This window comes from Lupinus angustifolius, chromosome LG06 (assembly GCF_001865875.1).
Source record: "Lupinus angustifolius cultivar Tanjil chromosome LG06, LupAngTanjil_v1.0, whole genome shotgun sequence".
Lineage (NCBI taxonomy): Eukaryota > Viridiplantae > Streptophyta > Magnoliopsida > Fabales > Fabaceae > Lupinus > Lupinus angustifolius.
In genome coordinates this window covers 12265904-12328013 of record NC_032014.1, presented here as the reverse complement: position 1 = coordinate 12328013, position 62110 = coordinate 12265904, and the positions used below count along the sequence as shown (strand labels likewise).

General features: G+C 35.4%; 6 protein-coding genes across 8 annotated transcripts; 3 read left to right on the top strand and 3 right to left on the bottom strand.

Moving 5' to 3' along the window:
* On the bottom strand, positions 1754–3842 carry LOC109350469. Its single transcript, XM_019591703.1, has 3 exons — positions 3662–3842; positions 2675–3541; positions 1754–2598 (listed from the first exon to the last, which is right to left on the bottom strand). The coding sequence occupies exons 1-3, from the start codon at positions 3840–3842 to the stop codon at positions 1754–1756; spliced, it is 1893 nt and encodes a 630-aa protein (XP_019447248.1).
* LOC109350468 lies at positions 24238–25260 on the bottom strand. Its single transcript, XM_019591702.1, has 2 exons — positions 24834–25260; positions 24238–24653 (listed from the first exon to the last, which is right to left on the bottom strand). The coding sequence occupies exons 1-2, from the start codon at positions 25258–25260 to the stop codon at positions 24238–24240; spliced, it is 843 nt and encodes a 280-aa protein (XP_019447247.1).
* Positions 31772–36407, top strand: LOC109349909 (UDP-glucose 4-epimerase GEPI48-like). The gene is made up of 9 exons (XM_019590965.1): positions 31772–32109; positions 33345–33394; positions 33549–33684; positions 34078–34179; positions 34392–34619; positions 34730–34808; positions 34974–35056; positions 35581–35672; positions 36057–36407. Exons 1-9 carry the CDS (start codon positions 31924–31926, stop codon positions 36157–36159), a joined length of 1059 nt encoding a protein of 352 aa, XP_019446510.1. The 5' UTR covers positions 31772–31923; the 3' UTR covers positions 36160–36407.
* LOC109349905 (dynamin-related protein 5A-like) lies at positions 44895–51536 on the top strand. Its single transcript, XM_019590960.1, has 16 exons — positions 44895–45218; positions 45304–45367; positions 45488–45595; positions 46060–46161; positions 46311–46361; positions 46475–46536; positions 46836–46926; positions 47134–47198; positions 47911–48105; positions 48202–48321; positions 48602–48672; positions 48797–49022; positions 49440–49490; positions 50562–50790; positions 50926–51065; positions 51217–51536. Exons 1-16 carry the CDS (start codon positions 45090–45092, stop codon positions 51343–51345), a joined length of 1833 nt encoding a protein of 610 aa, XP_019446505.1. The 5' UTR covers positions 44895–45089; the 3' UTR covers positions 51346–51536.
* LOC109349906 (GDSL esterase/lipase At4g10955) lies at positions 53101–55245 on the top strand. 3 transcript variants are annotated; one of them, XM_019590961.1, is made up of 3 exons: positions 53101–53282; positions 53587–53691; positions 54222–55245. In XM_019590961.1, exons 2-3 carry the CDS (start codon positions 53630–53632, stop codon positions 55189–55191), a joined length of 1032 nt encoding a protein of 343 aa, XP_019446506.1. In that variant the 5' UTR covers positions 53101–53282; positions 53587–53629; the 3' UTR covers positions 55192–55245. The 3 variants fall into 3 exon arrangements, with proteins under 3 accessions (XP_019446506.1, XP_019446507.1, XP_019446508.1); XM_019590962.1 differs by having other exon boundaries at positions 53101–53288; XM_019590963.1 differs by lacking the exon at positions 53101–53282 and adding an exon at positions 53291–53332.
* On the bottom strand, positions 56735–57663 carry LOC109349908. Its single transcript, XM_019590964.1, has one exon. It carries the CDS (start codon positions 57642–57644, stop codon positions 56952–56954), a length of 693 nt encoding a protein of 230 aa, XP_019446509.1. The 5' UTR covers positions 57645–57663; the 3' UTR covers positions 56735–56951.

Below are 62110 nucleotides of genomic sequence, written 5' to 3'. Positions count from 1 at the left end.
TAGCCAAGTGAGTTTAACCCTCTGCCCCATTAATTCGTTTCCAGCTGGAACAGCACCCAACAACTGCATGCAAATGTCTTCCCAATCCATACTTGTCACTCCGGTAATAACTTCTCCTTCTATCGGAATGCCAAGTTGGTAAGCCACATCTTCAAGAGTGATGGTGGCCTCTCCACATGTAAAGTGGAAAGTATGTGTTTCCGGCCTCCATCTCTCGATCAATGCTAGTAGTAAATGGTTGTTGATTTCTGCTGGTCCAAGTGTCAACAAGTTACCAAAAGCAGTGGTGCGAATAACTTGTAACACCGGCTCGGAAGGTAGTGATTGCCAAAAACAATATCTTGGCCGAAAACTACATTCAATGCCATTCCATACATCATTTGATATATGTTCATTTTGCATTGTAAGTAGTGATGTGTCAATTGGCCCAGGGTTAAGATACTCCATTTGTGAAGAAAATATGAGAAGAAAATAGAAGAATTTGTGAATAAGTGATTGAAGTGAAAGAAGGTAATGTAAGGAAGTGAGGAGGTATAAGGAGATATTTATAGGAGAAAATTATTTGGGTGAGTGTATTACTTCGGTAGAAAAATTTAATTGAGGGTAGTTGGCAATAGAGTCTGGTGGGGAATTAATTTGCCCTAATTAATTTCCCAGGCCTAAATCGTCAATGGCAGTGACGATTTCAACATTTCTCTGTAGAACTCGGCATCATGGTTGCCGAGTTTCGTTGGTAAATTTTCAACTACCAACTTAAATTACATACTCCACTTGAATTCTGATACACTTTGGTCAAATATTACTGAATACATTTAATGCAATAAATGAATTCTGATACACTTTGGTCAAATATTGCTGAATTCGAATTAAATGCAATAAATTGTCCAACTAATTATCAACTACCAAATTAAAATAAATTCTGCCAATTCAGTAAAAATATCTTACACTTCATATTCAATAATTAATTTAGCCTAAATCGGCAGTGTCAATGCCGATTTGCATTTAATTACTTTTGACCTAGCCTAAATCGGCAGTGCCAATGTCGATTTCCATTCAATTTTTTTTTGCCCTAGCCTAAATCGGCAGTGCCAATGCCGATTTCCATAAAAATTATTCATGAACTCGGCACCCTGGATGCCGAGTTTGGTCAATATATATACGTAATTAAATTAAATTCTCCAACTCAGCTACCGGATTAAATTAAATTTAATGGCATTAATATTTGTAACCAATTTTATTTTTACAAACAATCATTCAACTCTCCAAAGAATCAACTCTGCAAAGATTTATAGTACATTCAATAAACGAATCTCTGCAACAAGCAAAGAACCTCTGCAAAGATGTGTAGTAGATTCAAGAAAAGAATCTCTGCAATGATGTGCACTAGATGTAAACCAACAACAAAAGAATCTCTGCAAAGATGTGTAGTCATTCAACTCCTACACACTAAAATCTTCTACACACTCCCACATTTATTTTAAAGTCCCTTGCACATTGGACAGTGACGTTATAGTTTCTAGTTATATTTGTATCATATAATTATATTTGTAGCATATAATTATATTTATAGTTATAGTATATAGTTATATTTATAATATATAGTTATAGTATTTTTATAGTATACAGTTATAATATATTTATTTAGTATATTTATAGTATAAATTTAAAGTATATTCACTGCACATATTTCATAAAAGAATTTTATATCAATGTAAATACATTACAAAGGTATTGAGTAACAATTAAACTAGTCTTACGAATGTTGCCTAGAACTCTCCCCTAATTCTCTAGATCGCAATGGACATGTCTTCCTGTTATGACCTACTGTTCTACACCATCCACATTTTTTAAGTTGTTCACTTTCAACCTCATCCATCTCATTGTGAATGCGTGAAGTCTTTGGTCTTCCACTTCTTTTCCTACGCATAACAGGATTGGGAATGAATGTCGGACCTGAATAAGGAGGCCAATATTCTTCATTACCAAGTGGTTGAAACTCATATCCATAAACCTTCTGAAGATTATCGAGGCGGTAAATTGTTGAGATAAATTGGCTGCAATCTAAATTCAAAGAAGCGCACGTTGCGATAGCATGAGAGCATGGCAATCGTAATGATTGAAATTCTCCACAGTCACACCAATTCTCAGCAAGTTTTACTGTATACAGCCTCACTTGCCGACCAGCAGACCTAGATACAACTTCAACTTCAGAGACTCCAGTCTCTCGTGAAAAATTACGAACTAGTTGACATGTAGATTTACGTTGATTTTCTTTGATAACCTTTGTCAATTCTTCGCAATATACATGTCCTGCCATAACCATGTTAGAGGCTTCATTTCGATGTTCATTGAACCATTCGTTAAGCCTATAATATGTTGCTCTAACAAGTGCAGTGATAGGAAGAGCTCTTGATCCTTTCAAAACACCGTTAATGCATTCAGCAAGATTGGTAGTCATGTGGCCATATCGTCTCCCTCCATCATATGCCTGACTCCATTTCTCTTTTGGAATCTGGTCCAACCATGCAGCAGCCCTTGAATTTTTTTGACGCAACGAATTCAACATTCGCTCGAACCGTGGTCGCATCAACTCATAACCTAGTAAATAAATACAAACATATTAATATCCATAATATAACAATATTAATAAAATAAAAATATAAATAGGACATACCCATTTCTACAACTTTGTCTTTTAGATCAGAATCACGGAATTCCTTATTGAAATTACTAGCTACATGACGAATACAATAAACTGATTGTGCACTAGACCATCCTGTCAACTCACTTCGCAATGCAGCTAATAAACCTGTCCCCCTATCTGATATGATACACAGGTTTTCTTGTGGGGTAACATAGGTCTTCAGATTGAAAAAAAACCATTCCCAAGCTTCTTTTGTCTCTCCTTCGACAATGGCAAATGCAACTGGAAATACACGTCTATTTCCATCTTGTGAACTTGCTATTAGCAATGTTCCAGTATATTTCCCAGTCAAAAATGTACCATCCACTTGTAGGATTGGTTTACAATAACCAAACCCTTCAATACATGGTTTGAAAGCCCAAAATATTCTATCGAGAATGATTCGACTTGGATCTTCCATGCCATCTACAACTTCGTGATGTGCTTGATATTTTACAATTGTGTCCGGACAAAAATATTGTAGAGCATTCATCCAACGTGGTAACTCATTATAAGATCCTTCCCAATCACCATAAATTTTGGCCATTGCCATTTGTTTTGCAGTCCACGCCTTTCTATACGTGACTGTATAACCAAAACGACTAACCACCCATTTCACTAGTGCCTTAACTGGTATACTCGGATCTGCAGATACCAAATTAACAATAAGGTCTGCAATGAATGACGAATTTAATTTACTATGATCTTGAGAAACTACCATAGACACACAACTATGTGTTCCACTAATTTTTCTAATCTCCCAATAATCGCGTTTAACGTTATAACAAGCGCGAATTCGCCACTCACATCCTGCACCAAAATGTTTACATTTGGCAACGTATCTGTCCGGTCTCGACTCTACAACAATATAATCAAATGAATTTTTTATATGAAATTCTCTAATTGCATTTATTGTGGCTTCTTTAGATTCAAATTGCAAGCCGATAAACAAATCATTATCAACAACATTCGTTAAACCGGTTACGTGCCCAATATCACGACCAGCTTGAGAATTTGTGTTCAAGAAAAATGGTGACGGAGTAGTATATGTAATACTACGAGATGAACTACTACCAAACTGAACCTCTTCCTCATCACTACATATTTCAATCTCCTCTTCATCACTAAAGTCGCTAACAATATCTCTCACAATAGCCATCTACAATAAAAAATTAAAAACATTAAAACATATAAACTTATAGAAATGAAATAAAATGGAGCAACTAAATAATATACTAACCTCTACAATAAAAGCTTACTGGAAGAAAGTGATTAACAAGCTCCTCTATTTCACAGAATTGAAAGAATGAAGAGAAATTGTTGTGAAGGTGTAATTTACATAGCACTAGTTGGTAAATTTATAGACTTTCAAAAACTCCTTCCTGATTGCCGATTTAGGTGAGGATGGGTAAAAAAAAAATTACATGTAAAACTCCCCCCCATTGCCGATTTAGGGGGGAGAAATAAAAAAAAAAATTAAATTTGTAAAACTCCCCCCCCCCATTGCCGAGTTAGGGGGGTTAAATTTAAAAAAAAAAAATATAGGTAAAACTCTCCCCCCATTGCCGATTTAGGGGGGAGAAATTAAAAAAAAAATATAATTTGTAAAACTCCCCCCATTGCCGAGTTAGGGGGGTTAATTTTAAAAAAAATATATATATAGGTAAAACTCCCCCCCCCCATTGCCGATTTAGGGGGGAGTCGAATAAAAAAAATTAATTTATTTGAAATCGGCAACAGGGTTGCCGATTTAGGTGAAAACTACACCATCTTCGTAATATTTTCAAAAGGTGCACCAAGACCGTAATTTTTCGGTCAAAGTGCACCAACTGAGTAAATTTCCCGACTGACTAACGTGTGTCATGTTTTTGAAAGTTAGGAATCAAAATGATAATTTATATTTATTAGGAACAACAACATAAGTACAAAATGTGTGTTTACTCTATTTAAAATTAAGTAAAAAATACACTAAATGTCTAAATTAATAAGCAAAACGTAAGAACGACCAATGCAAAATGTAAATATTAGGTTATATAGTTAAATTATTTTGTAGGGCATAAAGCATAACGATCCCACACTTACACACATCAATCATTCATCTGCATCGCATTATCAAGGAATGTAATGATACATGATAAGCCAAAAATGAGAGCATTTCGGAGAGTTTCCCCACGTGCTCCGAGGAGAGTTTTCCCGATAGACCCTAGGCCTCACGCCAACCAAATTTACCCAGTTATTGCTCAGCCATTGTCACGCCCTAGTAGTTCTCACGTCCATAAGTCTCACAGTGTTCCTCCTCTAAGAGGCTCTATCGGTTCCTCTAGGGGGGTCCTATTGTAGTTCCAAATGATGCGTGTTGTCGTCGTGATCCTGAGAGAGGTCGAATTCTAGGTAATCATTAGAGTGATAATGGAGAATTCAGTTCGTTTTACGTTACTAACTTCCTAGACGACTTTGGCACCAAGGACCTGTGGAGATTTTTTTTCAGAAATGGGGGAGAGTTAGGGATGTTTATATAGAGGTAAAGAGGAATTGGTTTCTTTAGAGGGTTGCTTTTCTCAGGTTTGATAAATTTAAAGTTGAAAGGAAGCTTGCTCAGGAGTTGGATAATTTGTGGATTGGAAATTTGAAAATATTTGCCAATATCCCGAGATTCAAGAGGAATCCCGGCCGTTTCGTTAGTGGTAATGACCTTCAACCCAGTATCAGAGTGGGTTAAACTATGTGTCGTAGAGACAATAGAAGCTATGTGGAAGCAGTTAGGGGCACTGAACAAGTGGGTTCTAAAGAAGTGATTCCTTGTGGTTCTATGTTGTTGTCGGAGGAAGTGATGAGTCTGCAGTTTTCTGTTGCTAAAGAGGACTTGGAGTGGTCGCTTAAGTGCTTGGTTGGGAGAACTGTGGATTCAGTGTCCCCAAGTTTGGTGCCTGAATTGCTGAAGGTGGAAGGAATCCTTACTATTTCAGCCCATCTTCTAGGGGGAGACCTGGTCCTTCTTTCTCCTATTGACGGTGAGAACGTCCAAGAGGTTCTGAAGGACTCGAAGGACTAGTTATCCTCCCTATTCTTATTCGTCTCTTCTTGGAGTGTTGATACTCTAGTGGAGTATAGGGATGTATGGAGTCAGTGTTTCAGAATTCTGGTTCATGCGTGGTTGTGGGATTCTTTGAGTTAATTGCAAAGGAGTTTGGCTCCTTAATTTCAGTGGACGAAGCTTCAAGTCAGAAGGTGAGCTTCAAATTCTGCAGACTCCAGGTTAGAACTCCAGTGGAAAACAAAATTGAGAAATCGGTTGTAGTATGTATTAATGGCAAGGAGTCCGATATTATTGTGTGGGAGGAAACATGAGGAGTTTAGCCCTTCCGAGGAGACCAGGTGGACAATAGTTCTCATTCCTTTGCGTTAGATTCTTTCGACTCGGAGGATGAAGGGTGCTAAGAGAAATCCTCGGCTTGGATATCTGACACGGCGAAGATTGGTGACCATCATCTAGTATGTGAAGAAGATGGTAGGGATGTCATGGAGGAGAGAGGTGCAGTTTGTGGAGTTAATGCTTAACCCTTCCTAATGCTTATTTTTTTTTGAACCCGGTTGCTAAATGAGTTATTGAAATCAGTGGAGACCAGGAAGGGAGTGAAGGATTTGCGGCATACCTTAATCCAATCATTGGGAAGAACTTAATTCTCTCTCGGGTAAATGGTGAGAAGGATGTGCTTTTTGAAAATGAATTTATTGGCATTAATAGTGATGTGGAGGCCCCCGTTTTTAAAACCCGCGACATTCATAAAGTGGTCCCCCTGGCCCCACAAATGTTTGACTCAATTATAAAGTTGACTCTCACTGAGGGTATTTTCGGAATCGCTGGACGAATCTCTTCTCTAGGAAACGTTTGTTTTGGGAGGAAGCTAAGATTTATAGGTTGTGTCATTTGGAGGAGATGTGGTGTGTGGTGGGGGATTTCAATGCAGTTCTGCATCAGGATGAAAGAAAGGGCTCTGGTTCTCTTGTTGTTAGTAGTGACTGTGTGGAGTTCTCTTAGTTCGTTGACGATATGGATCTATTCGATCTTCCTCTTGGTGGTTCGAAATTCACTTGGTTTTTGTCTAATGGCTCAGCGATGAGTAGGCTTGATAGGTTCCTTGTCAATGATAGTTGCCTCAACAGTTGGGATAGACTTGTCCAATTATGTCTGAATAGGACTTTCTTTGATCACTATCCTATTATGCTAAAAAATGATGTTCCTGATTGGGGTCCTTCTCCATTCAGAAGTAATAATTGCTGATTTTCATATACTCGATTTGGTAAGTTTGTTGAAGTCGAATGGAATAAATTGGAGGTTCATGGTAGGGGTTCTTTTGTTCTCAAAGAAAAATTGAAATGTCTTAAGAGATCGCTGAAGATTTGGAACAACGATAACTTTGGATTACTGGATAGGCAAGTTGTTGAGAAAGCAACCTTTAATAACTCTATTGACGAAAAAAAGTGTGATGTTCGTTTATCTGATGTAGGTATATCAGCTAGGAGATCTCCTACTGTTGATCTTTGACGCCTTTCAAGCAAAAAAGACAACCTTCTCCTTCAGAAATCCAGACAGAGGTGGCTTCGTGAGGGTGACTCTAATTCTAAATTCTAACATGCTTCTATCAATAGAAGGAGAAGATCCAATGAGGTTCTTGGTTTGTTAATTGATGGGGAATGGTTTGAGGATCTGTTAGGGTTAAAGATCATATCTGCTCGTTTTTTCTTGAGTGTTTTGCTGAGCATAATTGGAATATGCTTTCTCTTGTTGGGATTGAATTCAAGTGCATCTCTGAAGCGGATAACAGCTTTTTTACTGCTCGTTTTGAGGAAGCTGAGATTAAATAAGTTGTATGGAGTTGTGATGGTAATAAAAGTCCTGGGTCGAATGGGTATAATTTCAATTTTATTAAAAAGTATTGGGATTGTGTTAAATCTGATGTTGTGCCTATGATGGATGACTTCTTTTGCTCTGGTAACCTTGCGAAAGGCTGCAAAGCTTCCTTTATTTTTCCTGATTCCGAAGTCAAGTAGCCCGCAAGGTTTTGGTGATTATAGATCTATATCCCTTGTTGGTTGTATCCATAAGATTATTTCCAAACTTCTGGTTGGGCGTCTTAAAAAGGTTCTGCATTTGGTCACCTCGGAATGCCAAACTGCCTTTCTCAAAGGAAAATACATCATGGATGGGGTTGTCATTGTTAATGAGATCATCGATTAGGCTAAAAAGAACAATGTTGATTGTTTTATTTTTAAGGTGGACTTTGAAAAAGCTTATGACTCAGTTAATTGGAGCTCCCTCCTCTATATGTTGGAAAGATTAGGTTTTTGCTTCAAATGGAGAAATTGGATTAAGAGTTGCCTGTAGTCAAACTCTGTATCTATCTTGGTTAATGGGAGTCCAACCATGGAGTTTAATGTGGCCCGAGGTCTGAGGCAAGGTGATCCGGTCGCTCCTTTTGTTTTCCTTATTGTTGCTGAGGGCCTGGCTGGAATTATGAGATCGACAATGTCGAAGAGAATCTTCAAAGGCTATGTGGTCGGTAGAGATGAGGTAAGTATTTCTCATCTACAATATTTTGATGATACCATTTTGATGGGGGAGAACTCTGTTGATAATGTTGTGGTTCTTAAGAGCATTCTGAATTGTTATGAGTTGGCTTCTGGGTTGAGAATTAACTACCAGAAGAGTAGTTTTATTGGCATTAAGTCCAGTCCTGGGTTTGTTCAGTTGGCAGTGGATAAGTTGTTATGTAAGGTTGGCTCTATTCCTTTCAAGTTCTTAGGAATCCTTGTTAGTGCTAATCCTAGAAAAATTTCTACTTGGGCTCCAGTTATTGACTCGTTTAAAAAGAAGCTCTCTCTCTAGCAACAAAAGTTTCTTTCTTTCGTTGGTCGTGTAACTCTCATCAAGTCGGTTCTCTCTTCCTTAACTATTTATTTCTTCCCCTTCTACAAAGCTTTTGTGTCTATTATCTATAAGCTTGATAAAATCCAGAGAAAGTTTCTTTGGGGTAGGGGTGAGGTCAGTAAAGGGGTTCATTGGGTGTGTTGGAAAATGGTTTGTAGGTCGAAAGAGGGAGGAGGTCTTGGGATTAAAAACTTGTGTTTGTTTAACCTAGCCTTATTAGGTAAGTGGAGGTGGAGACTTCTCCTTGAGAGTGATTCTCTTTGGGTGAAAGTTTTGAGGTCTAGATATGGGGTGGGTGTGGGGGTTGTGGGAGGGCTTTATGGTGGGGGGTGTTTTAAAAATAGGTCGTTGTGGTGGAGAGATCTAGAGTGCCTTCATAGTAGAGTGAATGAGATTCACAATGGGTGATTTTTGGAGGGAGTGAATAGGAGAGTCGACTCTGGTGACTATGTTTTATTTTAGAAAGATCTTTGGGTTTGGGAGGCTCATCTTAACATTTGTTTTCAAAGATTGTTTCAGGTTTCTCTAGACAAAGATGTTTGTATTAGCTCTTTGGGAGGGTGGAGGAATGGTGTTTGGTGTTGGAATCTAAAGTGGTGCAGGAACTTATTCTTATGGGAACAAGAAGAAGTTGGTACTCAACTTAAGTCACTGGAGGATGCCCGACCTATATATGACTATGTTGACGGGTGGCTTTGGGTGAATGGCAAGGCTAGTCTTTACTCAGTCAGCAATGTTTACACGGTACTCTTGAATGAAGGTTCCTCTATCACTCTGGTTTCTATAAAAGACTTTGGGCTTGCAATGTTCCTTCTAAATTGAGATGCATAGTTTGGAGATTGTCTCTAGATGGAGTCCCGACTCTTTCCAACCTAGCTAGGCGTGGAGTTACAGCTGACGTTTCTCAAATAGGATGTGTTTTCTATGGTGAGTTGGAAGAATATATTGATCATTTATTCTTTTCTTATCCATTCTCTTATGGTGTTTGGCAAATTATCCTTTTTTGGTTTGGCCTCTGTTCTGTTATACCGTTGGGGTCAAGTGTAATTTCCTTTTTCACTAGTCATCTGTGATGTTGGGGAAAATGGCTCACTCTCGGTGGATGTCTCTCTAGTTTGTAACTATTTGGTCCATATGGCTGGCTAGAAATAAGGTACTCTTTGAGCATTCTTCTGTTAATCTAGATGAGGTATTGTTCTCTATTCAGCTTCACTCTTTGAACCTACTTACTGCTTGTTTTTTCTTCTTTCTCTTTCCCTTTTATGGATTGGGTTTGGATCCCTTCTTCTTGTCTAAGTTGTATTGTCTAATAACTTTGTGGATATGAGTATCACTTATTCTCCTAACTCTGTTTTTGTCTTAATATTATTATTTGCCGATAAAAAAGAATGTTATTATCAGTGAGGGCATAATGTGTTCCCTTCTCTGCTAATTATTCTAAGGTTATATAGTTAAATACTTAAATTACTTATTATTATTTAAAACTCACATACAAGTCATATACGTTTGAAAACTCATCATGTTTTGATGGAAAAATAAAATCACCGCCACGACCACGTGGTTAAAAGCCACGCGCTCTACCACTGAGCTAAGACGGCTTGTTGATCTTAAGCCATATATATAATCATTAATATATAACTTAGTCTTGAATTTATTGATGTGTAAGCGGTTCCAGTTTAAACCGCGAAACCAATGGAACCGAACCAAACCAAATCGCAAAATGTGGTTTGGTTCGATTTCGCGATTTGGTTCGGTTATTTTTTAATGCACCGTTTATGTTCGGTTCGGTTTATGGTTTTAGAAATTTAGGAACTATTGGAACTGAACCGCATATTATATTAAAGAAATATATACTAGGGATTAAGAAATAATATTTTTATTATTGTTTAAATTCTTCAACCAATTTTCTAGCTTAAATTATCAATTTTTGTGTGAATTGTAGTGTTACATATGTTACTAAATTGTTATTAAGTTAGTATTATATATGTTATTAGTTACTAAATTGTTTCCTAATGTCTTATGATTTGGAACATATTTTCCAACTTTTATGATATTGAGTTTGAAACCAACATATATCATATATTGTTATACATGTGTTACTAATTATGAAATGTAAGGTTATAAATGTAACTATTATATATTTTATTAATTGATATATATGTTAGTAATTATGAATTGTATTGTTATATATGATTCATATTTTTTTATAATGATAGTAGTATAGTTTATCCTTTTATGATAAACAATATCTCTTATAATACATTTTGAATTTTCAATTGATGAAATATTTTTTTTATAAAAAGTAAATGTAAAAACCGTGGAACCGAACCGAACCATTCAAGAGCGGTTCGGTTCGGTTCTTATAGTTAAAGTTGCGGTTAATTGAGCGGAACCGAACCATATTTTTTGATCGGTTCGGTCACTAAAATGCACCAAAACCCAACCAAACTGAATTTTTACACCCCTACTTAGAGGACGCTTTACCATAATAGAAACTTAAAGAAAATATAATGAATTATTTACCTTATAACTTGACTTTACAAGCTTAAAAAAGAATTTGACTATCCAAATTAAAAACTAACTTTATTGTATTTTTTATTCAAAAGTATCCCTTCCCTTATATATAAAAAAAACTTACTCATTTTAAAGTATATGTGGCCATTGTTATGAGCAAATGTCATTCTCATAGATCCAAAACTTGATTGTAAATTGACTTGAACTAGTTAGATTGGTTTAAAAAAATAAGAAACATTTCAAGTTATTAGAACTTAGTATTTTTTTTTAGCTCATGAAAATCCTAATAACAACTTAGGAAACTTCTTGATTATACTTAAACGTGATTAGTTAAAATTAAAAATTATTGTTTTGTGGGATTTGACTTTAGTTTGTTAAAATGGCAGGAGGCATGCTTGAATCTTTTTGATGAAACAAGAATGATGAGAAAAGAGAATGAGAAAGAAAGCATAAAGAATTGATATTTCTCATTACTAAAAAATGAATTGAATTACAATGAATAAGAGAATCATCATTTATATATTAACTAGTTAATCGATTAATTGAACTCTTAATCGACTAACGAAAACAATATTACAACTAACAAACCAAAATCAACTAACAACTTTAACACCCCCTAAAGCTGGAATGTGTCAAGCATTCCAAGCTTGAAATGATTGTGTTGAACACTACACATACTCTAATACATCCTCTTGCTGGTGAGCGAATATTCATCTCCCAGTCTTGAAATCTGAACGTGAAGCAATATTGACGCTTAACCACCATTTGGCAGAAGCAATTTCATCCAACGCTTAGCTATCTTTTTGACAGAAGCAAACCAATCATAACAGATAAAAGAGAGAAATGAGATGAACCTTAATCTTGATGGTTACATGTTGCTTCAATGAGGAAAAATTACACACTAATGTTGTGTGTTTAATGAGAGATGGAGGTAAAGAAACTTGAGTAATAAAGAATATAAATAATTGAGGGTAGTTGATGAAGAATAAGAAAAAGAAATGTGAAGTGACCAAGAATCTCAAGAACTCTGAAAGATCTCAAAGAGGAACATGCATATTGCTTGATAATATTCATATACCAAATTACCAGTTTGATCAACATAATTGAATGAAACTTTTCTCACCCTTCTTTTCTTCTGAGTGTTGTTACTTGTTACAGAATTGAGAGCAAGAAGATGGTAGAAACTTTTGAGAAGAAGATATGCACTAATCTTTTATTACTTTGCAAGAAATGAAATGAACATGTCTCTTTGATTAGTAAACAACACAAAGGTCCATACAAAGCTCTTGGCATGAATTTTCTCGGGAATCTTGAAATGGAAGAATGCTTGATATAGAAATGGCACAATCATCAGGTGTCTCAACCAAAGACTCTATATGATCAAAGAAAATGATGATGAGACTGTTGTAACTCTGGTAGACACTCTCCATTCTTGCTCTTTTGTAATAAGGTGAGTTGGAAGTTCTTCATAGAAACATAAACGCGAAAGCTAACAAAAGATTAATTACGTTTTGATACCATGTTAAAATGGTAAGAGGCAAGCTTGAATCTTCTTGATAAAACAAGAAAGATGAGAAAAGAGAATGAGAAAGAAAACTTAAAGAATTGATATTTTTTCATTACTGAAAAATGAATGAATTGAATTACAATGAATAAGGAAATCACCATTTATATACTAAATAGTTAATCGATTAATTAAACTCTTAATCGATTAATGAAAACAATATAATAACTAATGAACCGAAATCAACTAACAACCGACGATCTAGTGGTATATGGTCTCACTAGATCCCAATGTCGATTGTTTGATTCCTGTGAGTGACATTTATTGGGATGAGCAACCACAAACCCTAAAATATATTAGTTTCTTACCAAAAAATATGGGGATATACCCTTAATAGCACCCAAAAAAACAAAATAGTAATACATCATATATAAAAATACTAGAAATTATTTAACATTCACGAAACTATTACGTATACACATCCTTAGGAACACATGCTACTTCATTATAAAATTATTTAAAATAATAAATATATCAAAAGGTCAAGTTTAAGGAAGTGTTTGTCAAGTTAGTTTGCACAAATGTGCATTACCTTGCGTAAGCGTCCCTTTAGGCTTTTGCTAACAAATCCACTGAACATTAAGATACAAGATATGGTCACGAAAAATCGGAGATAGTGGAGCAATGCAAATTCCTTGCGACGGAAATGTAATCCATGAATCCAGTTAATATATAAATTATCCCATGGTTCTTGGCAAAGTGATATTTATCATTTATTAATCAATTAAGTACCATGTAACACGTGTTATTTTTTGTGTCAGTGGAATATTTGTAAATTAATATTACAGAACTATATGTATTTTCCACAGCACATGGATAGTATGGCAAAAGCTAACATGCAAACTATGAGATAGTTCGCATGGATGCAAACTGGTTACCAACAGTTAGATCATATGCCTAGAAATATCAGCCATTATTTTTTAACCGATATAATTGAGTAGAAATCTGATACATGAAACTCGTGAAAGATATCCACAACTTCTGTGTTATATAAATGTTCATGCCCAGAAGACGTTTACCTCTTTATGACTTCTGAGTGATTTTTTTGATATACAGAAGTCGTATTTCCATATTACGACTTTTGAGTAAGTTAATTAAACAAAATACCTTATAAATTGTTTGGCAAATAGCAATGTTTTTATGTGTCTGACTGTGGGTTTGAGCAACCAAACACTTAAAAACTTTGATGTTTACCAAATAACATGCAACATATTTTGTTTATTAAAAATATTACTCAGAAGTTGTAAAAGTGGTAAACGAATTTTTGGTTTAGAAGTCGTTAAAATGTTCCATGATTTCTGTATGTAAAATTAGTAATGCACAGAAGTCGTATAATGGCACTAAAACTTCTAAAAATTCTAAAAATTCTCATTGAGTATCTAGTTACCAATTCTTTAAATATGCATAATAATTCAGACCATCTTTTATGAAGAGATTATATTATTTGGGAGTTTTTGAAATATATTACTGCATCAAAAGTCTTATATTGCTTAATATTATTAACAATATATTTAACCCCATACACGAGCCTTTTGAGTAATTGGGTGTGTCATTTTCAAGATGGGTCTGATACTCTTCTAGCACACATACCAATTTGTGTCATCTTCAATATGGCTACAACATTGTTTGAAAGAATTTATATGTAAATATCATTTTTGTTAAGTATCAATGTGATCTATATTTTACATTTATTTTAGACACTTTTATAATTAATCAACTCAAATAATTAAAAATATACATACATATGATTAAGAACTCATTTGATTGGCCAAGTAGTACCCTAAGTGGTTTTATAGGTTTCATCCAGACAAAAGAGCAAAAAATTCTAAGTATATAGGCAAAACTTGACTAAGTTTAGCACAAAGATCATGCTTAGTGAAATTGATAATTTCTGGTAACTGTGCTCAACACCAATTCCACATTCAGTGAAAGAAAAACAACGCTCAACACATATCCTACCCTAAGCATCTAAATTAAAAGAATTAAAGTCAAACTCATTGTCTAGATTACGCTCAACATGCCTTATCATGCTAAGCACAATGGGTAGTGTGCGCGCACCGCTGAAAGTCATGCTCAACGCAACCTGGTGTGTCCAAGAGTCGTGTCCAACCAGCTAGATCCCACGCTCAACGCACAGACACTACGTTGAGCACAGAAACCAACATCAAAATACTATTTAAAGGCTTCAAAACCACTTCATTAAACACACTCTTACTTCCATCATTTTGTAATTTACTTTTGTTAAGTTTTATAGAGCTTAGCTCACTTAGTTCATTGAAACTAAGTGTAAGCATCATAGGTGATAATCATTACTCGATTGTGTGTGGTTCTATCGCCCCATGAGTGTACTATCTTTATCATACTTACATTGTGTGGATATGAGTAGTTAAGTACTCCATAGTTGGGGTTGAATATAACATGATTTTAATGTGTACACCTTGATTCAAAATTAATCTATGAAGTTAGGTTCTATTTGAGTTTTGTATTTATTTTTTGCTTCGATTGTGTGTGTTTCTACTGCCCCATGAGTGTATGATCCATGTCATACTTACATTATGTGAATATGAGTAGCTAAGTACTCCATAGATGGGGTTGAATGTAACATGATTTTAATGTGTATACATTGATTCAAAATTAATCTATGAAATTCGTTTCTATTTGAGTTTTGTATTACTTTTTGCTTGCTTTTAGTTTGATAAACTTTTAGCATGATACTTGAATAATTGTTTAAGATATGTTCTATATTATTTTGAGTTTGCATAACCCAACAAGTAGTAAATTTGTTAGATTAGACTTATATGATTTGTCATTTCATGCACTTCACTTTTTGATATCCAAATATAGAACTAATATTTTGATTTTATAACTCTCAAACTAAATAGCATATTTTACCAGACATAGAAATATACTTGAAGATTCATAAAACTGAATTTTATCATTGTAGTTACTATACATAGAACTATTTTTGGTGAAGAACTAGTATAAATCAAGACATTGGTGACTAGGACAGTTGAGGTGTTGCATTTTACTAATATTGCATGCATGAATCACTAGACATAGTGACATGATTTTGCAAGTCATACTTATTCTTATGTATTAAAATTGCTAGACGTGGAGCTTTCTTGCATAAGTTGTTAATTGACTAAGACATTAGCGGTTAATAATATTGCACACATGATTGTTGTGAAGAAGATCTTTGCTCCTCACCTTGGCACGGTAAGACATCAACATCACCAAAAAGAAGAAAAAGAAGAATACTTATGAAGACAAAGAAGGCAAAGCTTCAAGACAAATTAGTCTAAGTCTAAATAGGTACTTCTATCCTATACTCTCAAATATACAATAGTAGTAATGCTCAAACTATTTTTAAAAAAAAAATTGAAACACTTCAAGTATAAATCAAACAATTTTCAAAAATAGTGTGTAACAAGTTATTATATCTAAGTAACATGTTACATAAGTGAGAAAACCAATTACCCAACAAAAACTGTGTAGGGTAATCGATTACCCAAATGAAGTAATCGATTACTCCAATTAAAATTTAATTGACAGTTGGACAGCGTGTTTGAGTAATCGATTACTGAGAGTTGTTGCACTAGTTTCAGATTTCAAAATGAATGGTTTTCATCCCAAACGAAATGGTTTCATTCCAATCAATTCCTACCCTTTCAAATATGTGTTATGACTGGTTGGAAAGTCTATTTAAAGGTATTGAAACTCATAATCAAAAGAAGAACTCTTGCACAAACTTTCAAACATAAATTCTGAAAATTCTTTGAAATATTTTTCTGCACTTTTGCAACTTGTTCTTAAACTTTCAAAGTGAATTTTCTGAGTTGCTTGAAGTAAAGTGTTTCAAAGTTTTACAAACCTATAAGAGCATTATTACTTATTATACAAAAGAGTTATCAGATTGCAAGTGATATTACATTTCAAACTTGTAAAGACAATCCTTCAAGAGTGTGATAAGAAAAGGGATAGAGTCACTTGAAAAAGTATTTTTCAAGAGTGGCATAAGTATTAGTGAGTGTGTAAGGTACAACTCATAATATTAGTGAGAAAATCTCTTGTGTTGCAAGAGTACTGGACATAGCCTTCGGTGGACAAGAAGGTGAACCAGAATAAAATTTCGGTGTACTCTCTCCTCCTTTATCTCTTGATTTTTTATCCATTAATTTTTTGCAGAATTTCTCCGCTGCACTTAACTCTTGATTTTTCAGAAAAAGTTGTCATAATTTTAAGTCAACTAATTCACCTCCCCCCTCTTAGTTTCAATCTTAGTCTTACAATTGGCACCAGAGCTATTTTTGAGTATGTTATTCTCAAATCTGATCCTATATCGAAGATCCCCCTCTTAGTTTCAATATTAGTCTTACAATTGGCACCAGAGCTATTTTTGAGTATGTTATTCTCAAATCTGATCCTATATCGAAGATGGCCTCAAGGTCATTTCTAGGAGAAGGTTCCAACATCAACCGCCCTCCAAGCTTTGTTAGAGAGTGCTATGACTTTTGGAAAATCAGAATGAGAATCTTCATAGAGTCTCAAGATCTACATATTTGGAATGCAATTGAGGAATGACCCTATGAACTCTTCAAAGTTATCAACAAGGTAAGGGAAGTGAAGCCAATAACATTTTGTGTCGGCTCTAGAAGAAAAAGAATTCCTTAGAGTGTCAAGTTGCAAAATATCGAAAGAAATTTGGGACACTTTAGAAAGGATACATGGCGCCAAAGAAGTACAAAGGTCTACAACGAATAGTAAAGCATCAACATCAAAGCAAAAATCTACATGCTCTATATGCAGAAAACCAGATCATCTTGAATGTGCTTGTCCAGCCCTACAAAAACATCATACTTTCAAAAGAAAGAAGGACAAGAAGCATAGAAGAATAAATGTTATATCAGAAGATAAAGATGATGGTTTAAATGCAGAACTCAAAATTAAGGAGCAATCACATATTTCCTTGATGACTTCACACAATTCAAATGATGATTATGAGGTTAGTAACTCTGAACCAAATGATATTTTTTTCATATGATGAGTTACAAAATGCTTTCAATGATTTACATCAAGAATATATTAAGCTTTCCAAAGACATAAAAATGAAATTTTTATTTTGGAAAGCCATAACAAAGTTCTAAAGAAAGATATTGAAAAACTCACTTCTTCCTCATGTCAAAAATGTGTTGCTCTTGAAACTAAAGTTTCAGCATTAAATCTTGAACTTAATAAACTCAACAAGAGCAGTCACAATTTAGAAAAGATCATAAAAGTCCAAAGACATTCAACAAGCCATAAAGGTATTGACTATGCAAATAGTCGTGTGGCTAAAAATGAGAATGTCTTAGGAAAAACAATCGTGGGAAGCACTATAAAGTTTTATAAAGAAAGTATCCATACTAATCCTATTTTTAAAATAAAATCTTGGACACATAAACATCTATCCACTTGTTCTTACTATGATAAAATTGGTCACACACCTAACAATTATCATATTAGAAAATATGGTATGTCATCTGGCCAACACAAATAGATAGAAAAAGGTGCTAACCTCGCAGGACCCAAATCATATTGGGTACCTAGAAAATATTTTTAATTTGTTTTGCATGAGTGCTTGAAAGTCATAAGCATAAATGTATTATCATGACAACGGCTGTTCAAAGCACACAGCACGTGGAGATTCAAAATTATCATTTATTCAAGTAATAAGGCCTTGCTAACAAATTTTCTACTTTAAACGGGATTTACCAAAGGAAAGGTCGACACTACACTCTTTATAAAGAAAATAAATCATCATACTCTTATTGTTCAAATTTATATATATATGATATTATTTTTTGTTCTACTAATGAGTTTTTGTATAGTGATTTTGGAAAATGATGCAATGAGAGCTTGAAATGTCCATGATGAGGAAGTTGAATTATTTCCTTGGATTACAAATCAAACAACTTGATAATGGAATTTTTGTAAGTGAATCCAAGTATTGCAGAGATTTGCTGAAAAGATTTGATATGGATGACTGCAAGCCAATAGCTACTCCTATGGGATCTGATACTTACATTGATACAGATGAAGCTGGAAAATGCATTAAAATATCAAAGTATCAAGGTATGATTCAATCTCTTTTATATTTAACTGTCAGTAGACTTGATATCATGTTTAGTGTATGTCTATGTGCATGCTATCAATCTAAACCAAAAGAATCACACTTAGTTGTTGTTAAGATAATCATGAAATATCTTAAAGGCACAATTGAAGTTGGATTGTGGTATCCAAAAGGAAGTATATATGATTTGGTTGGTTATTCAGATTCAGATTTTGATGGATGCAAAACTGAGAGGAAAAGTACAAGTGGTGCTTGTCATATTTTCGGAAATGCTTTAGTCTCTTGGTCTTGCAAGAAACAAGCATGTGTTGTCCTAAGCACTGCTGAAGCTGAATATATAGCAGCATGTAGTTGATGTGCCCAAGTGTTGTGGCTTAAACAACAATTATGAGATTATGGCTTAGATTGTGGCATAAACAACAAATATCCTCTAAAATGTGACAATACTAGTGCTATAAACCTCACAAAGAATCCAATTATGCATTCTAGAACCAAATATATAGATATAAGGCATCACTTCCTTATGGACCATGTCCAAAAGAAAGATGTGACTATAGAATTCGTTGATGCTCATAACCAACTAGAAGATATTTTCACTAAGCCATTGGCTAAAGAACTTTTTTTTTATAAAATTAGACGTGAATTAAGCATTCTTGATGAAGCTTACTTATCTTAACATGATTATATGATTATATGTGTGCTTCATTATGTTTATCTCATGCCTACTTGTACTTAAATATGTTCATTTATGTTTAAAACTTTTAAATTTTGGGTCATAGCATAAATATGCCTAAAATTAATTTTTTCTGGGGCCAGTAATCTATTACACTGGAGAGTAATCAATGACAGAGTTGAACAGAGAGTTTCACTAACCGATTACTCAAATGCTGTAATCGATTACTCAAAGCTGTTGTTCGAAATTTTAAAAAATTTAAAACTGAGTAACTGATTACTTTGTCCATGTATATATATGATTTTCTGCAATTTTTTCAAACTCATCTTCTTCCTCCTTATCTCTCACTCGTGTAAACCCCCTCAAAACTCTAAAATCTTCATTTTTCATCTGTTTTGAGTGATTTTTTGTGTCCAATCATATCACATTTTCAATTCTAAACACTTCTATACCATCATTTTCGTGATTAGTGGACCAAATCAAAAAATCCCAAATCTCTCAAACCCAAAAACCTAAAACTTTCAAGAACCCAAACCATGGCATCTTTTTCAAGAACAAAGAAGCAACGCACTAATGTGACTCAAAAGAAGCAAAGAACTTCATCTTTGGAGTCTAACCCTCTGGACTTAGCAAGGCTTCTTGAAAACGATGAGCAACACAAAGTCTTCAGAGAGCACTTCCATGGACGAACCATATTTACTCCAAAATACGGTAATGTCGGGAACTTTGAGTTTGAAGATTTTCTATTCTCTTATCTTTTAAGACAACAAAACCTTTTCGATTTTTGTTGTGAATCAAATGATATTTATCATGAACTTGTTAGACTATTTTACTGCAACTTGAACTTTCGGAAAAACCGTCTTACTTCCTATGTGAAAGGAAAAGACATTGTTTTGGATTTGAACACTTTTAGTTCATTGTGTTGTAACATACCCACTCAACGTAGCACAACGGGTTTCTGTCTTGTTTGTTAATGGGATAACTACAATCAAAAATATTTTTACTATTCTCTGTGTAGAATTTCAAAAGGGGAAATAGAAATGCGTAAGCAACAAGGCTTTAGTAAGACTGTTAAGAATAGAGATATTCTATCTACTAGACATCTTAAAATTGAGGACCATGTGCTTCATTATTTTCTGAGCTATGTCATTTTGCCTAAATTTTCAAACCATTCTCAAATTAGTGACATAAAACTTTAATTGATGTATGTTATGAAGTATAACATTAAAATCAATTGGGCTCAGATGATAATGAGACAAATGTGGACTGTTCGAGGAACTCAAAGCCCCTTGCCCTATGCAATCTTCATAACCAAAATTCTTGAACATTTCGGTGTTTCTACTGCTCGTGAAACCAAGGTCTCTCTAAATCTTCGTGAAAGCCATATTGATGGGGACGTGATCCACAAAATGAGCTTCTCTTTCAATCCTAATGACTGCATCTATAAGCATAGAACTAATAGACCGACTACTCTTGCTGAACAATCAGAACCTGCCCCTCCTAACCCTCCTGAATCTCAACATTTTGAGTTTCATGCTCAATCTTCCTCATCTGTTGTCATGCCTTCTAATCAGATGATTATGAATGAGTTGTTTTCTCTTCGAGGCTACATCACTAATCGGATGGATGCTCTTGATGCTCAAAATCAACAAATCCAATTTGAACTTCATCGTTTCTCTTCTAAGATGAGTGACATGGACATTGATGAAGACAACTTTGAGCCTGAGTCTTAGACTATCTTTAGTGTTAGGATTTTCTGGTTGTAATTTTTTCCTGACTTTGGATAATTTGCTTTTATTTTGTTGTTTTTCTTGGTATGGTTTGAAGAGTGTTTTAACTTTCTATTATGCGATATCCTTTTATGATTACTTTTATGCTTGTCATATACATATGAATACATATATATATGTATATATATATATATGTATATATATATATATGTATATATATATATATATTATGCCGGAAACGTTTGGGTTTTCTACTTTTTGATGAAGTCAAAAGGGGAGAAAAGTCGGGAGAAGTGTATTTTCTATCAAAATTCTTTCAGGCACATAACTCCATATGAAATGGGGAGCATACTCAAGTCATCTTAACATATCTCAAAATATGTTGCTCTCATAAAACTACACTATTAAAGAAGATATTGGTTTGTCATCATCAAACTACACTATTAACGCATCTGCACGTCGCCCCCAGCCAACTGACTCCAAACTCATTGGGGTTTATTCGGGCTTTTGAGATCATGTGCCAGGCGGTGGACATCCCGTGCACATTGAAGTTGTTCTTCTGGATGTTCCGTGTTGGTCATTGCACCAATACCGATGAGGATAAGGAAGGTCGTCATGGGTGGACGTCTCTTCAATGTCGGCCCAGGCGGGGGCTATTCACGCCGTTTTCGTCAAATGAGAAAAATTGGAAAGGCGGCTATTTCAGGGTGAATGTCAGGAAGGCACGGAACGACTGGTGTCTTAGCAAATCCGGCGAGCCGCAATTTCCCTTTGCCTAGAGAGGGGATATCCATCAACGCCCTTCCAAGAGCTATTTAGTGGAGACTGAAGATTTATCTCCGGAAGAGACAGAAGCTGCCAAGACCATGACTTACTGGATAGACGAGGGGGGAATTCTTCCTTGTTCGGCCATCCGTGACGGGGGCGGGGCTTTAGTGGACTTTGTTGGTGGGTGGGTCGGATGCTGACTTCTTTTATTGCCTTGTTTTATGTATCTGCTTAACCTATCACTGATGGTTTTCTTCCTTTTTGTGCAGTCGAACTAAAAGCCAAGATGAGTGAGAAGCTGAGGAAAAACATGCTTTTGAAAAGGGTCGCCGCCCTGGTTAAGAAAGATGCTGCTGTTTCCAAGCGCCAGAGAACGTAGTCCCCCGTGTCCTGCCCTACTGAGGGGTCTCCCAACCAAACAACTGTGCCGCCATCTTCAGTGAGTAGGGTGCATTCCGAGGACTTGGTGGATCAGGAGTTGGTCCAAAGGGCTGCTGATTCGCCCCTTGCTGTGTCTACTGAGACGGTTCCTCCCGCTGATCCTACTAGAAACCCTCCGTCTGCATCAATGAGGGTAGAAGAGAGGGTCGGCACATCGGCGATCCCCTCCTCTAGGCAGGCAGCTGGAATTGACGTCGGTCGCTCCTCTGAGCCAAGCATGAAGAAAGGTTCTAGGGGGAATCAAGATCGCATTTCTCCTGTTAGCGTCCCCAGAGTGATTGATCTGGTGCTCCTGAATGCCCATGCCAAGGAGACCTTTGACAAGTTACCCTTGTCCGTCCTGCTACAAAACGTGAAGGGAAGTGTTGTCCTCATTGCCTCCATCCAGAAGTACCTGGAGACGGATGGGGTTTTAGAATCGCGGATGGCGGACGACGCGATGGCGAAAATTCGGGCTCTGCATGAGGTGGAGAAGCAGAAGATGGTTGATCTTCATGCCGCAGAGAAGGAGGAGTTGGTCAGGCTGGGCGAGGTCGCCAGGGCTCAGGTAGCGGATTTGTCGACCCGTGTCGGTTTTCTTGAAAGTGACAAGTTGAAGCTTACCGCCCAGGTGATGGAATCCGAAGGGGCGGTCTGTGCCAAAGATGAAGCGCTTCATCAGCGGAAAGAGAAGGTTTCAACTTGGAAAGCTCGTGCTAAGGCTGCCGAGCAAGAAAAGGCTGCACTTCTGGGGCAGGTGCAGGCATTAGGGGGGATGACAACGGCGATCCAGTCTTGATGCCTCTTCCTGGTCAGGGTGGGGGAACTTTGTAATTTTGCCTTTAAGTATCTTGTAACATGTTTCTTTTTAATGAATGAACAATTTTGTGATATTCCCTTTGTTTAAATTCTGTACGCAAATTGACTTTATACAACTACTGGACGATTTTGTGTTTGTGAACAACTTTGAGTGTGATGGATCTAATTCTGAATTTAAACGCTTTTAGCCAGGCGAATGTAAGTGCAAAACGGCCCCTTGGGTGATTGTAGAAGGCCACTTGGTGAGATTGCATCAGGCAAGGGGGGCGAAGACCGGTCCCTTGGTGAACGTAACGAACCATTAAGTGAGATGGCACCAGGCAAGGGAGGCGAAGACTGGCCCATTGGGTGAATGTAAAGAACCATTAGGCGAGATGGCACCAGGTAAGGGGGGCGAAGACCGGCCCCTTGGTGAATGAAAAGAAACATTAAGTGAGACAGCACCAGGCAAGGGGGGCGAAGACCAGCCCCTTAGGCGAATGTAAAGAAACAATTAAGTGAGATAGCACCAGGCAAGGGGGCGAAGACCGACCTCTTGGGTGTATGTAAAGAACCATTAGGTGAGATGGCACCGGGCAAGGGGGGCGAAGATCGGCCCCTTGGGTGAATGTAAAGAACCATTAAGTGAGATAGCATCAGGCAAGGGGGGCGAAGACCGGCCCCTTGGGTGAATGTAAAAAACCCAGGGTGGGAAATGATCCTTCAAAACAATCACAGAATATAATATCTCATTTATCATATATAAGTGGAAAAGATTACAAAAGAACGACCAACCGCGCATGGGGTTGTCGGTTAGGCATAAAATATCTAGAGGATAGCGGCGTTCTAAGTCCTGGGGATGTTTTTTCCTGTCAAATCTTGAAGCTTGTATGCTCCTTTGTCGATCTTGCTGATTACGCGGTAGGGCCCTTCCCAGTTAGGTCCTAGCTTGTCTTTCACCCGTCCTATGTCTGCTCTCCTAAATACTAGAGTTCCTTCGGGAAATTGGCGGGGAACGACTGAAGAGTTGAATTTCGCCGCGGTTTTCTTTATGATGATTTCTTCCCTAAACGGGCTCTTTCTCGGATTTCTTCTACTTCATCAAGATTGTTTCTTAGGAGAGATTGGTTGTCGCCCTCGTTGAACTGAAGTATTCGCCAGGTAGGTTCTCCTATCTCGACCGGGATCATGGCCTCCGCGCTGTATGTTAAGTTGGATGGCGACTCGCCGGTCGTAGAGTGGGGAGTGGTTCGGTATGCCCATAGTACGTGATGGAGTTGATCTGGCCAATTCGCCTTTGACTCGTCCAACCTCTTTTTTATCCCTTTCAGGATGACCTTGTTCGCTGCTTCGGCCAACCCATTAGTCTGTGGATGCTCCACTGAAGTGAAATGTTGTTTGATGTGGAGGCCTGATAACAATTCTTGGAATCTTCGATCGGCAAATTGAGTGCCGTTATCCGTTACTATGGCGGATGGGATGCCAAAACGAGTGATTATGCTTCGCCAAGTGAATTTTTAGATATTTGCTGAGGTGATGGTGGCTAATGCTTCTGCTTCTATCCATTTGGTGAAGTAATCTATGGCGACTATCAAAAAATTTAGTTGTCTCGTTGCTTGAGGGAAAGGCCCCAGAATGTCCATACCCCACCTACAAAAAGGCCAGGGCGCTTGTGTTGTTGTTAATTCTTCTGGTGGGGCTTTGTGGAAATCAGCGAAAACTTGGCAACGAGTGCATTTTCGAGTGAGGTTTGTTGCGTCCTTTTCCATTGTGGGCCAGTGGTACCCAGCACGTAAAACCTTCTTGGCGAGTGAGGCGGCGCCCAAATGGTGCCCACAACTTCCCTCATGAACTTCTCTGAGGACGTAGTCCGCCCGATCCGGACCAAGACATTTGAGCAAGGGGGCGGTGAATCCTCGTCGGTACAGTGTCCCTCGGATCAGGGTGTACCAAGAGGAACACCTGAGCAACCGTTGCTTTTCGTTCAAGTCGGAGGGTAGGGTGCCATGGAGGATATATTGGATGAAAGGGCCCATCCAGTTGTCTGGGATCTCCACTTGTTCCACCGCCATGACACTTGGGTGTTAGACTGTTCCCTGGACGACGGACCGATTATTCCCGATGCATTTGGTACTGGCGAGCTTGGACAAGATATCGGCCCGGGCGTTACTTTCATGGGGCACATGTTGAATGGTCGCTTCATCGAAGTCGGGCCATGAGCTCTTTTACTTTGAGCAGATATTTCCCGAGGAGGGTATCCTTGGTTTGATATGCACCTGTAATTTGAGACACAGCTAATTGGGAATCACTGCAAATTAATACCTTATGGGCGCCCACTTCTTTTGTTAGCTGTAGTCCGACGATGCAAGCCTCATACTCTGCCTGACTATTGGATGTTGGAAATGTGAAGGTGAGGGAATGCTCAATGGTTACTCCTTGTCCATCTTCCAGTAGAATTCCAGCCCCGCTGCCTCTCGGGTTAGAAGATCCATCAACGAAGATAGTCCATACCTGCTCTGGATCACCCTCTAGTGCGGTCAGCTCGACCACGAAGTCATATAGGACCTGGCTCTTGATGGTCGTGCGAGGTTCGAAACATATGACAAATTGAGAGAGTTCTATAGACCACGTGATCATCCGTTCAGCCAACTCCGGCTTATGCAAAATTTGCCTGATTAGCTGGTTGGTTCTTACAATCGTTGCATGAGATTGGAAGTACTGGTGCAACCTTCGGGTAGCGATCAACAATGCATAAACCACTTTCTCCAGCTTCTGATACCTCAGTTTCGGGCCTTGCAGGGCCTTGCTTGTGAAATAGATCGGGTTTTGACCTTTTGCCGTTTCTCGAATCAGCACGGTCGCTACTACTCCGTCGGACATGGCCAGATATACATACAGGAGTTCGACGTAATGGTTTGGAGAGAATAGGTGGGGCGGCCAAATATTGTTTGAAAGTGTTGAATGCCACTTCGCAACTCTCAGACCATTCAAACTTCTTGCTTTTCTTCAGTAACTGAAATAAGGGGAGTGAATGCTTGACGGCGGATGGGAAAAACCTGGACAACGCAGTTAGTCGCCCATTTTATTGTTTGACCTCCTTGACCATTCGGGGACTCCTCATGTCGATGATTGCTTGGCATTTGGATGGATTTGCCTCAATCCCTCGGCTAGTCAGAAGAAAACCGAGGAATTTGCCCGCCTCTACTCCGAAAGTACATTTCTCCGGATTGAGCCGCATGTTGTACTTGCGGAGTTGTTGAAAAATATTTTCCAAAATGGATACATGATCTTCGTCGGGGAGGCTTTTGGCGATTATATCATCCATGTAAACTTCCATGTGTTCTCCGGTCTGGCCGGCGAACACCTTGCTCATCATCCTCTGATAAGTCGCCCCAGCATTTTTCAACCCAAAAGGCATGACAGTGTAGCAGTAGGCGGCCTGATCAGTGATGAACGATGTTTTCTCCTAATCGGGAGGGTACATCGGAATCTGATTGTATCTGGAATATGCGTCCATGAAGGACAGGTACTGATAGCTTGAAGAATTATCCACCAAATGGTCAATGTTTGGAATAGGATAAGGGTCTTTAGGGCATACATTATTGAGATCCGTGTAGTCCACGCACATCCGCCACTTCCGTGATGGTTTCTTCACTAGCACAACATTTGCCAACCACGTGGTGTAGGTGATTTTGTGGATGAAACCCGCCTCTAGCAACTCGGCTACCTTCAAAGCGACCTCCTTGGTCTTGTCAGCCCCCATTTTGCGCCTTCTTTGCGCCACCGGTTTAGCACCTTGTTTTGTCGTTAGCCGGTGGCAGGCAAAGGAAGGATCTATACCAGGCATATCTGCTGCTGACCAGTCGAAGAGGTCCTGGTTTGCCTTCAAAGATGTCTCCAGCCGCAACCTTTGGCTTGGCGGAAGGGAACTGCCAAGGTACACTACCTGTCCTGGGGATTGGTCCAACTGTAGAGTTGTTTTTCCCCCTCTGGTTGTGGTCGAAAGTCTCCTTCGTCCGCCAGGACATCCAATTCTACCATATGCACGCCCCGAGATCTTTTGGAGGGGGGGGGGCGTGCTGTTTGCTGAAGTGGGGACGGAGACTCATCTGGTAGCAACTGCGAGCCGAGTGCTGGTCTCCTTTTACTGTGCAGACTTGGAGGTTGATTGAGAGGAACTTTATGCATAGATGGGGCGTAGAGACGATCGCTTCAAGCCTGTTCAAAGTTGGCAGGTCGATAATGGCGTTGTATGCTGAATCACACTGGACAACCAAGAACTTTGTTTGGACAGTCCTACTCATAGGGTGGTCGCCGATTGTTAGCCAAATCTCTACATATCCCCTGGGGTGATTCCCTGACTGGAAAATCCACCCAGCTTCCCATTATATGGTAGGAGGTCGCGGTCACGGAGCTCCATTTTTTCGAATAAATCTTGAAAAATAATGTCAGCCGAGCTACCCTGATCAATGAATAGGCGACCAACCTTCTTGTTATTGAGTTTGGCGGTCATGACGAGGGGGTCATCATGCCCTCGGACGACACCTTCATAATTGCGGTCGTCGAAGGTAATAGGGGGAGCTGATCTGTAACTCTGTCTCTGCTGGGAGTTTCTGGCAGCGAAGTGCATTACCTCCCGCACATATTTTTTCTGGGCGGTCCTGGAGGTACCCCGACAGCAAAACCTCCTGAAATAGTGTTGATATCAACTGGGCTCCTTGGCCTTTGGTTGTCTGTTCGATGCCTATCCGCCTGAGGCCGTGGGGTAGGGCGTCGTTGTTGAAATTGTGGAGGGGACCGCCTTCTTGGAGGCTCTGGTCGACGATGTTGTGGCGATCGCCGATGTTGCTCCAACCCCGCAATGAATCGCTATAAATGACCAGCCTGGATGAGATCTTCGATGGTATCCTGGAGCTGTGTGCAGTCATTGGTCAAGTGGCCGAACATACTGTGATAGTCGCACTATTTGGATCGGTCTTGCGGGCCTGGCTTGGTAGGGCGTGGGCGTGGAAGTTGGACGAGGTGAGTGGAGAGGAGCTCTTGCAGAATCGTGAACGGCTGGCGTTTAGGGGGGTATAGGTGGAGTATTTGGCCTTTTTGGTTAGTGAGGGTAGGTCGCGGGGTAGGTCGTGGAGTCTTGGCCGTTTGGTTTCCCGTGAGGGGTGATGTGTTTGGGGCTCGGTGTGGGCGTCGATATGGTGGGTTTCTTCTAGATTGATGAATTGTTGGGCTTTGGAGCGGAGGTCCTCCATGGTAAGATCGGTGTATTTGGCCAATTCCGTGCGGAAAAGACCTTCTTGAAGTCCCATAACGAGGACGTGCACTACTACTTCGGGGCTTAGAGTGTGCACCTTCATGGCCTCGGTATTAAACTGATCTAGATATGCCCGGATGGATTCATTGGATCCTTGGCGAATGCCAGAAAGTGTGTATGATGACCTGGGTTGCTCCTTGCTTGCCGTGAACCTGGTGTTGAAGGCCAAAGCTAGAGTTCCCCAAGTGTTGATGTTGTTCGGAGCCAGGCGGGTGAACCATTGGAGGGCCGCCTTTTTAAGAGTCAGGGGGAAGGCCCTGCACATGATGGGGTCGGTCGCCCCATGGAATAACATAGAAGCCTCGAAGGCGTCAAGGTGATCTTGTGGGTCCACTGTTCCATCATACTGGTCCATGTTTGTGGGGCGATTGAAGTGAGAGACTCCTATTTATAGAGAGGTCCATGTTTGTTACTTCCTGTTGGTAGAGACTCCTATTTATAGAGAGGAGAGCTGACTTTTGGGCTCTTGGCAGGTAGTGCAACACGTGGCCGACCAAGGGTATTGTCGGGGGTTGCTTTTCCCGTGTCAAGCGGTCTGCCAGGACCGTACTCTGTGCCACTCTTGTCTTTTAGCCTGTGGCTGGTTCGGTATCCGTTCTATAGTCTGTCTATCGTGCTGGCAGGTGGGTTGGTGAGGTACAGAAGGCATGCCAGGCATGCGGGACCTACCTCAGCGACCAAGCATGCGTCTCTTTGGTTCGCCGGGTAGGAACACTAATGTAGTAAAGTAAAGGATGAGATGAATATTATAAAAAAAGAGTAAATTACACTGACACCCCTAAGTTTTAGTGAAATTACATAAAATATCCCTCGTTTTTTTACACTTATATAAACATCCCCTAGTTTTTGTACTTTCGTTACACTGATCACTCATACATAAGAAATAAGTATAATTTTTAAACAAAAAATATGATAAATGCAATTAAGTTAAACAAAACATATATATTGTGGAGACAAGTACAAATAATAGATGAGTCAATATTTCTTTATTATTTTTGGTTTGTTACACTATATTATAAGAGCGATTTAAACAATATTTCTTTAGAAATGTTGATGCATTATGTAACCAAAAATAATAAAGATACATTGATTTGTATATAATTTGGACTTGTCTACACAATATATCAAGTTTTGTTTAATTTAATTGCATTTATCAAAAAATTTGTTTAAAAGATTACACTTATTTCTTATGCAGGGGTGGTCAATGTAACGAAAGTATAAAAACTATGGGAGGTTTGTGTATGTGTAGAAAAGTGAGGGATAGTTTATGTAATTTCACTAAAATTTAGGGGGTGTCAGTATAATTTACTCTATAAAAAAAGGAATGTAATTTTGTTAAAAGCTAAAAAAACTATTGGGAGATCTTCCTCCATTGACTATAACATTCCTCCATGAGTTAAGTGAAAGAAGCATATAAGTGAGCTTGATATCACATCTTGACCCAAAACACTAAGGCATTATGTCTATGGGTCCATCCACTTATATGTTCTATAACTCATCCATTTTTGTTCAAGTGTGAGTTCCCCTTCGAGTATTGGATACACTAGAGCTCAGCTCTCTATCAACTTGCACCGCCGTTGGTTTATCCTTTCATCATGGAACACGCCGCCTTGACCTCTCGTCAGGATGACTTTCGAAACAAGGATCCCTCATAGATCTACCGACCACTTGTCACTTCAATACTCCATTGAGTCATCGAACCATCAGCTCTGATACCACTTGTTATGAGATCTTCATTCATGAGTTACAACAATCTTCAATAAGCTAAGTGAAAGAAGCATATAAATAGATGGAAAGATGAAAACAATAAATTTTCAGTTTAGGTAAAAGAATGACATGACATTTACAAATTATTTGGTTGGAATTATCCAGTACATTATTTATAATTTATTTGTATTTTTTTATAAAATATTAAAAATGAATGATAAATAAAAGATTAATAATATATAAAAAAAATTATATTATTAGTACATACATTTTTTTCTTTTACAAATAAAGTGAATAAGGGGAGCATTGAATTTTAAAATTCAGTTCCAGCCTTACATGTCAAATAGCTTATAATAGATACAAACAACATACAATAACATGTATATTGTTGTGTATGACTGTATGAGTGTGGGGTACATTGCTTACCCCAAATGATTTGTCATAAAAATATCACCTACTATATAATCATTATTCAACAATATAGTAAGAGTATTTTATCTATTTGTAAAAAAAAATAATTTTTCCATCCATTTATAAAAACTTCAAAATAAACTTATAGTAAATGAGACTCAAACTATTAATATTATTCTAATTCATTTTCTTAAATTCTTCATCCTACCACTTGATCATTTTATATATAATTCATCGGAAAAAAAATTTTCCCTATTTGTAGACTCTTAAAATTCATCATATTTCTCATTTTTTTTTTTCTACTCATGCTCTTATTTACCTTTTTTCTTGTGTGAACCAGACAATACATCATATAGAGTGTTGAGGAATAATAGTTAAAATGATTTAATATGTATACATCGTGTAACTAGTAATTATTTTTTATACCATTGACACATTATTCATTATTTATATGTTAATCATCATTGACTCTTAAACAAAAGTATTATAAATCAACGGCAGATGATGTGTTCTAAGTGTAAAAAACTTTATACTGATAATATATATATATTAAACTCATAGAAAAATAGCATTATTAGGGGGATACGGGGTGAGCATGGGCCAGGTTGGGACGAGGTGAGATTTTTCCCTTACCCAACCCTGAATGTTGATCGAGTCATTTTTTGAGCTCGTATTTAGGTCTGAAGTTAACCCGACCCTAAATATTGTATGAGTTAGTCTTTAAACTCAACTCGATCCTAGAATTGATTAAATATCATGTATACTCATTTTAGATAAAGTCTTTTCAATATTACTTATTATCATGAATATGTAATTTGACATATAAAATAATATATGTTATTAACCGTGTATATATATGATAAAAAATTAAGTCTAATTCAAATGAGAAGAGACTCTATGCTTGAGTCACGCCATATGAGCATGTAGTGTATAGCATAAGTAAGGGTGAAAAGAAAAAACAGAAGCATACACACAGGAAATCATCGTGGGTGACCTGTAGTTTCCTTCTATAATAATATAAAGTACAAAAACATATTCATATATTCTAGAGAAAAAAATAATAAAAGTAGAAAACACCACATTAATTCAATTTAATTCCAATAAATAAAATGGCAAGAAAAGCGTTTTTAGTATTATTATGAATTTATTAACGTGTCACAACATTCTCGCCTTCTCCAATAAAACCTCTTTCCCCGGCGCGTAACAAACTCTGCCACCTATCTCTATATATAACAAACTTCTTCCTTTTTCTCTCTCTATTCTGTTTCCACTTCACTCTTCCTAAACCCTTTTCGATTCAATTATGGCTGTCAAAACCGTTTTGGTTACCGGCGGAGCCGGTTACATCGGCAGCCACACCGTCCTTCAGCTTCTCCTCGGCGGCTACAAGGTTGTTGTCGTTGATAACCTTGACAATTCTTCTGAAACCGCCATCAAGAGAGTTAAGGAACTCGCTGGAAAATCCAAAAGCAACATTTCGTTTTATAAGGTGTGGGGCCATTCTCTATCGTTTTATTTATTGAGGAAAAGAAGAATAGAATATTCTGTTCCTGCATGGTATCAGAATATGATTTTTTTACCTTGATTTGGGTTAATAATTGTTTTTATTTGAATTGCAATTTGAGTAGTAATTTTCTTTAATTGTATTATATATTTTTTTACCTGGTGGGTCCGATAGGTTAAGCTGTTAAGGTAAATGTTTTGTGCTTTATTCCGTATCGTTGTAAATTAATAGAACTGCGACAAACCGACGGGTTTCAACCAATATGATGTTACCGTTAGATACCCGGAACACCAGAAGGTCAATGAATTGATTCCGGAGGGAAACACTTATTATGATGGACAATTATACACTTTGAAGGAATTATTTCCTTAAAAATTGTGAGATATTGTTGATAGTATAAAAAAAATCGACAGGCTTCAAATAATTTGGTCATTTGGTACTCTGTCTGTTTCAAAGCTAACCCCGCAAGGAGTGTACTTCGTGACTGATGTAAATTAATTATGATTTCCAGAAAATAAACTTTCCCATTTCTTTAACTCCTTGTACTCTGTTAAACATTTCACTGGACTCTCATATGATATGGTCTTATCCCACAAGCGCCATTATTTTGAACCCTCGACTTCTTATTCACTACTGCCAATCCTTTACGGTTGGCTAGCCCTTTATACAGTAAAAGTAAATGCTAGATCAAAATATATTTATTACGTGATTTCAAATTCAGTGTTGAAAGTTTATGTTACAATCGCTTCTCACCTTAATATATCAAGGTTTTGGGGGTAGTCCAAACCGTGTCGTAGCCACAATTGTGGCCGCAGTGACCGTGCACACAAATTTGTTGGTTATGGAAATCTAGAGGATCTTGTCATTGGACCCACCTGGAACACGAGGCTAATTTTGTCACCTCAACCTCACTACGTGAGGTGATATGAGTTAAGGGGCTATGTATCAATCATTTTCCTTTCTGTTGTGGGTCCAATCTTGCATAGTTGCTTTCTAAGATGGCTAATTTGATTTACAATTTAGAGCTGTTTTTTTCTAATGATTGCTCTGTATCTAGTGTGCATGTCTTAAATTACAAAGATTCCAACCGTCACAAAAATTGATACAAGTACTGCAATTACTTATTTTTACATTTTGTTGCCGACAAGAAGTTGAGAAATATTACAGTTACTTTATTATGGTGATAACCAACTGTTTGCATTGATTTTTTACCATTGCAGTTAGATCTCAGGGACAGAGCTGCACTTGAGAAAGTTTTTTCTTCTAAGAAGTAAGGACTATGCATACAAGTTTCTGTATTAATAAAAATAAAAGGATTTATACATCCCTTTAAGTGCTTCATTTTCTCTTACACGTATATTTGATCAATTCACTAATCTTGCAAGTTATATATTGTTTCTCATATCTTGTCCTTTTCCGTCTAGATTTGATGCTGTCATACATTTTGCTGGGCTGAAAGCAGTAGGTGAAAGTGTTCACAAACCACTAGTCTACTATGACAACAATTTGATTGGGACAATCATTCTATTTGAAGTAATGGCTGCTCATGGATGCAAAAAGGTACATTCATTTTAGTTTTTGAATTCCTGCATGATTGGCTTCAATTATGTTGGAGGAATATCATTAATATTGTCACACTTTCACTTCATACCACTATTAGACCGGAATTTGGGGCACTGCCGCCTTCTGTCTCAATATGAAGTCCAGTTGTCTTCATTGTTTTTTATACATCTAGTACTGTTAGTAGGTGAAGCTATAAGTTACAGCTTGTGAAAGAAATAAATAGAGGCTATATGATTGAGTTATGTTAAGTTGAATTATAGATCTTTCTTCTTTTCATCCCTGTTAATATTGCTACCTCGAAGTCTCTTATGGGATTGGCTGCATATTATATCGTCTCGACGCTGCATTCTGATTATTTGACTGATTTTTGTATTTCTTTAATGATTCCAGCTTGTGTTCTCATCTTCAGCAACTGTATATGGTTGGCCAAAGGAGGTCCCATGTACTGAAGAGTTCCCTTTGTCAGCAGCAAACCCTTATGGACGAACCAAGGTATGACTAGAAATCTATTATGGGTTTTTGTCGGATAGTGAATCTCCAGATGGCAGGAGTTTGGAAAAGGAATTGGTTTTTATATTAATTTTATGTTTTAGGTAATGATGATGTTTTTGGGTCTTGTACAGAACAATTTGTTTAGTATTATTGATCGCAATGTTTGTCTTGGATTCTAAAATTGATATCTTATAAGAGGTTTCTATTTTCAGCTTATCATTGAAGAAATTTGCCGCGACATCTACAATGCAGAATCTGAATGGAAAATAATATTGTTGAGATACTTCAATCCCGTTGGTGCACATCCTAGTGGTTCTATTGGTGAGGATCCTCGTGGAATTCCGAACAACCTGATGCCGTTTGTTCAGCAAGTAGCAGTTGGCAGACTCCCTACACTGAAAGTTTTTGGAACTGATTATAAGACAAGGGATGGCACTGGAGTATGTTCTAATTGTTTCTGACTCGTGTTGTCGTTTTAGTGAATTTATTATTTCTTCAGGTGATCTTCTTACAGGATGAAGTTATTCTTATGTTATCCGGGTCTTTGCAGATTCGCGATTACATTCATGTTGTTGATTTAGCAGACGGGCACATTGCTGCATTGAATAAACTGGATGATCCTAATATAGGTATTATTCAAAATTATCAATTTTCTGAGAGTTCACTGTGTTGTGAACTTATGCAGTTATGCTTGATTAATCTAATCCAATTATTTTTTATTTTTGAGGGAGAGGTGATGGATTTTGTTCTTATGCAATGTTATTGTGGCAAAATTTTGCATTGTTGGTATACAGGATGTGAGGTTTATAACTTGGGAACAGGAAAGGGAACATCAGTTTTGGAGATGGTTAAAGCTTTTGAACAGGCCTCTGAAAAGGTAAACACGCCGATAGTTCTATTTCTGCTCTTGTATGTTACTATAACCCTTGCTGTCAACTTTAGTGCCATTTTTAAATGCAACTTGTTGGCCATTTCCTTCTGCTTTTTCCCTTCTCACTGAGTTTGAATTTTGATAATGTTTATGTAAGTGTAACCATTCAAGTGATATGCTCAGTGTAGTTGAGCAGTGAGTGCTCAATTATCCAGACATTTCGCACTTAATGAATTTGTAACAAAGTAAGTTGAATTGTGATATGATGTAAAGGAAATGGAAGATATGTGAAGCAAGCTAAAACTTGGTACATTGGATTGTCATCCATATTTTGACCTCAATTACACCTCTGGCCCCTTTGAATGTAATAGAGACAACATGAAAGTTGGCAAAATAATGTTTTTGGAAGCAAAAATATCTTTCAATCTTTCTATGCAACTGATCTTTAGACTTCAACTCAATTATAATTTGTGGATTGAGTACATTTTCACTACATGAGTAATTGACTTTTACAATATTTTATCATTCAGAAAATTCCACTGGTTATGGTTGGTCGAAGACCTGGAGATGCTGAAATTGTTTATGCGTCAACAGGGAAAGCGGCAAAAGAGCTTAATTGGAAGTAAGTCTGAAATTGCTTTCAAGTGAACAAGTAAATGATGTTTAACTGATCTTAAGGCTCCCCTTTCTGATTTTTACTCGACATTTATGATCATGTTTTATCATACCAGTCTCTTCAAATTTGTGCCTACTATATATGTTGGGAAAAAATTTCATTGTATTTGTTTTGGGTACTAAAGGTATTTCTTACCTTTTTGGGTAAGGAAGCTAATCACATTCGAGGTTCTGTGACTGTCCCTCCCAACAAGTGTCGCTTCCAATAATTGAACCTTCAACCTTGGGGATATAGTAAAGTTTTATACCGTAGACCAACGCTTTGTTGGTATTTTCATTGTATTGAAAATAAATCAGCAAGTTTTACTCTTAATCTTAATTTTTCATGCAGGGCAAAATATGGCATTGATGAGATGTGCAGGGATCAGTGGAATTGGGCTAGCAAAAACCCTTATGGCTATGGATCTGCAGAAAACTCAAGCAAAAAACGTTAATAATTGTTAAATAAAGTATATTTTCTCTTATGAACCTTGTCATGCCATAGGCCATTGCTATTCTAAGATAAAGTACTTAGTATTTATGATTTGTAGGTTACGTGGTAAATTAGTAGTGATTTACTTTACTGTAATTCAAAGGTTCCGGGCTTACAGGTTATTTGAATGAAGATTCTATCACGTTCTGTAAGAACATGCTGCATCCTATTTTGTAAATCTAATAATAAACCACACATCTTGGAGTATCACTAACATCTTCATAATAATTTTTTAGTCAGCATTATTATAAGCATGATTTCATTAAGCCATAATTTTACCAGCCATTAATTTTAATAAACAAATCATTGAATGTGGAAGCCGTAATACACGTCAATGTGCTTCATTTAACGTATGGATCACTCACTTGTCAGCTCCTATAGCGTGACTAAGGGGGCAAATATAAATACCTTACATAAATGCCATATTTGTTAAAGTGATATTCCAACCTCGAACTTAATATTATTTATAATGATAAATATATTATATGTATTATAATATATATAAATTAAGATTATATATATAATAACAATAAACCTCGAAAGAGATTAACTCCTTACACAAACTCCTTAATTTATTTACATATATTACGCTAACTCCGATACGAATTATTTTTTTAGTTCCAATTCGGCTCGATTAAAGTTTGTAAATTGTCCGATTCAGTTCGAATGGTATATTTAGACAACTCAAATAATTAATTAAATTTTGAAAAGGTTATATATATAAATATAATTGTGTTTATATATATAATAATAATAATAAATATAAAGAATAATGTATAGGTCAAAATAAACATAAAAATTAGTTTATATATATATATATATATATATCGAGTGAGCTCATGAACTTATCGAGTCGGACTATATCTAACTCAAGTTCGACTCGTTTATTTAACGAGCTCAATTTCTAGGTTAATTTCAGCTCATTTGGTTCATGAACCAAATTTATTGAGCTAAATAACGAATTGAGTTTCGAACTAATACCAAGTTGGTTCGATTCATTGTAATAAGTCTAAGTTTTTAAACTAAAAATTGTAATAAGCATAATAAAGTTAAACAAAATATGTTATATTGTAAAGATAAATCCTTATAAAATATGAATCAATATAGATTCATTATTTTTAGTTCATTACAATATTATATAAGAGTGATTTAAACAATATCTCTTTAGAACTATTGATGCATTTTTAACGAGGCAAAAATAATTAATGAACATAAATATAATGTGTTAAAATATCATCAGTTTTTTTGTTAAAATATCACACTTTTTTTTTAAAGAAGCAAAAACAATATTAGAAAAAGTATATTCTTATATCAAGAAGTAACTTATCTCCCCGGCCAGCAAAAATAAGACACATGTAACTTTTTATAGAAAATGATTAACCATGACACATATCATAATTTTAGTAACTGAATAATATAACTTATATCTTATACGAGGAGATATTTTATTCTCAAACAATATCTTCTCATCACTCTTTTTGCTAAGATACCACACTTATGTCTTTTATATAAGTAGTTAATATAATGTGTGAACATAAATAAATAAATAGAAGCATGATTTATATAATTTTACTTGTAATTTAACCTTTAATTAATGAAGAACACTGATTCAAACATTATGTTAGTAGTTTGAGGGATGTGTTAAATCTAACTCCCATAAGGTTTTTACACCATCTCATTTACTATTCACATCACCCTCTTTTTGTTTCTCAAAATGCCTTTTGCAAATTTATTCTTGAATGACGTATTTCAAACTTTAAATGTTTCAGAATAAAATTTCCAAAATTGCAAAAAACATTTGTTTTGGAAATTTTAAGAAGATGTTATTTTTTAATTATGAAAATGTTGCGATGTGTGTTTCCAAAACAAGTTTCTAGAATTGGAAAAGGCTGTCAAGAAAATAATTTTGAAATAAACATTTTTCGGCCCAACGCCTTATTTGCCATGCTACTAGAACCTTGTACAAAATGGATGACAAGGAAATCAATACATGAGGATGGTTTCACTTAGATATTATCATCTTTGAGTACCACTATAAAATATATGGATTACTTTACTAGCCATTTCTGAGAAGGTTATACAATTTACTTGTCAAATATATAGCCCACAAATTGCTTGGTGTAATCACACTTTCACATTTTTTGGTAAAACACTTTCACATTTAATTAGGACCAAAGCTAATATGCAAACAACAAGTTCTCTTAGAAACAAAATATTTTATAATCTTTAGATGAAAAAAATTGATTCTTGGTTACCGTTTGTGCACTTTTTAGAAGTTGTGTTGGCATGATATGACCCAAGTGTAGAAGTCATGATGGTATAATACAACTTATGTCGAGAGTTAATTCAGTTTAAGTGAATACGACTTCAATGTAGAAGTCATGACGACATATCACGACTCCAGTGTAGAAGTCGTGATGATCTATAACGACTTTTTAACTAAATAGAAGTTGTATTATTCTATTACGACTTCTGACCTAAATATAACTTGTATGGGTTATCAGACTTCTAGACAAAAATAGTGTCTAGTCATGAATTTAACAAATAAGATTAAAAACTATTTGATCCAACGACTAGAAAAAAGTTTGCTTATAAGAGAACTAACTTGTAGTTCACAAGTTAGTTACATTATTTGTTGGGTTTACTCAAGTGTGAAGTCGCACATTAGATATGCGGGGAGGAGTGAAAGACTTTACAAGTATAAAAGACTCATGGAACTAATGCCTTAAGGTTTTGGTTCAAGACATGGTGTCTCACTTATGGCTCTCCGTTCTTCCCATACTCCGGTAACAATGGAACTCCCCAGTGATTGGAGGCTCCCCGGTCGTAGTCTGGTTCAACAAGTGGTATCAGAGATGATGGTTCGGCTGAGACATGGTGGACTTAAGGGGGAGCGAACCGGAAAGTGTGTGGTACCCACACTTGAGAGGGAAATTGTTGGGTTTATTCAAGTGTGAAGTCCCGTATTGGATATGTGGAGAGGAGTGAAATACTTTATAAGTAGAAAATGTTCATGAAACTAATATCTTAAAGTTTTGGGTCAAGATGTGGTGTCTCACTTGTGGTTCTTCACTCTTCTCATGTCTCGATAACAATAAAACTCCTTAGTAGTTGGAAGCTCCCAGGAAGTTTGGTCCAAGACCCTTTAATTAGTCCATGCTGGATTTTCACCTCTTTTATTTTTCCTATGAATTCCTAGATTGTAGAGTTTGTGCATTTTAAGATGGTTAAACATTTGTAGCTACTACCTAGTCTTTAAGAATTGCCATTGATGTTTTGTTTCTACTAAGTGATTAAGCATAGCTTGTAGCTTTGGATGGGGATCACCTGTCCCAACTTGGTGTCCCCAATCCTGTCCCGGCCAATTATATTCTGCCACATCATTTAAAAAATCCACCTCATTTTTTCACTAAAAATATTTGTTATTCTCATGTGACTTTTCTTTACCCATCACACTATTCCTTTCTTCCGGTCATATTCCCTTCCTCTCAATTGAACGTGCCACTCTGTCCATTTCTTTCTCTCACCAAGTTCCTCTATGCCCTGTACTCCCTTCATTTCTTCACATGTCCTTCCTCTCAATTCTCCATTTTCTTTTCTCTCTCTCCTTTTATCTTCACTGTCTTCACTTCTTTTCTTTCTCCCACCAAGTACTTTTTCTCTTATATTCTCCTTCTACACAGTAACAATTTAAAAGAAGAAATAACGATAAAATTATACTCTCCATTCTCCCCACATGACAGATGTAAGTTTTTTTTTTCTTTCTTTTATTCTAGTTTTAATGTAAAGCCCACCCACATGAGTTTTATTGTTGTATAATTTTTATAATATATGATGCCTAGAACAAGTCATTTCAACTTTGGACCATTAAGTCTTTGTTTTCAAAACTGGAACAATAATAGAAGAAATGTACTGTAAATTTAGCATTAGCAAAATATGTAATAGAGTGAACAAATGAAATAGAGTGAGAAAATGAAATAGAGTGAGCCAATGAAGTAGCAATTTATATATCATTTGAAATCCAGAACAAAACATCAAAAGTATTTGGCAATCAACATAAACATTTTTACAAGAATTCAAACGACTTTAGCTTGCCAAATGACTGCAGGATTTTCAATTTGATATAGTAAGTCTGCATATAATTCTTCTTGATATATTAAGTATACATTTTTGTTATAACTTTTGTTATTATGTGATGTTTGATATATTAAGTATATAATTCTTGTTGATATATTATGTTTACAGTTTAGCTTGCCAAATGATGTTTGCTGGGTATGTTAGTTACATATAGATTTAAGAGGAAATGTGAGTGAGTGAGTCATTTTGGTTAATTTTTTACAAAATAGAACTAATTTTATTTTTTGTTTAATCGAAGGTAATGTCAAATTTAGAGGCTATGACATAAGATTATCAACAGATACAAGTGATGGTAGTGGTGAATTAGAGAAAAATAAAATTAACGAGATACATGATAAAATTTCAGATGAAATTATACCAAAGCTTGGGTTAGAATTTGAAACTTAAGATGCAGCTTACGATTTTTATAACTCTTATGCTTATAGAGTTGGTTTTAGTGTGAGGAAAAGTAAAGCACACAACAACGCTAATGGTCACATAATCAATAGAGTATTTTGTTGTTCATGTGAAGGTTATCCTCGTGAGAAGGATAAACGTAGCACTAGTGTGAATAATCCTCGTGCTCAATCAAGGTTTGGATGTTTGGCAAGAATGAAAGTAGATTGTCGTTCAACAGGAAAGTTTCGTATTGTTCAATTTATTGCTGAACATAAGCATGAGTCTTCTAGCCCTAGCAAGACTCATCTTCATAGATCTCATAGGAAAATAACACCCCCTCTAGCATATGAGATTGACTTAGCTGAAAGTTCTGGTATTGCTCCAAAAGCAAGTTGTGAATTAATGGGAAGAAGAGTTGGTGGACGTGAAAATTTGGGATTCATTCGTGATGACTATAAAAATTATTTACGCTCAAAGCGAACAATTCAAATGAGATTAGGAGATACAGGTGGTCTACTTGAGTATATACAACAAATGAAAGTAGAAGATCCTAATTTTTTCTATGCCATACAAGTTGATGATGATGATTTAATAACCAATATATTTTGGAGAGATGCAAAAATGATGGTTGATTATTCATATTTTGAGGATGTTGTTTGTTTTGATACCACATATAGAAAAAATAAAGAAGGTGGTCCATTTGCCATGTTTATTGGAGTGGATCATCATAAACTTAACACTATCTTTGGTGCAGCGTTGTTATATGATGAAACTGAAGAAACATTTGTTTGGTTGTTTGAAACTTTAGCTAAATCAATGTCAGTAAAAAAGCCACAAACAATACTTACTGACCAAGATGCAGCAATGGCGAAGGCTCTAAGCTTGACATGGCCAGAGACAGGTTCATATGTGAACACAATGATGCAATGCAAATCTTGAGGAAAAAGTTACATAACATTTGTGCTGAGTACTAATCAACAGGTTTTGCTGCAAAACCTTTTTTACAATAAAGAACAAGTCAAGCTAAGGAGTGTTCTAAAGTTGATTCTGGATTCATATCTTGGAGGATCAGTGACTTCAATACACACTCATTTATCAATTTCTAGCCTCATTCATCTCTGGAACATGTCAATATTTGCATTCCATAGAATTAAAGTTGATTTTGGATTCATGATATCCACTGCACAACAAAAAAGCCAAAGTAAATAACCAAGCAATGCTATAATAAATTACCAAATTAAGAGCTTATATCTTTTTTTGCATATAGAAAGATCATAAAAAATAAATAAGAGATTTTCTTTCAATACAGGAAACTTGATTTATTATTAACAAACATTTACTACCAAGTCTGTCATGGTAAAATGATTTATGTGTTATCATACCTTTAAAATAGGCTTAAATCCACACAAAATGTCAACAAGACATGTATTCTAGATTGCTTCAGGTGTTTCAGTTCCTCTATGCCCAATCTGGAGAGGCCCTTACCCAACAGCCATCTAAAGTCAACGGTGGAAAAATTAATACTTTATGCAAGATATAAGAAAATGCTTAAGTGTAAGAATGAATATATTCTGAAACAAAGTATGGTTTATGCATAAATCTTTTTTATCTCAATTTTTCTTCTGCCCAACTTTCTTTTTTCTTCTGCCCAACTTTCTTTTTTCTTCTGGAAACCAAAAACCTTTTGAGAAATAAGTGTAAAGATTGGTCTTTTGTTGTTGTAAACTCTATTGTAGAGAGTTTTGAGAAAAATGATGATACTGGAAATAGAAGTGAAGATAAAAGGAGAGAGAAAAGAAAATGGAGAATTGAGAGGAAGGACATGTGAAGAAATGAATGGTGTTGTGGGCATAGAGGAACTTGGTGAGAGAAAGAGAGAAAAAAATGGACAGAGTGACACGTTCAATTGAGAGGAAGGGAATGTGACTGGAAGAAAGGAATAGTGTGGTGGGTAAGGAAAAGTCACATGAGAATAACAAATATTTATAGTGAAAAAAATGAGGTGGATTTTTTAAATGATATGGCAGAATATATTTGGCCGGGACAGGATTGGGGACACCAAGTTGAGACAGGTGATCCCCATCCTGTAGCTTTTGCTTGAGTTGTTAAGCTTTCATTGCTTGATGAGTTTGTAGAAATTGTTATTCTTTTTTGTTTATTTTCTTCTCAATTTCCCAACAATGTTTGCAAATTATTATTTTTTTCAATAATTTTTTTCTTTTGTCAATTTTTGATATATTCTCCATTTTGATCCACAAAACATAATTTTCTTCCAAATCTTGGAAGTATGTTAATGGTTCAAAAAAAAATCTTAATTACTCATATATGTCATTGATGAATCGCACCCCCACCTTGTAACTTCTATAAATATTAAACTGGTTAAGACAATGATATAATAGTATAGTTATTTAATTGATAGTTTACTTATTAAACCACATACAAGTGAAATTTGATATACATATATTTTATACTAACATTAATGTTAAAAAATCAATAAAAAGATAAAACAATTTTTATTTATTAAGTTTGTTAAGACAAAAATGTATATAGTAGAACATGTTTTAGAAGTACAAAAAATGTACTAGGTATGTGTTTCATCTCTCATCCTAACATTTTGGTAAAAATAAGTCATTTTTATTAAAAAATTAATTTTAAATAAAACTAACTGATATGATTTGTATGGTTCAATTGAAAACTGACCGATATAACAGATTTTACTGATTCTGATCTGTTTTGACCGGTATGATTGCATCAATATAAGTGTTATACCGTACCAATATTAAGACCGGTTCATTGGTTTACCGGTAGAACCGGCTTGCATGAACCGGTTTTGTTAACATTGGCCTGTATCACACCAAAAGAAAAATCACATGTATGATAAATTATAATTTGTTTATTAATTGTTTATTTGCAAATTATCATTCAATAAAATTTGTCTTAGTGCTGCTGTTAGGACCATAGATGTGAAAACCATTATGCCACCATCCCATTACCCTATCCACTTTCATAACCCATACGATATTAATAAGATTGATTAGGACCTTTTCCCCATATAATAAAGTTGAACTTACAAGCGTTCTTTTAATAAGAAAATGATGAGTGTATATTTTTCTTTTGGAGAACAGACTAAATTTCTAAAGATGCAAATAGCTTTTGTCTTGGTTTTGGTGCTACAACTTCAAATATGTTGGTTCCAATTGTTGATTCTGATCTTGGATATTGGTCCCAAGTTCCGGCTTTTGACTCTAGAAAATTTGATTGTAAACATTTTGTTAGGTTCTGCTATTTGATTAATTTGGTTAGTTAATACTGAATGGATGAGGTGTTTGTTTTAAGTCACATTTGAAGACAAATTTACCTTCTATTAGATTGTAGAGTTTTAAACATTTGTAGCTACTACCTATTCGTTAAGCATTGTGATTGATTTTTTGTTTCTACCAAGTGATTAAGCATAACTTGTAGCTTTCGCTTGAGATGTTAAGCTTTGCCTAATGTGATGTTGATGTTTGTTACTATTTGGTCTTTGACTTATAATTGATGTTATTTCTGCTACTCAATTAATTTCAGATTTAGATTAATATTTAGACTAGATTCAAAGACCCATAAAAAATAGAGTCATTAACTTGCCCATTATCAACACTTCGCTTTTTTAGAATTTTATTCTTTGTACTTTCCTTTTATTTTCTTCTTATCTATTTTAATATTATTTTTTCCACTATGGAAGTTCTTAAAATGTACATTTCTACTTGTAAAGGGGCTCTTAATTAGAAACATGTAATAATTATTGTATATTTAAAGTTAATTATAAGTTATCACCTATATAAGCTACATACATATATTTATATTCTGGGTAAATTTGAGGGAAAGACTTACTATTTTGGGTAAATTTTGTAATTTCCAGTTTTTAGCTACATAAATTTTCTCTTTAGCTAGATTAAGCTTAAGTTGTTCATGTTAATTAAAGAGCATATGTCTTATATTTTCTTCAATATTTTTTGGTTGTCCACGTGTATCCGAGCCGAAAGCATTATGTGAGGTTAACTCTCTCGGCACATATTTTTTCATTCACAATATTCGAACCCGAAACATTGCTTAAGGGAATCAAGCATGTAGGAACCAACTCCGGTTGAAAATATAGGTGTGTCTGAGTTGAGTTACTGAGTTACTGCGAGCAACAACAAGTAGTTCAAAAAGGTTGATATTACTTTTCTTCTTCTTTCCATTTCACCTCATTTTCAAAACATATTCTACACGCTCTTACAAAACCAATACGCGCTTTCTTCTCCTTCTCTCTCTACTCTGTCCACCAAGCTCTCTGTAACCGTCTCCGACCACCAGATCTATAATCGGAACTCTGAACCAAATCGATCGAACTATATGGAGAACTTAATCTCTTTGGTTAACAAAATCCAAAGAGCTTGCACCGCCTTAGGTGACCACGGCGAAGCCAGCGCTCTTCCTACACTCTGGGACTCCCTTCCTGCTATCGCCGTCGTGGGTGGCCAGGTACATCTCCGATCCACCGCTTTTTCTCTTCCGATCTCACCTCATTTTACTTGATAACGTTACTTTTGTTTTCTTCTTCTTTTAGAGCTCTGGAAAGTCTTCGGTGTTGGAAAGCGTTGTCGGCAAAGATTTCTTACCTCGTGGATCAGGTCATTATTATTATTTTCATTTGTTAGTTTATTTTAATTTTGATTTAATTGAAATCAGTGATTGTGATTGTTTTTAAATGTATTGATGCGTGATGTGTGAATTGTGAAACGTGTTTTCAGGGATTGTGACTCGGCGACCTCTTGTGTTGCAGCTTCACAAAATTGATGAGGGAAGCAGAGAGTATGCTGAGTTCCTTCACCTACCGAGGAAAAGGTTCACTGATTTCGGTAATTGTTTCGATTCGCAATCTCAATTTTAACTGCGTCTCGTTGTCTAAGGTTTTTGATTACAAGATGCATGAAATAAGTTAATAACATTGATTAGTAATGGAAAGTCATATCATCTGACTGAATTTTCCTAATTGAGAACTATAATTTCCTCAAATATTGAAGTTGCTGTGTCATAACTGCTTAAGTGTATAGTTGGAAAAAATGTTAATGTTGGTCAAGATTAGAGTCGAACATTTAGGAACAAAGGGAGTATATCATTCCTTGGGGTAAAAATTTGAATGTGTGTATTTTTTGCTGATTTGAATGCTTATTGACCATTTTCAATTTATTTCCATGTCATGTCAACCTTGACTGATTTAAATGGTTGTTTTACTATCTGGAACTGCCTGTCATATTTATTGAAATTTTTCATTCTATCAATTTATTTAGCTTTCCTAAGTGTATATCTTATTTTTGTGTAGTTGCTGTGAGGAAGGAGATTTCAGATGAAACTGATAGGGAGACAGGACGTACCAAACAGATTTCAACTGTCCCAATTCATCTTAGTATATATTCTCCCAACGGTATGTTTTAATTTTTGTTCCATTGTGAATTTTTATCTGTCATGTAATATGTAGATCTTCCGGAACAATATCCAGTGACAATGTGTCATAATCTGTTTGTTTTTTAAATTCAAATTTCCAATTTTGGTTGACCTCTTGGACCTATGCAGTTGTTAACTTGACGCTCGTTGATCTTCCTGGACTTACAAAGATAGCAGTAGGTAAGCAACAAGTTGACATGTCTTGTTTATCCATGATTTTAAGACGTCCCACTGGGAATTCTTGAATTTTGCGATGAGCAATGAGTTTCTAAGAGATTGTTTACAATATACAGATGGTCAATCGGACAGTATTGTGCAAGACATTGAGAATATGGTTCGGTCCTACATTGAGAAGGTAGTGTTCATTCAAGTGCTAAGCTTCTAATAGGAAATAATGTGATTAAGGAACAAACTTCACCAGCTAACATTAAACTTTTTATCCCTTAGAAAAATGGTATTATATAATTTAAAATCTCAATTTGCACTGCTAGAAAATTTATATTCCATAGTTGGCTGATTGAGCAAAACTCTAGCTTTTTTGGTTTTTTTTACATAGGGAAATACGTAATGGAACTTTGTTGAAAAAATTGTTTCCATACTAAAAAAATTGTCCATGTGGGAATGTGTGATGTGCTAAATTTGATTTGTTTGCAGCCGAACTGTATAATTTTGGCTATTTCACCAGCCAATCAAGATCTTGCAACATCTGACGCAATTAAAATTTCCCGTGAAGTGGACCCCACTGGTAATGTCAATATTTATTTTTCAGGTTGCATGCAGTTAATGAAGTTTTTCGTTGTTTCTCAAGAATCAGTTCGTACAATGCAAATATTTGCCATGTTGCTGACAGTTTGTATTGCTTATTTGTTGAGAACAAGTTGATTGGATTGGACAGCTTAAAAAATAGCCTTTTTGTGTTTTAATTCTTGGTTTATTGATTTCAACTTTTCAGGGGAGAGGACCATTGGCGTTTTGACAAAGATTGATCTTATGGACAAGGGCACTGATGCTGTTGAAGTAAGTTGAACAATTTGTACTTCTAATAGAACAACATGCAATGAAATATAAAAAATTGAAATTCTTTTATGTTTGTAGTATTATCATCCATGAAATATGAAAATTAGATACTTACCTCCTGAAGGCTGTTATGGGTCGGCATACTCAACAGTAGCAGTTTGTACTTATATATTAAAATAGTATAATGATTCACATAGTTTGGTGATAATTGCTTTATAAACACTCTTGACCCTACCCTTCATCCATTTGCACAAATATATTTTATAAGGATGAGATGGCTGAGAATATATACTGGACTTATTTGCTATTTAATTTGTTTTTATTTGTCGAAAGGGGAGAACTTTTAAGCAACAAGAACTGATTCTTGGAAAGAAAATTTCAATATATTTCAGAATATGATCTTGATTTCAATTGATGCAAAAATCTTGTTTGTTTTTTCGAGAAAATTATCTGATTTCAATGGACTCTAGTCATAGTACCATATTGATAAGGAGGTGGATGAAGTATCTATACTATAATGCTCAACATTTCTTGTGTTATATTCTTTCTGCTTCTTAACTGTGCCTAGTCTGTTTAATCATCAGTATTCATCACTCACCTCCCTTCCAGTTTACATAATCTGGAGAATAGACAGATAATTCACTCTAACAAGCAAAATAATAGATACTTAATTCAGTTCTGATCTGTATGATATATCCTTTTGCTTGCTCAGATATTGGAAGGGAGAGCTTTTAAGTTAAAGTTTCCATGGATTGGTGTCGTGAATAGATCACAACAAGACATAAACAAGAATGTTGACATGATTGCTGCCAGGCGTAGAGAACGTGAGTACTTTGCTAGTACCCCTGAATATAGACACCTTGCTCACAGAATGGGTTCTGAGCATCTAGCTAAGATGCTCTCAAAGGTAAAGATAGAGTTTCGTTGCATCATTTGACTAAAGTGTTCCATTTCCGTTTTTATATAATTCTATGGCTAAATCTTAATGCTTTTTATGTCTCAGCATTTGGAGACAGTAATCAAGTCCAAAATTCCAGGCATTCAGTCTCTTATTAGCAAAACAATTGCTGAACTTGAATCTGAACTGACTCGTTTAGGAAAGCCTGTGGCAGCTGATGCTGGGGTAAGATTGCTCTTCATTTCTCAACCAGATTGAATTATCAACTCTAAAATATTTGGTTATTTATTTAAGCTCAATGCTGAAAAAACTGTTTTTCATTCCATCCTTCTGCTATATTGTGTGTCTTTGAGAATATCCATGACCACAGTCTACCCATAGGTTTAGATGAGCTCATTTATCGGTAGTTGAGATAATGAAGATATAGCATGGGATCAAATTTTCTGGATCCTACTTAGTGTATTATATTAGAATTTTCTAATGATTGATTATCAATTGCATGCAGGGCAAGTTGTATGCAATCATGGAAATATGTCGCACATTTGACCAAATATTTAAAGAACATCTTGATGGCATGTAGGTGTTAAACTTTTGTGATTTATCTTAATAATTTGTTGCCCTTTTCCTTTTGTTTCACAATTTTCTTTATCCTCCATCCATTGTTTCAAACTAACATCAATAATTTGCAAATCTCCTACAGACGACCTGGAGGTGATAAAATCTATAATGTCTTTGACAATCAGCTCCCAGCTGCTTTGAAACGGTTGCAGTTTGATAAGCAGCTTTCAATGGAAAATATAAGGAAACTTATTACAGAAGCTGATGGGTATCAACCTCATCTAATAGCTCCAGAACAAGGATACCGTCGTCTCATTGAATCTTCTTTAACTACTGTCAGGGGCCCTGCTGATGCAGCTGTTGATGCGGTACGTATGACAAATTTCTGTAAAATAATTATCGAACGCAATTGGAAGTTCTCGACTGAATGTCACTCCATTTGATGGAAATATATGCGCCCAATTTTTTTCTTTCTATTTTTTAGATAATGTGTTTGTAGTGGATTATGTGTGAAATAATGTACTTGATATGAGAATACTGCTTTATCTTAGAGTTCTAAGTTCATCAATTGAGTTCTTAATTCTTAAAAAAAGCAAATTCATCAACAACAAAAAAACCTCAACCTCAATTTCAACCTTGCCAAAAGCCTGGAAATGGCAATTTTACCTTCTTTTAAGTATTACTGGTTTTTGTAATAGTTGGTTTATTTACACATTGAACTTTTATCTTTGCTGATCTCACTGTTCATGCTCATTGATGTGTCGTTTTGATTTGAACGCTTTCAGGTTCATTCCCTATTAAAGGACCTGATTCACAAAGCTATTAGTGAGACTGTGGTATGTTCAAGGCAGTGCTTATTTAATGTTTTGTTGTATTCCTTGCAACTATGTCTGTGATTAGAAAGTTTCTTTCTTCTTGTTGTTCTGGTTTTGTATTGTTTATTCTAGTGACAAGGTTAGTTTTGCAATATTAATGATACTCCCACACATTTTCTCATGCCTTTTTACACCTATTTTCTAACCATTGACGAAAAGATTTTTTCTTTGAAAACAACAATGATTAGATGTTCATTCAGTGATTGTGAAAAATGTTTGAGGAAAAGGGTGAGATGTTTCATTTTCATTTTTTAGTGCCTTCGAATTTAAGTTGAGAAATGCTGTCAATATTTACACTCACAATTAGCCACTCAAATATTTTGAAAAATAAAAACTAGAAATTTGATTTGCCAGTTAAGCATTTGGGAGTACCAATAACGTCGGCCTAAGATATGTATGCTTAGATGATCTAATAAATCAATCTCTAATATGGAAATTACACTAATATCCCCACTTGATGTTTGGCTTCATTTGACCTGAGGGAGGTGTTTGGAGTAATTAAGTCAAACCTGAAGGGAGGTTAGTGTAATTTCCCCATTTCTAATCCTTTGTATCTGTGGATGTCAAAAGCCTCCGAAATTAGAGATGATAAAGACTATTGGATTCACCTTGTGATATCTGTATTCATTTTTTGTATGAAAGATTAATAGAGCTCCACCTGGAAAAGAACTATAAAATAAAGTACATTATCAGATTTTTTTTTATTTTTAAAACTGATTTGACATATGGTCCTAGTTTTTCAATACAAGGATTCCGAATTGGAAGGATTTTGCATGGGTATTGTGTATGCTAGTCTATCTATTTTGAAATTTCCACACTGATGAATATTACATTAAGTCTTCAATGTGGGGCCACTGACCGTTGGCCTGTCCATGCTTTCATTGCTTGCTGCTTCTGTAGTGATGGTTAAAGCCTGTAATTATTTATCATTAAATAAACCTTTTTAGTTTTCATATACTCAACTGTAATATTTTCTTCCTTCCATTCACAAATTTCCTAGCTAATAAACATGTTGGTTTGTTTGACTCACAGGAGCTGAAGCAATATCCTGGTCTACGGGTTGAAGTTGGTACTGCAGCTATCGAGTCCCTAGAAAAAATGAGGGAGGACAGCAGAAAAGCAGCTCTACTGCTAGTTGATATGGAGATTGGCTATCTCACGGTTGATTTCTTTCGGAAGCTTCCTCAAGATGTTGATAAGGGTGGCAATCCTACACATTCACTTTTTGATAGATATAATGATTCATATCTAAGGCGAATCGGTAAGCCTTACAAGTTACTGTTTCAAACTAAAACTGAAATCACAGCTTTGCGCTTTTAGTTTAATTTAGCATGCCCTTCATCATTATGATGGAAATTATTGAACCATTGATTGTTCGATAATTTTGTATAAACAGGAACTACAATTTTGTCCTATGTCAATATGGTTTGTGCAACTCTGCGGCATGCTATTCCCAAGTCCATCGTCTATTGTCAAGTGCGGGAAGCAAAACGAACCTTACTTGATTACTTTTTCACTGATCTAGGCAAAATGGATGTAAGACTAAATCTGTTTTACCAAGTTTTATGATTTATGCTTTTCAATTATTTATTGAACTTAATAAAAGCAATTATTGAGCTGGTTTTCATTTGGATTTGATATTTGCGAAAGAAGTTAAGCATTGACTGCCTGCATAAATTCTTTGCAGCCGAAGCGTTTGTCTGCATTGCTGAATGAGGATCCTGCAGTTATGGAACGGCGGACTGCCCTCGCACAGAGGCTTGAGTTATACAGGAGTGCGCAAGATGAAATTGATGCAGTTGCTTGGTCTAAGTAGATATGTGTATGTCTATCACTTTTATATATTATTATTACACGTTCATTCTTTATGCTCCTTTCTTTTTATTGTCATTTTAAATATCCAACATTTGTATTGCTGCGTGATGCTGAAAGAGTATGATTTTTGGGTGAGATTAGAAGTGTCACTTACGTTTTCTACCAAAGAAACAAAGTGTTCTCTTGATCTTTGATTGTTCAGTCCTCTAAAGCTACCTAATTCTTTGGTTTCAAATAACTTCAGAACATCATAGGATGGTCTAGTGAGGTAAGGTTTTATTGGATCTCTAAAATTGACCAAAAGGTCCAAACGAATTAGTTCTTTACTCATAAACTGATGAAACATCTTTAGTAATATAAAAAAATAACTAGTGAACATAGCAGCTTAATGTAATAATCTTATCTATAATGTAAGATTAGTGTGCCTGTGAAAGCTTAGCCACCAAAATGGCTTCAATTTTTACCTAAATTTTAGTTGGTTTCATGTCCCCTAAAGCCCATTGGGAGCTGGAAAGACAAGTAGATTTGACATTCTACTGATTTAGCAGTTTGAGTAAACGAATATATAGAACCACATGAATGTGTGTACTGTTCTTTCTTCTTTACTTTTTATCCTTTATTTTATTGTTTCTTCACAACAATTAGGTAGGGAAATTTTAAAAACATAAATGATTGCTTAGACATTGATGATTATAAATATATTCATAATTGAAAGTTGAAAATAAATTATACAAGTGAAAATCATACATCAATTGAAATGATTAATTATATGGGAGGGCTTGATTCTCCCCCTAATATATTTGGCTCTGGCAGAGAGTTATCCTTTTGTTCTTTATTATTTTTATTGTCTTCATAACCCCTACTTTATCATTTAATTTCTCCAAAATAGAAGTACCATTATATTACATACATTACTTAGTACACAAACACTCTCCCCCTCCTTATAAGAAAGCAAATGCACAAACCTCTGCATAATCCGTGGAGTATAATTAAGGATGTTAGTGTAATTGTTACTCTTATATCGAATTCTACGTATTGAATTCGTCAGCTAATACAATCACGTGAAACAAGAGCTTTAGGCCCCAAAATAATAGGAATCCGAAGTTCTTTTCATTACCGGTAACATCAACCAAATAAAAAGTTAAATAGCTAAAAAATACTTTCATATGGTAAAACTTGATTCATGCTATAAAAATAGCAACCGATAAAAGTAAAAAAGTTACTCGGTCATTATTATCTAAACTATTGGTTAGTTTTCCTTAATTACCTCAGTATCATTTCAGATTTTCACTCTTAATCTTAAAATCGATTTCTAAATAAAAATGACATGAATCGGCTCTATTATAGATTGAAAATAACTTTGATAATTTAATAAATAATTTTGTATATCGAAAAACTACAAATTAAAAATATGAACCCACATTTTAAATTTTATTTTAGGCCTATATTGGACTACACCCACAGTATAGCATGGAACTATGGTTATTGTCATCCTTGAGTACTATTATTATGTTAAATATTTGTTATCGATCATGTTTATCCTTTAGTATTTTCTATTATCTGTCATAGTTTGTTGTAAGTTGTAACCGTAGTTTCTTAGCTTTCTCTACAATGGAAGTTTTTTTTTCTTCTTTAGCTTTAACGGTAGTTTTAGCTTATACTTACTTTCTATCCTAGTTTTTTATTTAATTTTGAGTAATATTATTTTAACATTTTATATTTTAAATTTTTTGTACAATTAATTAAATAATTTTATCTCACTTATTTCACCGACCCCATAATTATGCCATCATGGCACATCTATGTCCGCAAGGTTAAACCGTTTTTATCACCCAATGGTTATGATCCAAAACAGCGTTGTTTGATTTCTAAACCCAACAAATAGGAGAAGAAGACAGAGACATTGAAATCTGAGGCTCGTTCATATTCTAATCTAAGGTAAACGTAAATCATTCCATTTCCATTTTCATTTTCATTCTTATTTTCACGTATGCATATCTGCTTCTCCTCCTCTCCTCTTTCCGGCATTCTATTCTATAATTAATCCTCCATGTTTTATTGTTTGTTGATGATATTTGTTGTTAAGTTCTAATATCATAAATCATATGAAGCAATTCATTTTCATAAGAGAAATAAAATAAAGCTCACATGATACGGTTTATTTCATCATCTGTTTATGCAGAGACACTCTGAAAATCTGAATGCTGACCCGTTTTTTTCTCTTTTATGACAATTTGTAAAGATATTAAGAAGACAACAGGAGGTGGTGCACTGCTTAGGTTGTAATGGATTTTGAGAGGGAAACTTTTCACCTCTCAGGGCCTTTGCATCTAACTTATGTCCTATGGTAAGACTTATCAAACATATTTTCCACTTTCAAATTTTGGGATTAGATAAGAGGAAGAGGCTCGGCGTAACAACAAGTTTGTTTGTCTCGTAACATATCCTAGAGATAACCTTTTGACTTGCGAGGATATGGATCTGAACATCTACAATCTCCATACCTTATTAGGTGTTAGTATCGTACATTGGGTGGTCATTTTTTTGTGGGATTATATAATGTCGTTTCTTAGCTAGTTAGCTATGTAGGGTACTTAATACTCATCATGTTGTTCCTTCACCATGTCTATGTATGACATGTGTGTATCAGTTGTATGTGCATTAATCATGTTTTAACAAGTGAGGATGTATCAGGGTGGTATACCCAACACATACAGGACTTTCTTTTTGCTTAGAGCTTCAATATATTAAAAACACTAGTTTACTTTATTATGATCATTCGGAATCCTATGAATTTTATCTAAGAATTTGTGTTTTATTCCCTAATTCTCCTATTAAGAGTATTTGGTCAACATAATAATTTACCATCTTATTCAGGGATAATCCATATCATCGAATGTCAGTTGCTGCTAGTTTGGTACAAGGTGTTTACATTTTAGAAAGGGACCGGCAAGAGAAACGTGAAGGTTCCAATGTTCTTGCACCGCCGTGGTGGACATTCTTTCACTTTCAGTTGCTTCGTCCACTTATAGATGATGTTGATTCTTCCATCTTTGGGGCAATCTATGAGTTCAAGCCTCCATCATCTCAGAACAATGACACTTTAGACAGAAGTCCGCGTTATGTGATTGCATTTCGAGGGACTCTAACTAAATCGGATTCAGTTTCCCGTGATATCGCGTTGGATATCCACTTGATCCGACAAGGGCTTCATCAAACTTCTCGCAGTGATATAGCGATTCGAGCTGTTCGAAACATGATAGCAACTGTAGGTGACTCAAATGTCTGGTTGGCAGGTCACTCCCTAGGATCAGCAATGGCAATGCTCACTGGGAAAACCATGGCCAAGTCCAGCATGTTCGTCGAATCCTTCCTTTTCAACCCGCCATTCGTGTCTGCTCCAATTGAGAGAATTAAGGATGAGAAAGTGAAACACGGGATTCGATTCGCGGGCAGTGTGATAACCGCTGGACTCACCATTGCTATGCACGCTAAGCAGCCGAAGGATTTATCCGTTGATCCATTTGCAGCCTTGGCTGTCTGGGTTCCATGTTTATTTGTGAATCCATCTGACCATATCTGCTCAGAGTATATCGGATACTTTGAACATAGAAGAAAAATGGATGAGATTGGAGCAGGAGTAATTGAAAGGTTAGCAACTCAAAACTCACTAGGTGGTCTTCTAATGAGTGCATTTGGGAAGGAATCTGAACCTCTGCACCTAATTCCTTCAGCTTCTCTAACAGTTAATATTGGTCCAACACATGATTTTAAAGATGCTCATGGGATTCATCAGTGGTGGAAACCTCACTTGCGCCTGGAACGCAAGCTCTACACATACAAATAGTTCTTGTAGTAATTATATTATGTTGGTGGATGTACATATTGGGGATGTTGACTATTTTCTATTTCAAGATATGTATTCATGTATTATTTCATTTTTATTAGTCAAAAATATAAATTTTATATAATTATGGTTTTACCTTTCTGACCAATAACAAATAAAGGATACATAAAGATATACAAACTTTAGAATAGAAGATATTGTTTTCTTATGCATTTCACGATCTTTGAAGGAATTGTCAGCCCATTAACCTTATCCGCCCCAAATCAAGGGTTGTCTCTATCTCTCTCTGTTTTTTGTAGTGAAATGCTTCACTCTCTTGTTTTCCTTCTAAATTGACAACTTCTCTCATTCATGAATTATTTTACTGGAAACAGTAAATGAATTTATTTTAGTAAAGACTTGTAACATATTTGGTTGGGATTATTTGTCTTATTTTTAATTTATAATAACTTCGGGGAATAATGAGATTAATTTATGAAAAAAGCTTATAACCAGATAAAAAGAATTAAAAAAATATTTTTTTCATGTTCAATGTGAATTTGTTTATTTTTTCAGTTTATATTTTAATCGTTAATAAACACAAATTATACCGAACAAATCCTTAATTATTACTAAAGCTCTCGGAAAAAACTCAAGCATGCCTTTGAATACCTCATAGCATATAGTGAGAGAATAAGGAAATATTTGCATCTTTCCTTAAATGCCCTTATCTGCCCAAAGTACCCACTTGATTTCCGTTCAACTTTTTTGACCCAAAAACATTAACTGAGTCTGTCACTGTACCTATGGTTTGTGATTTAGTTTCCTACTTTGATTCTGTAGTCCAACGTAAAACCCAAGGTGAATAATTGGTCAATTAAAATCCTTTGAAGTAAGTTTGTGTTAATTGAGCAAGGAAAAGCACACAACCTTAAAAGTCATAATGTCCAACGAAAAAAGCATTTGTTGTGAATAAGAAAAAGATTTACAAATGTTTCACCACTTTTCACGCCTCTCCCATAAGCCTATAAAAAAATCGGACAATTTTTCTTTAATGAGTTTAGATCCGTTTTTTTTCTTAAATCAATAATGGATTACTCTTCCAAGAAAATCTACTTAAGATCTCTTGGCATCCAACTTGCTTAACCTACGATTAAGCTCACACAAAGCAAAAAAGTATCCCTCATTCCTTCCAAACTCATCATTCCTATCACCCTTTTCCCCTTTGTCAATTGCTCTTTCCTTAATCAAGAAGACGAAGTTGCTCTAATGATGTATATTCCATAAAATTTCATTGACTTTGTTGAAATGAATATTCATACATCCGGAAATGAATTAATTTATCATCACTGATTTTCCTTAAGTTAGGATTTTCTCTATAATGAAGAGGCACGTGATCACTTTCATACTTATAAATAGGGTAAAAAATATTATCTCTCCATTAATTGAGATATACTTAACTCATTTTCCTTAGTTCCTACACATACACACCAACATTCTTTTTTATATAAAAAAGTAGAGGATTTCTAAATAGAAATCCCAATAAAACACCCAGTTCATCTGGTTGAAGAACAAACCATTTCAAAACCCTCCACTAAAAAAGCCAAAATGAAAAATAATTTTTACAATTCAATTTTAATTTTTGATGTCTACCTTGAGGTAAATCACTATTACTAACAATTACAATTATATATAGACTCATAGATATAACTCCTACTACATTCTACAGTCACAATTAAAAAAGAAAGAAACAAAAACAAAAAGATGATAACAGAAGAGAGTTAACAGTGAAAACCTAAAACAGAACCGTCGCTAACAACAATAGCGACTCTGCAACCAGCATTGGTCTTCACGCGATGACTGAAAAAGTGCAACACTCTCACGCGCCCCGCCATCTCCAACTTCGACTCAATCTCCATCGTAGGTTGCACCCTCAACCCATAATCGAACACAACACCGTCACCGTTCGCCACCGTGGGCCCCACGTTGATTACCGGAGAATACAACGGGAACGACTTGACGGAAAACGTGGCGGCCATATTCTGAGTCCGGCCGGCGTCGATCTCGCCGGCGGGGATGAATATGAATCCGACCTCCGTGCCGGAGTAAATGAGCTGGAGGGTGCTGTCGAAGTGGGAGAAGGTGGCGCGGTTAGGGTTTCTGATTGAAGCGTATTGAGCGAAGGTAAAGTTCACGGTGCCGTTAACGATGGAGAATGAGGGGAGCTTAACGGAGTTAACGGCGATTTTAGGGTCTTGTGGTTTGAATAGCATGAAGTAAACGATGAGAATGACGATGATGATGAAGATTAAGAAGATTGTGGCGACGACGCATGAGGCTAGGTTGGTTCGCCCTGACGGTGGCCGTGGTGGCCTCTTTGGTTTGGTGATGGTAACATATCTCTCCGCCATAGGCGGTGGTGGAAGTGGTGGTTGAATGGGTGGATTGGGAGGGGTAGTGGTAGTGGGTCTCATGGTGTATAGAGTTATTTTAATGTGAAAGTGGATGATGCATTATTATGATTTAAGGAAGAGAGCACGTGGTGTCAGAAAAGAAGGGGGAAAATTGAAAACAGCAGTGTCAAAGGGGAAGCTGGTTGTGGGGCTATGGACCTTTTTGTTCAAGAGCGTAAAATATGTGCACCGATAGTGTAAAGATTTTTACATAGTTAGTGTATTATTTATCACTCATTTGCAATATTTTTAGTTAAAAATCAATAATGACTAAAAATTAATGGTAGATAATGGAGTGACAATTAAAAAACATTTACACTATTAATCTATATATCTTTTTCCCTTTGTTCAAAGTGGAAGGTAGTTGTGGAACCCAATGATCTTTTTGTTTTTTAGGAAATGATATATTATCCCACAAATTTTCGTATACCTATACCCTAAGTAATATTTAAAATAATCATAATAATAAATAATATATTCATTTTTATTTTTGTCAATTAAATATCTCTATAAAACAAGAATAACATTTTTTTTCCTCATAATGGTACACATCACTCTAATTGTTATTTGATTCTCACAATCTAATTCATTCCTAACAATATCCACATTTTTTGTTTTTTTTTTAATTTAATAATCAAATTCATAAAATAAAAATATCAGGTGAGAATAGAGTAAAAATATTAATATTTTATTAAGAATGACAGTGTGGTTCTTCTTACTAGTTACTTGTTTCACTATTTTTTTTTTGTGAATGCCAAAACTAGATTTTTTTGTCTCGCAGTGGACACTTCTCTTGATTTCTCACTATTTCAATAAGTGGATTGTGATCTCAAGGAGTGATAGTTATGGTCCCTTCCTAGGGGTCTTTGTTTTTCAATGAAATGTCTAATATTTAATTTTGGGGCGAGTCTTAACTCGAGGTATTTCGTTTGATATTTATGAGTTTTTTAGGTGTGAGATTCTTAAGAGATAGAATATGAGGAATAAGTAAAAAGAAATAAAGATGATGTATTTGTTGCATTATAAATGGTTAAAATTAGATTATTCTGATAACATTATTGAATAATTTATGGGATAAAGTTACTTATAAATGGATTCTCATTCCTGCTGAAATCTAATTAGATAAGATTCTCCTGCACTAAATCACTCATTTTGTCTAATGTCAATGTTGATATACAGCATTTTATTGCAACTTCATACCCTAACCCAAACCTAAGTTGTTGAAGCTGATTATTATATGGTTTCGGAAAGAAGGGTCATTTTAGTCTCTACGCTCCAAGTCCTTTAACCAACCAGGATTATAAGAAAACACACTCTTTGTCCACTATTTGTATCATTTTATGTTTCATGAGTTATGATTAGCTATAAAAATACATAATAATTAATTTTTTAAATTAAATATTTTTTTCAATCAATCACAACAGATAACATATAGAGTAACATAAAATGTATAACAGATGATGTGCTCGAATTATAAGGAGAATCATCTTTACCTCGTTTTGATCTCTAATATGCATTCTTTTCTACACAGTCTAATTAACGACTAATACATTTTAATGTAATAACAAAACTGGATAAAGAGAATGAATAATTTTTAAGCAAAGAATTTAATGACAGAAAGAATATTAGGGTACTCAAACTCGAATACGTATAATGGACTTAACTAAAAATAAACAAATTAGGCTGTATGTTGAAAACCACCTTAATGATCTAACCTTAATCAAAATTCATTATCTAAATATTGAATCAATAGGGTGTCATTGAAAATCGAATCATTAGGCTTCAACCAAATTGACTAAGTTTTCATAACCAAAAAGATCTCGAGAACCTTAGCAATTTCCAATTAGCAATGAAGACAAATGGATTTAGATTGTTATTAATGTTTAGTACTCTTTAAAAATCAACTTTGATCTTTATTGACTATTTGACTCAGCTTGTTTCTTTATTTATTGGTTTATGCTATAATAGAAGGTCACTAGCTTAGTACTTTTTAATAGGTTTTTATGTTTTACTGTGAACCTAACCCAATTTGTTTACATTTGGAAAACAATAGTACTGATGATGTCAGAGAATCATTTGAAAATGGAGAAGTAGCAAAAAAATAATGCAAGGGCACTCGAGTCCTGTGATGGAAAGTTGTGCACGTTATTTTCTTCTCTTTCATTTTTATATCAGCACTTTTTGCATACTTGTTTGTTGCGAAATTGGAGTGTTTTACGTTTAAAGTATTGAGTCCAAATTAGTCATATAATTCAAGATTAAACATGCGTAATATTTTGTTATTAACGTTAAAGTGTAATTAATTTTGAGAATATAATATCATTACACATGGGAAACAAAAAATCAAAATTGACAGTGAACACTTGCTTGGCTAATGTTACCCAACATGGAAAATGAAACTTGATAACAATAGCAATATAATAATGGTGGTGATATTAGAAACCAATGTATTCTGAAATCAAATATCATTTATCTATTAGTACAGGACTTCACTGAATACTTAGAAAGATTAAAAGATTACAAATTTAATTTTTTGGAAGAACAGTCAAAAACTCGAGATGAATTAATTTATTATCTAAAAGGTAAAGAGATTTTTTTGATAATAACAAAAAATGTCCTAAGAAGATATTCATGGTAAACCTTTTTACGTTCTTTTAAATGAAATTTTAAATACCTTATTCAAACACAAATGTTAATGGCAGAGCAATTTCTAAACCACCTTAATTTAATTATGTGGGATCGGTTATATTTATTAAACAACATGATTTATCACAAAGAAAATTTTCTAATTATTGTTCTAAGTTATTATGCTTTCACCCAGTGTTAGAAGAATTGGACCGAATTGGATGATCCGATTGGTCTGATTGCTCACCGGACTCGAAAATGGTTTTGGTTTGAAGTCTTAACCAAATGAGAATTGGATCGTTTTGAACCGGAGAAAACTGGTCCAACCGTGTTAAACCTGGTTAAACCGGATTAACCCAGGAAGTAAACCGGACGGTTCACTTTAAAATAAGAAAAATAAAACACTGCTCTAATATTTTATTTTACTACAGTCCAAAAAATGATGAAGAAATATTACTTCAATATAATTATACATAATTATTAATTATATAAAGTTTTACACTTATATATAACTATATATTTATATATATAAATTATTAATTATTAATTATTAATTATGTATGAAATCATCTGGTCAGACCGGACGGTTTAACCATTTAAACCTAATAGAGACCTCTCCCGATTTGACATCCGGCTCGGGTTTCACAACATTGATTTCACCATCTTCACCTGCAATTCATCTATATTTTTTCCGATAATGAGCTGTTTTTCTTGTTACATGAGACTCCCTCATCTTCCTAATTATCTTCTATGATGATAAAGTTAGTGCTCAAACATGTTTTGTCCATAACATGCAATTTAAGGAGATTGTGAGTTGGATTTTGGAAAGAAATAAATGACTTTCAAACTTTCAGAGTTATTTTATAAGTGTATTTCATAACTCCCGAGTTTTTTTTTTTTTCTATCTATAAGTCAACTTGCAAACAAACCCTTAAAAAAGGAAGGAAAATCATAAATGCATTTTATCACAAGTATTATATCTTTCATCTTTATTTCACCTACTTTTGGTGTTAGTGTAAATTGTTCGAAATTATAAATTTCTAATTAAGGTGAGCATCATATATTTGATACAACGTTATCAGCTATTTATTTTCGGAGTTACATTATAAGTGATCTAATTACTGACACTCCTTAGATTTCTAAAAGGTTATAACAAATATGGGCTTAATGGGTGGATACACATCAGGTTAACCCATAGGGGATAATGGGAACCCTATAAGTTAACACATCAGGAAGGTTATGGCCCCCAATACACCAAATCAAAATTTACTTTTCTCCTCTCCCCATCAGAGTGAAAACGTAAGTCCCAAGAGGAATAAGGGATTTGGTTGAGGAAGACCATCATACCACAAAGCTTTTTTTCAGAAACGCAGATCAAAGGAACACATCTAGGAACATTGATTCATTTATGACACTGCACCCTTTGTTTCATATATGTGTGTGAGAATCATTAAATTCAAGATCCTATTATTGATATTTCACCAATCATAAAGTATTTCCAACAAGTGGTATTAGAGCGTAGGTTCATGATTCTCCATTAAGGGTGTTTTCCCCAATCTTGTATGAACCCTAATTTTAATTTGGGGATTATTGAATTATGTTTCTGCTGTTATGTTCTATCAATTGGGAATATGCAACAAAATAGGTTTTTTTTTGTTCTCTGTTGAATTCAATTGAAGAAAGAAAAATAAAAACTTGTTGAATTTTGAATTCAATCTCCCACCTACGCAGTATTGGAATCATTATATGTTTGTGTTGTAATACATCAATGACCCTGGGATAAGAATTCACTGTGTTAATGTAACTTGTGCACTAAATAAACTAGTTTATCATATTGATCATTATTTAGTATTGTGAGACCT

What these genes read in the sequence shown, in the direction of transcription:
- LOC109350468 (XM_019591702.1), bottom strand. Translation starts at nt 25,260, where the DNA reads ATGGCGGTGGAACAAGTGGAGATCCCAGACAACTGGATGGGCCCTTTC. An exon ending in CTGGCCTTTTTGTAGGTGGG is followed by an intron (nt 24,654 to 24,833) that starts GTATGGACATTC and finishes CATCCGCCATAG; the next exon opens with TAACGGATAACGGCACTCAA.
- LOC109349906 (XM_019590961.1), top strand. Translation starts at nt 53,630, where the DNA reads ATGGATTTTGAGAGGGAAACTTTTCACCTCTCAGGGCCTTTGCATCTA. An exon ending in CATCTAACTTATGTCCTATG is followed by an intron (nt 53,692 to 54,221) that starts GTAAGACTTATC and finishes CATCTTATTCAG; the next exon opens with GGATAATCCATATCATCGAA.
- LOC109349909 (XM_019590965.1), top strand. Translation starts at nt 31,924, where the DNA reads ATGGCTGTCAAAACCGTTTTGGTTACCGGCGGAGCCGGTTACATCGGC. An exon ending in ACCCTTATGGACGAACCAAG is followed by an intron (nt 34,180 to 34,391) that starts GTATGACTAGAA and finishes TTCTATTTTCAG; the next exon opens with CTTATCATTGAAGAAATTTG. An exon ending in ACTGGATGATCCTAATATAG is followed by an intron (nt 34,809 to 34,973) that starts GTATTATTCAAA and finishes GTTGGTATACAG; the next exon opens with GATGTGAGGTTTATAACTTG.
- LOC109350469 (XM_019591703.1), bottom strand. Translation starts at nt 3,842, where the DNA reads ATGGCTATTGTGAGAGATATTGTTAGCGACTTTAGTGATGAAGAGGAG. An exon ending in TGATATTGGGCACGTAACCG is followed by an intron (nt 3,542 to 3,661) that starts GTTTAACGAATG and finishes ATATTGTTGTAG; the next exon opens with AGTCGAGACCGGACAGATAC. An exon ending in AGACAAAGTTGTAGAAATGG is followed by an intron (nt 2,599 to 2,674) that starts GTATGTCCTATT and finishes TTTATTTACTAG; the next exon opens with GTTATGAGTTGATGCGACCA.
- LOC109349905 (XM_019590960.1), top strand. Translation starts at nt 45,090, where the DNA reads ATGGAGAACTTAATCTCTTTGGTTAACAAAATCCAAAGAGCTTGCACC. An exon ending in TCGCCGTCGTGGGTGGCCAG is followed by an intron (nt 45,219 to 45,303) that starts GTACATCTCCGA and finishes TTCTTCTTTTAG; the next exon opens with AGCTCTGGAAAGTCTTCGGT. An exon ending in TAGCTAAGATGCTCTCAAAG is followed by an intron (nt 48,106 to 48,201) that starts GTAAAGATAGAG and finishes TTTATGTCTCAG; the next exon opens with CATTTGGAGACAGTAATCAA.
- LOC109349908 (XM_019590964.1), bottom strand. Translation starts at nt 57,644, where the DNA reads ATGAGACCCACTACCACTACCCCTCCCAATCCACCCATTCAACCACCA.